Source organism: Coturnix japonica, chromosome 6, assembly GCF_001577835.2.
Source record: "Coturnix japonica isolate 7356 chromosome 6, Coturnix japonica 2.1, whole genome shotgun sequence".
In the NCBI taxonomy this organism is placed as follows: domain Eukaryota; kingdom Metazoa; phylum Chordata; class Aves; order Galliformes; family Phasianidae; genus Coturnix; species Coturnix japonica.
The window spans coordinates 18,578,241-18,650,329 of record NC_029521.1 but is presented as its reverse complement, the minus strand read 5'-3'; the positions used below and the strand labels follow the sequence as shown (position 1 = coordinate 18,650,329).

General features: G+C 36.6%; 1 protein-coding gene across 2 annotated transcripts; it reads right to left on the bottom strand.

The window, feature by feature from the left end:
- Positions 1-15,084: 15,084 nt before the first annotated feature.
- Positions 15,085-48,878, bottom strand: LOC107315944 (heparan sulfate glucosamine 3-O-sulfotransferase 1-like). 2 transcript variants are annotated; one of them, XM_015866896.2, is made up of 2 exons: positions 48,396-48,878; positions 15,085-17,028 (listed from the first exon to the last, which is right to left on the bottom strand). In XM_015866896.2, the coding sequence occupies exon 2, from the start codon at positions 16,907-16,909 to the stop codon at positions 15,980-15,982; it is 930 nt and encodes a 309-aa protein (XP_015722382.1). In that variant the 5' UTR covers positions 16,910-17,028; positions 48,396-48,878; the 3' UTR covers positions 15,085-15,979. The 2 variants fall into 2 exon arrangements, with proteins under 2 accessions (XP_015722382.1, XP_032301412.1); XM_032445521.1 differs by lacking the exon at positions 48,396-48,878 and adding an exon at positions 47,836-48,305.
- Between the last annotated feature and the right edge of the window lie 23,211 nt (positions 48,879-72,089).

The window sequence follows — 72,089 nt, the reverse complement described above, 5'->3', positions numbered from 1 at the left end:
AGCCTTCATGAAGTTGTAAGAAGTTTCCTGTGAATCTTTTTGTCTTCGCTTTGATATTTTGCTGCCTTACTTCTTATGTGTTTGTAAGACTTGATCGCTCCCATTTTGGAAATTGTTTTTTTGAGATTAAATTTATTTATGCTGGTCTTCTGGTGCTTTCTTCTGTTAATCTTCTGCATGTATTGAATTTTGTTAGTAAATTAATCCTTTGGTTTCTTTAAGCCTCTTTTTTTTTTCTGGTTTAATTTTCTGCCATCGTCTGTCTCAGTATCAGAATGGCAAGGGTTGGAAGGAACTTCAAGGACCAGTGATTCTTCATTCCCTCTGCCACTGGCAGTGCCATTAGCATTCCTGTTTGATACTTATCAGGTTTCCCCATGGCCCCATCCAACCTGGCCTTGAAGACATCCCATGACAGGGATCTCCCCCGCCTTTCTCGACAGCTTTTTCCAGCACTGTATCACTCGCAGTAAATTACGTCCCCCTGACTCCCATCCTAAATCTTTTTTCCCTCATCTTAAGTCTAAGGGAAACTGAGATAGTGTATGAATTTCTATAGTCTGACAATCTAAGTGACTCCTCGATAAACAAATCACCTTCATTTGATGGCTTTCATTGAAAAAATAGTTTATAAGTGATAGGACTTGAAAATTTGGAAATAATGCTACAGTGATGATTCTGTATATTCTAGCAGACTAGATAGATAGAAATTATGTGTGGGAGCGATGTCTCTGCATTCTACATACATCCCAGATGTGTACTTAGCCACATGATGTTAGACCTGCCAGGGCCTGACTTGTAAGGGAAAATCACCATATATATTGAAAAGAAAACAAAAAAGCCATGTTCTATGGTCATTTAGCCCTCAAGGAATGGAAAGAATGGTGAGATGATCTGCTTATTGCATATCTCTTCAGGAAAAACAGAAAATGCATGCCACCAGTTTTCATAGACTTCACCTGAAAACCAGAGAAGAGAAAAAAGGTGGTATTCAGAAAGCATATTCAGATAAACCCAAGCATATTCCAGGAGAGAAGGCCTACGTTCTTGCCACTGCACAGAAAACACGCACCTGCTGTGCAAAGTTGGCAGCATCAGCATTAGGACCCAGGGAAGCATCACAGGGATGAGGCAGAGAAACCCCACAGAAAATAAGGTATTTCTCTGCATAGATTTTAAATGAACTGCTCCTGAGACTTTTCTGTGATTAGCAATTAAGATGCATTCCAAGTGAAATAAGGGTAGCTCTTACTTGTATTTGAGTTAGATTATTAAGACTTGGTAGTAATAAGGTATTAAATTCTTATGTTCCCCTTTGACTTTGGGAAGTGCAAGAAGCTTTAAGTGTGCATTGCAGAAATCATAACTGATTTTGCCTTGCTTTATTTCCTTTGAGCTTTTACAGTACAAAAGAATATGGTATACATAGTAAAGTGAATCGGTGTTTGTTAAACCAAGTTATTCAGGAAAAGATGAAAAAAAGGAGCATGTAAGGTCTAAGCAGATGGCAAGACATTTGATCTTTAATAAAGAAAACTTTTTGTTGTTTTCCTTCTAATGAACAGCAGCTTTTAACAAACCCACTGTAAGTTTATTGGATCGCACCATATAGAACCTCGAGAGCTTTGTTTTTCAGATACAGAGAGAAATATTGCAAACAATGAGGAAAGCTGACCCAAAGCGACTGCTAATTTTGTAGTAGTAATTAACATTAGCTTGATCTGAGGTCTGCATGAACCTGGATAGGAATTTTTACTGAGTGCAGGGCCCATGGACTGATTTAGTTACTTTTTCAAAATCTAAGATTTTCTAGTAAAAATGATGTCCCAGAGCTTTCACAAGGTGTAAATGGAGGAAAGCACCTAGTTTCCTGAAACTTAGGCCCATTTTTTCAGGTGCCAGGCGATTCTTGTACTTTGAGAACAGATTTGCTGCCCCTCTGTACATCTTCCAAGCATCTCACTCTTTTGCTGGATTTGAAGCCTTCCTGACTGTAGCAGGCTCATAGCTGACAACCCATTTCTCATTCCTCACTCTCTGAGTGTATAAGGAGAGATGGCTCTCTGGGATGGTGACGATAGTAATGGCAAGAAGTTGTCTTAGTAATTACTGTCATTAGGGTATGAAATTAACTGTGCTACAAAGGGATTCCTTTGGGTTGGAAAGAGGGCAGCAATAAAGTGAAGGAAGGGGCGGTACCAGCGACAGTAAGAAAAACATTTTGTTGCTGTTGTTATTTTCAGAGCTTGAAGTTTTACTTTCTAATGAACTATAGTTTAAAAAGTTCTGTTAACAAAGATATTCTTTATGATGCTGTGCTTTAGAGCATAACCTTAGAACCACAAACAGTTTTGCACAGCAAGTCACTGCAAAATGACCTCTTTTTTTCCTGTTAGTGTTGTATTACATGTGCTGAAGTTAAAGGCCTGTCTGACTGACATTCAAACAACAAAACCCGTCTGATTTTTCCCTCTGTATTTTGGTAACAGGAGTGATTCCTAAATTAAAATGTATGTGATATCTGATGACTCAGGGCAGGAAATCCCACAAAGCATTCCTGTTGTAATTTTGTGGATTTTATATTCTGTGTTGATAGAACTGAGAAGATTTTCAGGCACTACTTCAACTCTTGCTGAAGCATTTCCTTCTCCCTGCATGTCCATTCTTTCTTTTGACTAAAACTCATGCAGTGTAGATTGAAAATGGTACTGCAGCATCTTTTAGAAGTTTGAAGGATACTCCATAGCATTGATACTCAGCAGTATGTCTACCAGCACTATTGGACTTCCTGACACAGTGATACTACTGGAACAGCCTCTTTTTGCTGTTGTTGCTGCTTTGGTTGTACAATGTTTTAGTGGTGTAGAACTTATCTGACTTTCTCTTTGGCTTTTTAGACGTGCATGTGTGGGACTTCAGCTTGTGCTTTATTTGAAACTGTCAGAGATGCCAGGGGAAAAGAATTTGCTAACAAATTCAGCTCCTGAGAGCTAGAGAGCTTAAGGGCTTTGTCAGTCACCTGTCAGACGAAGGTATTCAGGAAAAAATTTCCATAGCCCTGTGGAATTAATTGCATACAAGGCTGCAGTTTTGTTGTTTAATCTAGAATCAGGTGTAGTCTCAAGTTTTGGAAGCTTACCTTTTGTATCATTAAATCAACAATAGCATGTCTTGTTTCTTCCTTTTTTAATGGAAAATTGGTTTTGTTATGTAAAATAGTCTGTAGGGGAAATGCAGCATCAGGGCTTTAAACAGTGATGCAGCACCTGGAGGAAAAGCAGGCTCAACCTTAGGGAGCTTGGGAACATGCAGCGCAGCTGCGTGCCTGGGAGTGGTGGAGCCAGGACTCACCCCTTCCCAGACCTCATTTCAGGGCTGGCAGTGGAAGCAAGCAGATCTTGTTGGAGATCTCTGTGTATCTGAGGCCTTCCAAAGCAGTGAATAGCAAAAATAGCAAAAAAAAAAAAAAAAAAAAAAAAAAAGTGTAAACTATTTGGCCATTAGAACACCAATCCAGAACATAAAAGCCTAAGGCGCTCTGTAGGAGTTAGTCAAGGCAACGGCCGGTAAGAGCCTTTATAAATGGCTTTATTGTATTGCCCTCTACCGGAACTACCGGAGATTGCAGACTGGTGCTCAAACGCGGAGAGAAAACTCGCGCAGGAGAACCGTGAGACAGAACAGTGAAGACGGATGCGAATACGCTGTTCGCACTGCTTCGCAGAATCGAATGCTTCTGGATTGGAATCCAAAAATCCTGGCATTCTCCCTCCTTTATTTTCTCAACTGTTTCCCTCACACCCTGAAATGAGATCCAAAACACAGCTGTACAGAATTAAAAGGTCCTCAGCAGATCATCCAGTCCCACTTCTCTACCACACATCACCCAGGGAAGGGGACTCCAAAACCACCCCAGGCAGCCTATTTCACCTCATTCACAAGGACATCACAAGCTTCTGCATTCAAGTCTGTGAGCACCATCCCCATCAGCTGCACATCACATATTTACTAACAGTAGTGATTTTCCCATTCACCACCCTTCTTTACAGCTTTTTAAAGTACATTAATAGCAAAAGGAAGGCTAGGAGAATGTGGGCCCTTACTAAGTGAGGGGGGGGGGTGGGGGGGGGGGGGGGGGGAGGGGGGTTTCCTTAGGTAATGCAGAAATACTTGAATACCTGGCTTTGCTTCTGTCTTTAGTGAAAGGGCTCTCTCTCAGGAATCCCAGACCCTGGAGGTTGATGAGAGAGTCTGGGGAATGGGCAGAGGTTGTCCATGAATGCCCAGGAAACATTAAGGTCCATAAATCCTGATGAGGTGCATCTGCAGGTGCTGAGAGAGCTGGCGGAGGTCGTTGCTGAGCCGCTCTCTGTAATCTATCAGAGATCTTGGAGAACTGGGGAGGTGCCTGAAGACTGGAGGACGGCCAATGTCACTCCAGTCTTCAAAAAGGGCAAGAAGGAAGACCCGGGTAACTATAGGCCAGTCAGCCTCACCTCTGTCACAGGGAAGGTGATGGAACAGCTTGTGCTGGATGCAATCTCCAGCCAACTGGGAGATAAGGAGGTTATCAGGAGTACTCAGCATGGGTTCACCAAGGGGGAGGGCAGTAGATGTAGTCTACCTTGATTTCAGTAAGGCTTTTGATACTGTCCCCCATGACATCCTTATAACAAAGCTGAGGAAATATGGGATAGATGAGTGGACAGTGAAGTGGGTCGAGAATTGGCTGTCTGGCAGAGTGCAGAGGGTTGTCATTGGCAGTGCAGTGTCTGGTTGGAGGCCTGTAACTAGTGGCGTCCCCCAGGGGTCTGTGCTGGGTCCGGTCTTGTTCAACATCTTCATCAAAAACCTTGATGAGGGGATAGTGGCCACCCTCAGCAAGTTTGCTGATGACACGAAGTTGGGAGGATTGGCTGACACGCCTGAAGGCTGTGCTGCCATTCAGCGAGACCTGGACAGGCTGGAGAGCTGGGCAGTAAGAAACCAGATGAGGTTTAACAAAAGCAAGTGTAGAGTCTTGCACCTGGGTAGAAATTATTGCATGCACCAGTACAGGCTGGGGGAAGACCTGCTGGAGAGGAGCTCTGCTGAGAGGGACCTGGGCGTCCTGGTGGACGACAGGTTGGCCATGAGCCAGCAGTGTGCCCTTGTAGCCAAAAAGGCCAGTGGCATACTGGGGTGTATTAAAAAGAGTGGGTCCAGCAGGTCGAGGGAGGTGATCCTCCACTTTGCCCTGGTGAGGCCTCATCTGGAATACTGTGTCCAGTTCTGGGCTCCCCAGTACAAAAAAGACAGGGATCTCTTGGAAAGAGTCCAGTGGAGGGCCACAAAGATGGTGAAGGGCCTGGAGCATCTCCCCTATGAGGAGAGACTTAGGAAACTAGGTCTGTTTAGCCTTGAGAAAAGAAGGCTGAGAGGGGACTTGATCCAGGTTTATAAATACCTGAGGTGTGGGAGCCATAGTGGCGAGGCTGGTCTCTTTTCAGTAGTGCATGGGGACAGGACTAGGGGGTAATGGGATGAAACTACAGCATAGGAAGTTCTGCATGAATGTGCAGAAGAACTTCTTTATGGTGAAGGTGATGGAGAACTGGAACAGGCTGCCCAGGGAGGTGGTGGAGTCTCCTTCTCTGGAGATATTCAAGACCCGCCTGGATGCCTACCTGTGTGACATGGTGTAGGGAGCCTGCTTAGGCAGGGGGGCTGGACTCGATCTCTAGAGGTCCCTTCCAACCCCTACAATTCTGTGATTCTAATCTAACTGGACAATCAGGAAAAAAATACAAAGCTACCTCTGGGTCCAGCACCATTCCCCCTCCATGAATTCACCTCAACTGCTCCTTAGAAATTCCTTCTTTTACAGTCACCTGGCGGTTACATTACCTTTCTGGAAATGGATGAGGCTAACCAACCTACAGTCATGGAGGCCATCCCTCTCACCCTTTCTGAAGGCTGCAGTGATATCAGCTACGCTCCAGTCTTCAGGCACCTTCCTTTCCTATAGGAAATATCAGAGGAAATTTGCTTGGTCTAAGGCTGCTGGGCAGCAGCTCCATGCCAGTTCTCCTTAAAAGCCACATGGGAACCCAGCATCAGCACCATGCCAATCCCAAAGACACAGAAGTAGCCAAGCAGCGGCCCTAAATAAGCCCCAAGAACAGAGACCTTACCAAGTACTTCCACAAGCTCACCAGTTTGGGCTGATGAGAGGCTCAGCCACAGCCCTTGCCAAGAAGGCAACTTCTGTTCCAGCACCCCTTTATGTGCACTGTTTCTCAATCCCAGCAGCGCTGACGCTGCAGGAATACAGCCACATCCCACTCACCGATGAGAACTAGGAATGCTGAAGCATCTGCTAAAAATAAAACAAACAAACAAACACAAACCTGGGGGGGAGGGCGGTGAGAGCCCCCCTGGTCTGCGCTAGGAATCGGGGATCTGAGCGGCAGCCCCCTCCTAGAACGCGAAGGGAGCCGGGCAGCGACGCAACATCGGCTCCAAACAGCCAGGGGAACCCGCCTGCAGCCCTACGCCGGCCTCAAGAGCCCGGAAGCCTCCCGCTCCAGCCCGAAACCCTACCGGCTCCCCGGAGCTCGCCGCGTCCGCGGTCCCGTTCCTACCTGAACGGCTCACCGGATCGGGCTCATCTTCACCGGGAAACGTCCCACCGCAACCTGAAACAAAACGGCACAACGAGAACATTACAGAGAATCCCGAGGCTCTATTTTAAAAGCAGACCCCGAAAGGAACTGAGCCCGCTCCGTCTTCCACGGAGAACCGCAGGAACTCACCTGTAGCTGCCGGCAGCCTCCGGAGGGGTTTAAGAGGCTTTGGGGCGGCCCCGCCCCGGGCTGCCAACGAGGCGCAGCTGAGCCCGGGCGGCCGCGGCCCCGCGGCACCTGGCAGTCGTTCCCTCGTTAGTGCAGCCGGCATAGTTACGGCCGGCCCAGGACCCTGACAATTAGGAGTGCGAACTCTAGATCTGAATTAGGGACTCAGATGATACTTCAAATTGCAGTTTGTTACGTGCTTCTCCCTCTCACTTCATTGTGGGGTACCTTACTAAGCTAAATAATTGTGCCTGATTCAAATGGATGGATCGCTGTGGATCTGACTCAAATGGAACAACAGAGCATCACCCCTCCTAAGAACGTCCCCAGCCATAACAGTTTCCGGAGCCCCCCGCCCCCCTTCCTTTCGCGTGCCGTCTTCGCTCCGCTTTCCCTTGCCCCGCGTCTGAACAAAAGACATGGAAAAAAATAAGCATGTCAAACCTGAAAAAGCAGCTGAAGACAGTAGTGGGAATATGGGAGCAGGGATGTGACTAATACCCAAATGGGTTAATAATGCAGAAGAGAAAACTGCCACCCTGTGACATCTGAAGAGGAGCTTTATGAACACTTCTTTACGGCATTGCTCAGGATTACGTTCACATGTCGTAGAAATCGCTAGGAAGATTTCAGTGAGATTTAGATTTAGAGGGTCAGTTCTAGGGCCCATCTTGTTTAACATCTTCATTAATGACCTGGATGAGGGAATTGAGTGTACCCTCAGTACGTTTGCAGATTACACCAAGCTGGGAGGTGGTGTTCATCTGTCTGAGGGTAGGGAGGCCCTACAGAGGCATCTGGATAGGCTGAATGGCTGGGCTGAGGTGAATGGGATGAGGTTTAACAAGGCCAAGGGCAGGGTCCTGCACTTTGGCCACAACAACTCCATGCAGCAATACTGGCTTGGAGCTGAGTGGCTGGATAACTGTGAAGAGGAAAGGGACCTGGGGGTGCTGGTTGATGCTTGGCTGAACAGGAGCAGACAGTGTGCCCAGACGGCCATTGCCATTCTGACCTGCATCAGAAATAGTGTGGCCAGCAGGAGCAGGGAGTTAATCTTTCCCCTGTACTCAACATTGATGAGGCTGCACCTTGAGTATTGCTTTCAGTTTTGGGCCCCTCACTGCAAGAAAGACACTGAGTCCCTGGAATGTGTCCAGAGAAGGGCAATGAGACTGGTGAGGGGTCTGGAGTACAAATCTTGTGAGGAGCTGCTGAGGGAGCTGGGATTGTTTAGCCTGGAGAAGAAGATGCTCAGAGGAGACCTTATAGACCCTCCTTTAAGTCATGCCCCTGAGCATGACATCCAAAAGGTTTTAAAACGCATCCAGGGATGTGTCCACCTCCCTAGAAAGCCTATTCCAGTGCTTATTGAACTCTATAACTTCCTAAAGGGAGACTGTGATGAGGATGAGTTTGGTCTCTTCTCCCAAGCAACAAACAGGACCTTAGGAAATGGCCACAAGTTGTACCAGGGAAGGTTTATATCATTATACATAAGGAAAACCTTTTTCTCTCAGAGAGTGGTCAGACACTGGAATGGCTGACCAGGGAGGTGATGGAGTTGACGACCTTGGCAGTGTTCAAGAGGCGTCTGGATGAGGAGCTACCAGATATGGTTTAGTAGCTTGTGCTAGCAATGGTAGCAGGTGGATGGTTGGACTAGATGATCTTGCAGGACCTTTCCAACCTTGTGATTCTATGGTTCTATGGTTCTACTGACCAGTGGCTGCAATAGGAGGACTTGAAGCTGCTGTTGCTTTATTGCAATGAATACCAGATCCAATTCTACTTGAACTCCCTCATAATAATCATGAAGCATATATTTTTTTAGTGACAGACATTAAAGAAATACGTCATACATATTGGCAACATGAGTATATGATTTGTTGCCTGCAGCTAGTTTACTGTGCAGTTTTGTTATTGTTGCAAGATGGAGATTAGAAGAGAGTGTGACACAGCTATGTTTTGCTATCTTTCTCAGCTGCCTGTTAGCCCAGGGCTGAAGATTTCTCAAGTTAAAAGTTAAAGACCCAAGAGTATTGCATCCCAAGTGCATTTTTGAGCTTTTGATGGCCTGTATTCCATTTCAGTCTTGACGGTTAGGAGAGAGAAATTTGGGCCCTGAGGGCTCTCTGAAATGCAACAAGCTGAGAGTGTGCAGTGTCTCCCCTGGAGTACTGGGTAGGTGGAATGTTTTCCTTCCAAAGCTATATATATTTCCAGAGTATGTTCAAAGTGTACTTTCCATCTCTAACCATAATGCTTTCTGCAGCAACATCCTAGTTTTAATTATTTCACTGTTAGTAGTTGCAATTTAAAATAACAGGCTAAGGAAGAAAGACTGCTATAATGTTATAATTCTCATTACAGGGTCATTAACCTTAGATTTTGACATTGCTTCTGAAAAAATAAATATTTGCCTTTTCAGCTTTCAACATTTTTGAGAATATTTGAGAGGTAATTATGCTTGCTTATTGTTTATTTTAAATCATAAAAGATTAAATAATACTTGAGATAAGAAATAAGACTTCTATGCTCTTCTGTTGGAGAATGTACAGTGGGCAAGCTACTAAACAATGTGAGACTCCTATCCTAAATGTAGCCATATTGCTATATTTGCATTTCATCTGCCAGTCATGACTACAAGATAAATAAGTAAGTTTGAATTCACCTTCACATCCAGTGAAATTCTGACAGGTTTATGTCTGTTGCAAGACAGAAGTTGAGACAAACCTACTTGCATCTGAGATCCCACTGAAGAAGACAAAGGTTGTGCCAAGATCAAGCATGTTCAGCCCAATGATACAGATCTGCAGCCCTAGCTCAAGCACAACATCTGTTACCAAGAGTTATGTCTGATCAAAGGCTACAGAATACCATTTTGAATTGGAAGAAATAACAAAATCTTGTGGTAGTTAAGATAAAATGCTTTCTAAAGTAAAACAAAACAAATTATTCCTTTGTGCTATTGCTAGTGCTGAAAATACTATATCTTTATTTTATGAACTGGTGGCTTAATCGGCACTGAAACCATGCTGGAAAGAGAATAAATTCTGTCATCTGGTTCAGCTTTAGGCATTTATATATGTAAACATAATTACTATGGTATTCCTTTTTAAACACGTCGATCTCAAGTTTGTGATGAATGAACCTGCAATGTGTTTGCCTGACATCTTTTTGAATTGAATTAATCCAGTATTAATTTATTTTAGATGTGCCAGAAGCATCATCCTATTACTAATAAGTTGAAATAGACAGCAGGAAATGCAGGTCCCTCCCTAGCATTGCCAGAATGCATCTCTGTGTGTATCCAGCAATCTGGGTGATATGTTGACAGAATGAGGCCAGCGATGCAAATAAAGGATTTTTTTTCCCTCACTCTTTGCAGTAAATACACTCATTTATATATGAAGTTAGAGAATTCAGTTTATTGCTTGCTACTGGCTAACTTACTGAGTAGCATTTCTGCAGAAAATATCAATCTGAGAAGCAGCTTCTATATCAATCAGCATTACTATTAAATGTTTGTGTACTAAATGATAAGAGTATTTATGTTTCAGAAAGTAAGGCTATTTGTTTGGCTTAACAGCTTCCCAAGACTGAAGCAGCATTTTCTACACACATTTGGGGCTAAATCCTCACTACAAAATAAGAGTAGTTTTCCTGTAGTCAGTTCAGCTAAGATCTGTGCAACTATGCTGCAGTGGAGTGCATAAATTAATATTTCTGTTAAGTACGGTAGCAAATAAATAAATGTTTTTCTAAAATGGATGATGAATTTTTTTCCTATCATCAACAAACAATCAAACAAACCAGAAATCTTAACTATTATGCTTGCTGTGTATGTTAAGTAAGTTTAGCTGTTTTCTATTAAGTCTTTCCAAGTCTGTTCCCTGACATCCTGACAGCAGAGGTGAAATGTTTATGATACAGGCTTCCGATTGTACATTTCTCAGATAAGTTAGGCTCAGTTTGAGATTGAAACTTCATATTCCGTGAATGAGAAAAGCCAAAATTCATTTATGAATTAAAAAAACCCAAGCAAACTAACGGCTCCAAGCCAAATAAAAAAACCTCCAGCCCACAAAGACTGTATAGAAAGAGAAGAAAATCAAAGACAGTGAGTGAATGACAATGAAGATGTGCTTATATAAAATAAACATCCTCAGCTTGTTAAAGTGGAGTAACATAATCATGTTAACTTTCATCGTAATACCTAGGTAATGAGGATAGGGAGTCATAAAGGAACTCATGAATGTACTCTAATCTGAAAAATAACTCACAAAGAACTCTAGGAAGATGATGTACTTCTGTATTTTTGGGCTTGTAACATCCAGTTGCTACGGGAAATGTGATTGATATATTTGCACATCTATGGGCACCTGTATTTGTGAATAGAAAAATTATCATCTATCTATCTGTGACAAGTGCATTTATGGACAAAAATAATGGAAGGTTAAGCACCTAGAAAATGAAATGGGGCTTTTGAAGTTAGTTTGCTGTTACCAATGGAATAAATATTGCAGTTTGACAAAGATCCATCTTGCAGGTAATTCAAGGGGAAAAAAGGGCATCTTAGTGTTCATTTCCACAACTGGAAAAAAAGACTCTCAGATTCAACCTTGGATGTCTGTTTGATGGATGGAGAATCATTTTTTCCAAACCCACAAAAGATGTTGGAAGCAGTCATTCAAGGGTCTGAAGCAGCTCTGATCTTCCTATGTATAAACCAGGGTGCGTGATACTCAGTATGATCCACTATTGTTTACCACTGTAGTTTAATTTTGCATGACATTCTTTCTCTGAAATGAAATGTCAGATAGCTATCACCCTATCTAATATTGTGTTTCTAATGTGAGCAATTAATACAGTGAACTGTCCATCTAAAATTCAATTCAGCTGGCAGATACGGCATTCACTATAAAAATGTTTTTTTCTAGTAAAATAACAAGCAAAAAGTGCAGTTTTTAAAAATACCACTAGAAATGCAGTAACAATAAAGCCAATCCATTCTTAACTTCTTAAATGATTTTCAGTTTTAAAAATCCAAGTTGGTTTTCAAACAATGTAGGAAGGGGTTTTTTGTTATTTCTTTTTTTACTTACCTAAAATCTATGAACTTACTTAGAAAGTTTATTTTTGAAAAGTATCAAAGAGAGTTTACTTTGAATCCTGTTCCTATCTGCTTACTTTCAACATGACCAGGCTGTATGTGTATGACCCATCAGCTACTTTTCCTGGAGAATCTGTTCATCTTCTTTTTATTCATTCTGCCATATTTACACTTGATAAAAATCACATAAACATAGGCTGTCCTGAAAACACATAATGATGGATGCAGCTGCACTTGAATCTGAGAAAACAATCCATTATCTGCCAGTTGACAATATTTAGAAGAGTATATGGCAACAGCTCACAGAGGAAGCCTAGAGCATTGCCTAAACAGACTTCGGTTCATTACAAGAAATAATGTTACAAGTATATCTTACTGTAACAGCTGCCTGCAGTTCAGTATGCCTTCAACACAATCACTTTAGAGCACAGTTATAGGTTCAGCTTGTTTTTGTTTTAGACCAAGTTTATCTTGCAAGCTATGTATGATGTGTGTGTATGCATAAGTATAGCATATGTTGTTTATGAGCCTTTAATCTTTCTCCACTCAAGGCAGCGATGCACCCCCTGCAGTTTAAAGTGTTCCATCTGTGTCACTTGTCTGCAGTGGTAGATTTGTATCTTAGCAGAGTTGGGAGAGATGATATCTTCAATCTTCTCATGACAGTTGCACAGCATTTCAGGCTGACAGCCCTTGTCAAATCAACAACAAAAACTATGCATCTCATACGGCTAATTTTCCAGAAAGGATTTAAAAAAAAAAACAAAAACCCAACACTTAGTGCAGAGAACTGCTGCTTCCCAGCCCTGCAGTGTTTTGAAAAATGTACACTCACATTTACCCTGAATAGCTTCATAACCAGAAAATTAATTCAGAAATGCACAGTACCAAGACAAATCCCTGTTGTAGCCTGTTATTGTCTTCTGTATGTCTTGCCAGCCCAATTATAACTTTCATTTAGAATTGTGCCATGTTAGCCACACAATTATTTAGCAGAAGAGGACCTTCATCTCAGCTTTTAATACTTAGTATTTTATCCCTGCCCTATTTTTTTCCTCTTCTGCAAGTTTGAATGATAAATTCTTATACGTATATATATGAACATACACGCATATACATTCGTATATATATAAATATACACATATATACACTCACACACAGATATATAGAATAAAAAAAAAGTTTATGATAGTTCCAAATGTTCACATCAAAATAAAAGCATTTTAGCTGGTCCAAATGGTAAAGGATTTCTTAATTACCTGTGCCTCCTGCCATTTCAATTCCAACCTGTAAATCAGTTGTACTATCCGGTGAAGAAAGCAAAAAATACAAAAGGATTATTTCTTAAACAACTATTATACGTTCCTATAAAATACTGTTCATCACTAGGATAAGTATAAAATAGAAATAATATTTTGACTCTAGTTTGATAATAATTCTTTGCTTTTGCTTTAAATGTCACTCGAAACACCTTTTTATCTCGGAGGAAACAATTTATATCCAAAAGACCCTTGAAAGGGTCCAATATCCTGCAAGAAGAAAATCTACTGCGTTTTCAACTGGCAGTTTCAACTTCAAGATACTATTTTATACTTTCGTTTCATTGGTACCTTTATCTATGCAGATCAGCACTCCTTAAAATGTGAAGTCTAGAAAGAGACCTGCATTTTCAAAGATGTGTACAGCTTTTGCCAACTGGTACTTCTGCATTCAATTCACTTAAAGTAAACTTCAGAGAAGAAAAAGTCTTGATGTCTGCAAATATAAATATAGAAAGACATTAACCTATGAAACTGGAAGTGACAGACATATGAAGTCTCATTACTAACAGCTTCCCAAAAACTTTGTTAAATTATACAGTGCTTTGAAATTAGATTCATTGCAGAAAAAATAAAATAGGAAAAAATTAGGAAAAAAACCAAACCCAACACTGTTAAAAAGAATCATGGATAAGAAGCAAATTAAAACAAGAACACTATTAAAAAGAGTAATAGTGGGAAAGCAGCAAATAAGAAAATATGGCAAGTTTTAGAATGTATAGAATGTATAAGTTTAGAATGTGCAAGAAAAACTATGATCTGGATCTTGGTGAATTTGAATGAAATGAATTTATATCTCCACACCTGATGCACACCAATCTGAGTAGTGCCCAGATCATAACAATACCAGTGATTAAGAAGCCACAACCTCACAAAAGATGGAAGAAAAAAAAAATTATTTTGAACAAAGAAATAATATGTTCATTCAGTAATCATACTGTAGAAAGATAATTTCAGAGGTTAATTATAGGCTAATGAAAAACTAGAATAATTTTCCATCTTAGATATACATTAACAGGTAGTAGAATAACAAGATTTGTTATTCTATTTTTAACATTTTACAATTTTTGAAGGAGTATGATGACAGCTCTTTCCAACTAATCTAAAGCAGGCCTGAATCTGTTCAGATTCAGTGGAAGAATAATGCTACCACCCTAACATCTAAGTAGCACCATAGTAAGGTGATTTACAAACCCAAAATTAGTGCTGCAATACGTACCTTCAAACTCATGAAAAAGACAACCGAATTCCACAATGGGAACGTATCCTGTAGCCTGCACAGTTGTTTAAACAGAAGAACACAGATTTTCACAGATTACCAACAGGATTAGGTGAAGTCTGATGCTTAGAGTGTGCCCGTACAATTACAGCTCACTGGGATTTTTGGATTGTAATGTACAATTTCAAACAAGCACAACTGCTTGCATTTATGTGGTTCTATTTAGCATTTCACATTTAACAATTCAAGTTGTTTTTTGTCTTTGGTGCTGTTCTATGTAAAAGAAGAGCAGACAATATTGTCAAGCAAGTGATATCAAAAAGAAAAATTCCTAATGCAGGATGTTACTTTTATACATAATCTGAGTATGTCAACCATAGTATACTGAGCAATGTTTGAGAAATACAAATATAAAAAGATGTCACTTTTAAGTCTGAGTACCTCCTATGACCTGCTTTAGAAATTACAAAGAATACTCCATGCTTTGAAGGGCAGGCAAAGAAAAGCACTTTTCTTATTCAGAAAGATCACTGTTCCAATGGAAATACTTAAAGTAAAGCTGTGAGAGAAATAGAATAACTAGTCACAGAATACAAATATGATTAATATGGTAGTATTGATAAGCAGATATCTTGTTCACTCAAATGCAAAGTAAAATTTATATAATCAAACATTTGTACAGGTGCTGATTTTAACAATTTTTTTTTTCTTTTTTTTTTTTTGCATTTTAGTATACACAATAAGGGCATAAACTGAGGTTGCCTGGGATCTTTTAAATTCTTTACATTCAGATCTCTCATTTTCTAAACTTCTTCAGGCAGTTCATATTCTTACTTTATTATTTGGAGATAATTTTTCTTCAGATCCAAGATGTTAAGACTACTGATCATTACTGATAATGATACACAGACAAGGATCTTCTAGTTCACCTATTCAAAATCAAAGGTGAAATAGATTCCTTTTATTATTAATTTTTTGAAAGCTTTGACATATTAACACAGGATGAGTTATTTACTGGAGCCACTACATATGCCCCTAACATATAATTTAACCTAATGTATGAAAAGTTCTAGAAATCAACGTCACTATCCTCATACTTGATATAAAAAATACCAAGAACAAAAAAAATACAGAACAGTTAGAACAATACAGTTTCAAATATGTACATTTTTACATCATTAAAAGCAGTCATTTTTCCAAAACATCATATGTGAATTAAGTCCACTGAAATTCCTAAGGGAAGGATTTGCATAATGGGAAAAAGATTAGGATATGATCCAAAGTAAACATACAAATATGTGAAACTTATTTTTCCCCCAACACAAAAGCTATCATTTGAATGACTTGATGGATGTCTTGTTCCAGTGAAGCAAACACATCACTGCTTCTACATACCAGTATATTCTCATAATATGAATCTCTACATGTTACAAAGATACGCTTGAAAGAGTTCATTTCAGGCCCTTTTAAAGAAAGACTGATTGCAAATGCATTAATGCCAGTTGAAAGAATGATTAACCATTCTGTAAAATTTTGCATTGTGCTCTCTGAAATAAGAATAAAGTTGTTCTAAAACAGTGCTGTTAACAAGAGGATGGGGTCGCCCTTTGGATTCATGTAAACATCTCTCTCTTCCATCACTTCGAATGCAGTAGAATCCCTTAGTTTGGTTAAAATAAAAGTTAGAAGACATAATTCGGGAAGGAAGATTCAGAAATCTCTCAACTTTTTGTAATTCAGGAAGAGGGTCCTTGATTAAAGTATTGCCATCCACTATGTGAATCTGATCCAAACTGAAATGTTTAAGCCACTTTTCCATATGAACATCATATAAACTTCTCTGAATAGCTTTGTATTTGGTATTAAGTGCTCCATTCTTAATAACAATATCTTCAAAAAGCTGAACAGGCTTGTGGCTTTCTATTCTGTTGTAATATACTTGGGTATAGTCAGATATAACTCTCTCAGTGGGATCTCTTAGAATGAGCAGCAGCTTAATGGAGCTATTCATGTCATGAATTCTTTCTGGAGCCTGTGGTGATGTAAAATAGCCTGGTGTTTTCTCAATAGTAATTTGATTTCCATAAGAAAATGGCATCAAACTCCTGTACCAGTCTATTCCTTTCACATAATTTTCATCCCAGTCAAAAAAGTGGACTTCTGTAGCAGCTACAACAATATTAGGATGAATATCCAACATTTCCAGCAAAGCTCTTGTCCCTCCTTTACGAACTCCAATGATAATTGTCTGAGGTATTCGTCGACTTGTGCCAGGAGGTCTCACCTGTGCTGAATAGTGTTCACTTTTATTGCTGAACAATCCTACCTGTGACTTCAATGTTTCCAACAGTGCTCCATTCTCCACAGGAGCACCCTGAGTATGAGTCAGCAGAAGATAAGCTGACACCAGAAGAAAGGCCATGTGGAGAGGAATTATTAGTTCAAGATAATATTCTGTTTGATTAATGAAAGAACAGATACATTCCTTCTTGAGTTGGTTGGCAGAACCAGTGGTAAACAAACAGCAATTTTCTGAAGCATCTGCAAAATAAAATAAATCAAATCAGTATTTCTAAACCCATCACAAATTGGAAATTCAATTTACCATTCAATTCACAAATCCAATCTGTAATCACAATAGAAGTTCTGTTTAAAGTTCTGAACAAAAGAGAATGTGGGTATTTATATGGAAATTACAAGACGGAAGAACAGGTGCATTATACCAAACCCATTTTGTTTTAAGAATTACAATTTTTTGGATGGGATGTTTGGGAAATAGTAAACATGCTAAAGGATCAAAACACATTCTTATATAAATGACAGTTAATGTCTATTGATTTTGAAAGGCTCCCAAAGAGTGTACATCACTGAACATGTTTTTTAAGGCATCACACAATAGGTGACAAAAAATATTGGCCTTCAAATTCCAAGCACATTTGCAAGCCATGACTTTGCTTCATTAATGCCAAGCCTTGTGGCAAATTCAGAATTTATCAATTCACAACCTTCTTAGACTTCCTATTTACATTAAGGACAGAGCTACACATAAGTCGCTTTTGGAAGCACTTCCTCTCTTACCTGAAGAAAGAATATACAGCATTATTGCTGCAATTCTGTGATCCCAGTAAGCTAGGATTTGGGCAGGGTGGGAGGGGAGCTGGGAACAGATAATATTTATTCTAACCTTTTCCTTAACTCTTGTATTAATTTAAATTCTAATCCTCAGTGTAAAATTAAAATTATTTGAAGAAGATTGAGGAATTACTGTTGTAAACCCCTTACTTTTATTTCAGTTTCCTTTTTTTGTTCTAATATTCACCTAAGATTACTTCGCTAAAGGCAAGATCAATCTGAATAGTTGGCAAGAAAGCACTGCCTTGCAAATACCATGAAGTAGTGAACTAACTTAAATAATTTAATTTAAATTCCAGAACTATTCCACTCAGTTTTAAAAACAGATTCTTAACAGATATATTAGACATCTTTGACTAACCAGAAAAAAATTGTCTTTAGAATTATTGATAAGAATATCAATATATTCTTCTCTATAAAAACACATTTAGAAACCAAGTAACAGGAGACTCCATGTTTCATACAGGCCAAGGATTAGTAGCATTTTGGAAAACAACTGTTAATTTAAATTTAACAAATTTTCAATTAATTAGTTTTATATAGTCAAAATTTCCTAGAGTTACTGCAAGAAAAAGAACTTACCTAGGAAATACTACCAGAAATAATCGAATTCAGAATGTGCTACAAAGCTGATGCCTAAATAGATCAAAATTGCCTTTGGGAGCAATTCCAACAGAACAACATTCCAGCTTCAGCCTAAGAGATTTGATTGATTTTGATGAAGCTCTAAGATGTTAGATCCCGTGGTTAGGTTATAATTGCTACATAAATGTAAAAAGGATTTAAACATGATTTATCAAATATAATTGGAAGGTTATTTGAATAATTTTTGTGCTGCTTTTCTGTCTTTATGCAATTAAACACAATTTTTTAGAAGATATGAACTGCTTTTTATAATGAAACCAATATATTTTACATTGAAGCACTGTGTACTGTCAAAATATTCCTATTAGCTATATGGAACACAATAAAAAAAGTAACTCCATGATGCATTATTGGAATTATGGTGCCATACTACATGTTTATTTGGTAGTTTTTGTGTTGCTTAGTAACATAGGGAACAGCAACAGATATGATACTAAGTAGATATGAAGTCCAGAAAGAAATTCACACTGTGAAGATAACTATTTAGGTGAATAATAACTGGAGATTTTGTTTGGTTTACTTTTTTAAAAGCTAAAGAAGAAAATATGCTGGCTGAAAAATCATTTTAATATTGCAGAAATGGTCTAAAGACCTTCAATTCCTGTAATCTATGGTAAAAAACGATTAAAAAATCTAAATAGCTAATTATTTACCTTAGTGAAGTACAACATTTCAGGGTAAACAGACATATAGTATTAGTAGTTATTACTAATATTATAAATGAGTAATAATACTCTCCACTGCCTGTAATACTTTCAACAGGGGAATTTCACAGCACATTATATTGATGAACTCTGCACTCTATTAAGGCAGTATTCTCACCTTACAGGAAATTTTGACTAAGGAACATTAAGTCAGTTCAGGAGTGCAAATGCTTTAGAAAGTCAGGGTTAATGTCATCTCCTTAACAGGGTTACAGTCCAACCATGAAAAAAAAACAAAGTAGGGCTTCCAATTCCCCACCCACTTCCAATTTTGTACCCTTTGTTGACAGTCACTCATATCTGTTATAGTAATTTACATTTACATGCAGAACTGAAAGGAGAGCACGAAAAGCAAAGCTAAGAATTCCCCAGTGTTTCAGCATAAGACTGGAGAATTTTTTAGAATATTGCAGTTTTCTCCCTCATTTCCTCCAAACTTAAACAAAACATGAGCTGCAAAGATGCCCTTCACCACTGAAAGCTACAACAAGCAGAGGTGTTCAGAACAAATACAACATAACAACAGTTTTTATAGTTGAATTTAAAAAAGTACTTTTTCTATAAAAATGCATACTTTATGTTTTTACCCTGTTAGATACAATTTCATCCCAACACCATTAAGAGTTTTCAACCTTTTTAAGACTTGCAGAAACACCAACTTGTAACAGGTCCATTATACTTCTAATAATTAAGAATATTTCTAACGCTGACAATATGAAAAAGTTATAACAGCCTAACCATAAGGTGAATTGCTTCAGGAATTACTTTCAAAAACCATACTGTGATGACAAGCCAGTGTAAAGTGTCTTATACAGACTGGCTCTACGTAATAAATAATTCTAAACGACAACTACTATCACTACAACAAGAGTTTATTTGTTAAAATTCAATCTTCTCTAATACAAAGGAAAAACCACTTATTTCCAGACAGGTCAGGAATACCTAGATTGAATTCAGAATATAGTGATAACATAAAAATATATAATAATAGCATAAAGAATATTTAACTCTTCAAAAATTTTCATACCTAGAAATAGTTGAATAGACCTTACTTTTAATATAAATAGCACAATTACTTTTAAGTTTATTCTAGAAAGAGAGCATTGAGAAATAGCTACAATTGAATATATGTAGAACTGCACTAAAATTTTCAGTGCTATCTGATTCAGAAGAATCCCAAATAAAGAAATACATTTGATTCAAAATAGAACCTTTCACGTGGCTTGATGTTAGAATTTTGCATTTTTGCAGAAATATGACAGTGTTCAGAAACATCGTTTTCAGAGTTGTTTAAAACAGAATCCAAGTTTGTAACGTTTTGAAAGAACAAAATCCAATTTTTAATTTTGCAATCAAATCCCAGTCAAAATGAACTTTAGATAGGCTTACATTTCTGTGCTGGAATTTGGTCTCAACTCTCAGTAGAAGATATGATTGTAATCTAGTTAAGCTCTGATGATTACCAAAAGTATTGAGTAGCAATTCCCCTTGCGTAAAATTTTAAACCTAAACTCATGTTTCGAGTGTGTATGATTAAACATAGTTCATACACACTGTTTTCATTACATTTGTATAAAATATGCCTTTTAAAATACTGAAAATCTAAAACAATGTAAATAACAAGGACAACTGTTTTAATGATACATGATTGTTAAGGTTGAGGGCAGACTGATTTAGAGGTTTTGCCTTCTAAAGACATGACTATTCCATTCCATGATCTTATCATGCTTATCGCTGACCAATTGGTGGTTGGATTTACTTTTCTTCACCTCTGCTACTAGTAAGACTCATTTGAGTGCTCCACCGCCTTCTCTCCTATCAGGAAAAAAATCACCTGCTTGGATAAGTATCTCAAGATCTACTGTTCATGTTACGAATACCTCTTCTCAGCTTAATTTAGTACAAATGAACTGGATTATTTCAAACGGTTTAAATAGTATTGCTAATCTAACTCCTTTTACTGCAAATAGCCAGAAATAATAGGAATGTAAATAGGAATAAAAATGGAAATAGCTATTTGGTGACTAATGTTAGAAGATGCAAAACAACTGCAATTGGCTGCAGGCTTCTCTACTGTCAGCTACCCAGACTATAACAGATTTAAAGAAAAGCTAAGAAAGGTTAGTATAAACTATAAACACATTTAATCATTGGCAGGTGATATTAGCAGATAGGAGTTTTGAAAGTTTGCTTCCCTAAGGCTAGTATGATATTTTCTTATTTCTGATAACTCAGGATAGAAAACTGTCTGATGATAATGACTTCTAATACATGGCAGAAGTTTAAAGATGGTAATATATACAGTATAAATACTCCGATATATTTCTGCGTGAAATAAAACTTCTGTAGACATAGCCAACACATTTTTTAGTATCTTTGAAAACGTAACAATCCAAAAACCTACATAAAAGTTACTGAGCCATAATTTCATGAACACCCTTAATATATCTGTTCCACAAAGCTCAGCATATTCTAAGCAAGCTTCTAAATAGACGTAAAATAAATTCTCCTCCCACTGAGATGTAAAGTATACATGGTGGGTAGATTAACATGTGTGACAAGGCCAATTCTGTACATCTAATCTCTCCACACATCACATCAGTGTATTTCAAATGTAATCATATTATCATTTTATTGAATTAACGTTGCACCTGTAAATGTTAATTATGCGTCAGAATCAATATAAATGGAAGTAACAGAGCTGGAATGCTAGGCCTTCAGCCAAATAAGCATTAACTACATAATTACAAAGACAGAGCAATGTATGGCTGATAACTGGTTTTTATGTTTATTTCTACAGATCTTAGTGAGGTAATATTTCAGCCTCTATACCTCTGGTATAATTAATTGAATATTATTCATTTACCCACGTTCATTGTCAGAAAGAACATCTTGATATTATTATTGCTGTTTAGGAACTACAATTAAGAATCTGCTGTTTGCTTTAATCTACAAAACAGCAAATTCCTGCATGACATCCTCATCTAACAGCTGGCACTAGAACCTCTGCTACACCCTCCTGTAAGAATACAGCTTCCTGGCTTTAGAGAAATAACACCATAAAGACCTGCTAATTTGAACTGGTAGGGACTCTGAATCATCATAACTTCAAGGACCTTGGCTCACAGAAGAGTTTTTCTGGGGAGAATTTATAAATATTATTCCTCAAATTCTCAGCATTGCTCCAGTGCATGGCAAGAACACTCTGGACAGAGCTCAGCAGATGCTGGCAGCTAAATGGGGAATTAGACAGGAGTGAAGTATGAGTAGTTGGCCAGCCATGAAGCAGGTCCTTTTTCCCCACCCTGAGTGCTCTCACAAGGTTAAATGCTTCAGCTTTTGTAGCTCTGTATCTTATCTAATCTTTTTGGTAACTTCTCAGGGAAGTTTTTCAAGGCTCTGGTATTACCCTCAGGGAACCAGTTAAGCTATGTGATACTGACTGATAAGAATTGCTGTATTGTGTCTTGTTTAATTGCTGTATAGCTCCTATTATATAAGGAATAAAATAAACTGATTCTTCCCCTGTCATAAAAGCTGTACCCAACAATTAGCAAATTTGAGTCTTCCTGGTGACAGATTCACACACTAGGAGGAGACAAACCAATATCTTGGCTCAGGAATATACTGAAAAATGCAAGAGTAAAAGTGAGCTGAGAGTTCAACCGTAAAAGAATAAAGCGGTTGAAAAGCCCATCAGAATTGAAACATCTTGCAAATGGTGACTGAAAAAAATTTAAGATGCACTTCTTAAGTGTGTGAAACCAAAGGACATATTTATAATTCTGACTAGTTATTAAGTATGAGGGCTGCTCCAAAAGTAATGCCTCTTATTATATTGGCCCATGTAGTCAGAGACATGTTGGTGGCAAAGGCTGAACTTCCCACTAATATTACATTTTGTTGCTGTGTGATAGCAGCAAAGAGACAGTCCAACAAAATAGCATCTGAAATGGGAGTGCACATGAAGCATAGTTATGTCATTAATTCCTCCATGAAAATGTTGCACCCATGACCAAACAGTACTCATAAAATTTTAGCATCAGAAAATCCAAGATCACACAAATAAAGAGGCATTTTCTACTTTTTCTCAGAGCAAAGAAATGTGTAGAGGTCAAGTCAGAGACCACACAAAGCAAGAGCTTAGCACTTTTTAAAGCTGATTGCTACAGAAGATAATAGAGGTAAAACTGTCTTATGGTGGTAAGCAAATCACTGCTAACAGAGGAGATGTTAAAGTAGAAATCTAGAAAAAAATACAAAACAAACAAACACATTAATAAAGAATATAAAAAAAACCTCTTGAATAAAAGCTCCATTAATGCCTTCAACACATACCCATTACCAAGTTACATGCACTTCTAACCCAGCAGGCATCTGCTGAGACACAGTAATGAAAGCAATTGAGGAAACATTTGAAAATGCCCAATAACCAGAATACAACACAGAAAATAGCACAGAAAATAAGCCAGTTGTGCCAAACTCAAACTTCCTTAACACCGCTTCTAGTGCTAAAACTCAGTCTTATAAACTGTAACATACAGGCTGAACTTATAGAAATGTCAGCTGTTCAACTAAAGCCAAAGTATTGAAGATACACAAAAACCAGTCAAAAACTCTTACACTTCTCCTCTTTACCCCCAGTCCATCCAGCTATTATGACAACTTCCCTGTACAAAAACAATCTCTGCGCCTACAGGCTAAGGTTTTCTTTGGTTGTGCTCGAAACCTGAAAAGCCAGAGGAGATACAGCTGCAGAAACTCTGCACCAAACAGCATGATTAATTCAAGCAGAACATGTTCCTTGCCATACAGCGTAACTTCTTCCCCATAGCTCAGTGCTACTTTGCACTCAGCTCAGCCTTCCACACTCTCCATTTAATGCTGCTTCACTTCAAATCAGTTAAAAATTCTCAGAAAGTCTCTTTGATGGCTGACAGTGCCTACAGCAATTCTTCAGAGCCTTTTAGCTCTGTCTATCAATTTCCACCTAGGTCTTCAAGGTAAAAATCATACTTAGGAGCCATCACATACATTCAGGATCTGAACTTCAAGACTTCAAATTTGTGAAACCTGTGACAATGTTTGTCATATTAGAAAATGTGACTAGGAGGATCTACAATGGAAATGGCTACAGACTGAATAAGAACATGTTATAACTCCTTCCCAGATTCAATGATTGACAGTTTTTGCTGACTGTGGTGATAAAACTAATAATTAATACTTTTGTCTGAAATTGTAGAGTCAATTTGGAATACTTGGCTGTATCTAGACATATTATGATGTCATTTTTACAACTTCTCCTTCAGTTTGAATGACGATGCCAGCATTTTAGTAGTTCCTGGTGTTGGAAACTTCTGTAACAGAGAAGAAAGTGGCAGAGGTCTCTGATGGATTTCCATAATTAAATGCATATTAATAAAAATAAAGGGTCAGAACATTTGGTCATTCTGCTACCCACGAGTAGTTTGTACAGCACATGTACTTTAATTCTTTGTTAAACCTTTCATTTCAGCTACTCAAAGCGATACTGCATGAGAGCAGACTGGTTTTATTGCCACAACAATGGGACAGTCCTCTAGGAACAATATATTAATATGGCATAAAGTCAAAAGGAACCTCCATTATCTCTCATTCTTCATCTCTTTCTCAGTTTTCATCCATCCTAAATGAAGTCCAGGATACAATTCCATAAACAAACCACAACTGTTTTTTTCTAAATCTCAGTTTCAGACTGACGGAAGATCTTTTCTTTCTATAGGGTGAGGTGACAGTTTGGGCATATATCTCTGCTATTTTATGGCTGCAATTAAAAACAGAGCTCAATTTTTTCATACTGTGTAGCTTATAACCCACAAATGCCATGCTGTTTTTTAGTCCACGTTTGCTTTTTTCTTGAGAAATTTAAAACGAGAAAAGCTGAGGATCAGCCTTTGTTTTCCTTTTAGCTATTTTCCATTACCACCAAAGCGCCTAAAGCATAAGCATAAAGCAAGGTTGTGGGTGCTTGCATGAAATGATTTTAAATAATAAATAAATAAATAATGCGGAAATAATAAATAAATAAATATATACTGTAACTGGTTCCTTAAGACTCTAATCACAGTGCAGTTATCTCACTCTGTATTTTACCTCTAAGCACACTATCTTTTCCATTTTCAAAGCATATTGAGTTTTTTTAGAGGAGTAACAGAAATATTTTCTGTATGCTTCCTGCAGCATCCTTCATCAATAGCTTAACAGTTACTTCAAACTTTTTCAAGAGCAAATGACAACAGCTGAATGCCAGGTAATTTGCAGAACCAGTGAGGCTCAGAAAAAAGGAGCAAGTGAAGCGCCAAACCAACACCTTCAAATATGACTGCCTAAATGCACATAAAATCAGAAAGAGGTTCTGTTCTGTAGCCATTACTCACAGTGAATAGTACTTTATTCTGTTAATAAAATGAAGTCAGATAGTTCTGAATGTAAGATGAGAGAATCTTAATTCCCTACATAAAGTGTGATTTAAACTCTACAGGTAGTGAATATTTGAGGCTTTTGTAATTCAAGGATAGCTGAGAACTCAACCGAAGACTGGCCGTTTTTATACACTAAAGCAACTACTTTCAAACTCAGCATTAAATAAAAAACATACTAGAATATGCACAATGACTCTCCAATTAATATTTGCAATTTACCTGTTTGCATCTGCTGATACATATCCAAGTCTTGCTCTGTTTCAGAAGAACTTCATTTAACAATTCTATATTTTTTTTGTTTGTTTATTTTAGGGTTTAAAAACCCCACTAAGATCATCTAGTCCAACTGTCAACCTATCACCACCATGCCAACCAGACTGTGTAACTCAGTGCCAGATCTATACATTTTTTGAACACCCCCAGGAATGGAGACTTCACCACCTCCCTGGGCAGCCTGTTCCATTGCAATACCACTCTTTCTCATAAGAAATGTTTCCCAATATACAGTCTGAACCTCTGGTGCAACTTAAGGTCATTACTTCTCATCCTGTCACTAGTTACCTAGGAGAAGAGGCCAACACCCCACCTCACTACAACCTCCTCTCAGGTAGCTAGAGAGAATGGTAAGGTCTCTCCTGAGCATCTTTGTTTCCAAACTAAATAATCCCAGTTCCTTCAGCCACTCATAAGACTTGAGATCTTACGCCTTCAATATCTTTGCTGCTCAAACATACAGCATTCTGTGAAGATTAGTGTGAAATTTATTTCAGGTCTCTGCTGAAACATCAGCATTACTTATTACCTGTCCACCCTTCTCCTGCTCTCAGCACTTAGTATCTCACCAGTTGGTCAGTTATACATAAAGGCCTTTGCACAGCACATTAACAACAATATTTGCTCCCAGATCCATTTGTGAAAAATACCTACTTCTATTTAAAGCAACATAATGTTTAATTCTGTGGCAGCCAAGGATTTTTTTCTGCACTCTGATTATGAATGTTCAGTCCTCTTACCTTAAAAACATGTCTACAGGGGAAAATAAATCTGGATTCAAAATTTAATTTGGAACTGCAAAATACAGAATAGATATTTCTGTTTATAGTATGCTGAAAAAGGTAATGCAAATATGTAGTGTAAGCTTCCACTTATTGATGCTAGCTTGGGTTTAAAGCAATTGTTTTGTCTCTTGAGAGAAGATAGTATTTTCTCTTGGAACTATACATTGTATATATTATTTTACAACTTTAATGCTGAATTTTAACCTTAGATGTCTAGTTCAACGTTTCCTAGCTGAAATATTTTCACGCTCTCATCCCAATTACTCCTTATAGCATCTAACAGTGAAAATACATTTTAATCTTAAACAACATTTATATTAAAGGCAGGTTAAATTTCTTCCAGAACCTTTCTGCCCAGGGGGAAAGTCTGATATGGATGCACTTGGAAAGCTGTCACACCTACTGATGCCTTGAAGGGAATTCTAGACAAAAGAAGTCAGTTGCTCTGAGTTTATAGATACAAATCAGAGTTCAAAGAAAATTTTTGACATTAGAGTCAAGACGTTAGAATAAAAACAACACTGTAGCATGTGGGTGTGAGAAACAAGAGGTTCAATAATTAAACGTGATAAAAGTATTGATTCCTATACTATGGAACTTACAAAAAATTATGCAAGAAATTAGAAAGTAACACATCAAAAACATACATAAAAAGCAACTATACTTCTCCTGACATTAAAAAGACAAATAATATAATTGTGGGTCACGGCCTGAGAATGCTTCAGAAATCAAATTTCAGTGAAATAAGACATGAAATCAAACCCATTTCGTAAAGATGTTTTATGGATCTCCTGCACCCCTAAGTAGGCAAGATAAATTGAATGTGACGTATTTAAAATTATAACATATAACAAAGCAGTGCAAAGCTGGTAGTAAAAGAAGAAAGGAGTGGTGAAGACAAAGGAAACTACAAAAAGCAAAACAACTAGGCATATTGGCAAATTTGTAAATATACAGCACAAAAACTCAATCAAAGGGTGACACACACCTACACTTAGTTCTGTGCCTCTATTTCAAGACTGAGAAGCATGTATACCTCCCAACAATGGTGAGATGACCAAGAAAACACTGGATGTATCTGCCTATGCAATATTATAGTTCAAGCAATAAAATTCATACTGTACGATTCTAGAAAATAAACATGCATAATTGTTTTTTGGAAGTATTGTATAATAGAAGCAGTTTCCAGATTACTCTAGCTGAAAACTACTATAAATATACTTTTAAACATTTTTTCAGCTGTCTCTTTAGTATCGCATGCCCAGTGAGTCTTCTCATTTTCTCACAGCCTCTATTCACTGCAGAGATGATAACATAAAAGACAGCCAAAAGATGAAGTTAATTTTCAGATAAATTATGGATTATCTAAGTCAATCAAGCAATAAATCTTTCCTTCTCAGAAAGAGGTTCAGCAAGGAATTTAGCTGAAGGCAGATAAAAGAGGGAATGACTGCAAATCTCATACATGAAAGAAACCAAAATAAAGGAGTGTTCTAGACTTACATGATGTTAGCTGTAACTTTCAGTAGGGTAAGAAAAAGAGATATTTTAGACACCGATCAGGAGAATCAAAATCGTGTGTTACTGAGGCCAAAATTATTCTCTTATTATCAGCACGTACCATCCAAGTTCCTTTCTATTGTTTTATGTGCAATTAAGAACTACTCTCTCTGGTTGTAAAATCACTGCTCAACGGATTTACCAAACCTTTACCAGAAACTGACTATTACCATAAAAATGCAGAAGCTAGACTTTGAATCTGTATATACAGTTTTCATTAATAAAAAACAAATTCTACAGAACAATTTAGAAATGTAACTTCCTTTGGGCTTCCAAGGTATGTTGCAATTTTTGCTCTGTGAACTACATCGGTGTAAAACAAATTTGTCCTAATTTCCACCTGGGTTTACCAAGCTCTGAAGAGGAAAATAGGTAAGATGACACAAAACATCTCCTGGAAAACTGTACATAAAGAATCCCCACAGGGATATTTTTTATTTCTTTTGCAGTTCTGGTGAAAAAAAAAGACACTCTGGTTTTGAATGTATTTTAACCTGCTTAACTTTATTGCCATTGAAATGGCAACTTCTAGGCATTTATTCCTTTTCCTATTCTAACAAAAACAGTCCCAACATTTTCTTGTAAACTGTTTCCCCTTCATACTGCAAAGAAAAATCACACCTGCACTGGAACCTGTCCCACCAAGACTCCTGAACTTTGTTACAACAAAAGTCTTTACCATATTTTTAATAACACCCTTACTTTGTCCAATGCAACGCAATTAGAAATATATACATATTTAAATGGTTGTGTGTTTCTAATTAGATTCACTGGCAAACACAGAATGTATGTTAAATATTTTTCAATGCAGCAAAATATTGTCTCATTTTATATGAAAGTGATTGTTCGCTTACATGCTTACTATCACCAGTACTATTACAATTTTAATACTACTACTACCAATAAGAAAGATAATCCTATATGTATATATATACATGAGGTAGCAAACAGATTACATTACCTACATGTTACCGGTTTTCAATCTTACAGATAACAAATGGTATATAGTATGACAAATAAATGCTTTAGTCCTATGCTGCAGGGACTTCCAGTGACCTCTTGACTATTCCTGTATTAAACTGCTGTTTCATTTTTAATGAGTACTCTATAAATGGAGTAGTCTGTATTTTGAATCTGTGGGTGTTGCAAAAATTCCTAAAAATGGGTCAGCTGCAAAAACCTAAATACTTGCAGCCATTATTATTCATTAGCATTTAAAGGGAGCCCTTGACAACTTATGCTTAATAGTATACATATTTCAACAACAGAAATATTAGGTGACAATATTAAACAGAATCAACTTTAAAAAAAACACAACAAAACTAAGTAATATTTGTGGGGATTCCATTACCCAAAATATATTTTAGGCAACTGAAGTCATCTAATAAGATAAACTTGCATGCATAGGCGCAGATAAGCATTATTACCAGGCTTCAGATACGGTCAGGCTTATGGGTAAGGCACACTACAAGAATCAATGTATGAAAAAATCTCTTTTGCTTGAGATACTGTTTCAAAAGAGGCTTAACTCTGGTTAATTTCTACTAGGCTTGGACTCTTTTGAATGAAAGAAACAACACACAGAAATTAAGTCATGTTAATTGAATCTGCAACCTGTACTAAAGATCACTACTGCTAAGCCTTATAAATAAGCAAAGTTTATAAACTGACTTTCCTTCCATAAAAACCAAATAGAAATACTTGAATGTTTCTAAAAAACTTTACTTTGTTAAAACACATTTGATGAGCTTCAGTTAGGACACTTACACAGGTTTTGGGAGAACAGTCAATTACTTCGAGTGTGACTGAGCGTGACACTTGAGTATGTGTCTGAGAACCAGTTTTCTCCATCAGGACAATTCTCCCTTCAGGAATAGTGCCTGTATTTTCTCCTCTTATCCTCCAGCTATTCTATCCTTTTCCCAAGAAGGAAATACACTTTTAAACTCCAGTTTAAAACTATCCCCCGTGAGTTCTCTCTCTCTCTCGTGTTTTTTAAGAGTCTGAGAAGTATTCTGAGTTGATAATAAATTGCAGGCATAGCTGCAGAGGCGTGTGGTGTTGCTTGCCACCTGCCACCATCTATAGCTTTGAAAAATCCTAAAGGTAACTTCACAGTTTTGTTCTGTCAACAGGATAAGGCATACAGTAGAGGCTGCAAATGATTTTTATAAACTTCACAGAACAGCCTGAACAATAATGCCATTAATATCAAGAATTAGTAAAGACTAACAACTCTGACAAATATATTGTCTTTTTTATAGATGAAATGAAAGCAATATTCTTACACTATGATCTTTCCAAGTTCAGCTCTTTCACCTCCAGTTATAAGTGCACAAACAGAATACCTTTGGGACAAGATAATTGACTTTGTAGTTCAGTAGTCAGCGTTACAGCTCTTGAATATGCCTTAAGAGTGTGCTGAATTTACTGAAGCTATGAATTCTCAGTAACCACCATGGTTGGAACTTCATACTTTACACTATCTGGTCTGACATTCAAGTCTCCAAAAGTCTGCCAGGCAGTGCAAGTCTTCCTTCCTCATAGCAATATTTTCTCTTGTCTTTATGGATAAACGCCTTTTACGATATATTTAAAAAAAAAAAAAAAAGAAAAAAAAAAGAAAAAAAAAAGAGTTAATTTACCAAACTTTCATATTCTCATCTATGCTGCTCTGCTTTTACCTCTTTCATTTACTCTGTTATTTATGAGTCTAAAGGTAGGTCTTGGAATATAGCTTCCAATTAAATGGTATTTCAAGTTTCCATAATTACTTAGGAACTACTCTCCTTTTCTGAGCCTAAGAAAGATAAGAGGATAAAATAGCAAAAATAAACTTTTATACCCATGCCACTTTTATATGCTGATCTATAATATGTGACATCACAATGCCACAGGCTCACAGAAAACAGGCCAGAGGGAACCCCAGGTGGTCACTTAGTCTGTCTCTCTGCCCCAAGGCAGGATCAACTATATTGAAATCATTCTTGACAAATGTTTGTATAACCTGACCTTAAAAAACTTCCAATGATAGATACTACATAACTTTCTTATGCAACCTACAAAAATATAGTTACAAGTTGCACCTACTCAAAATTGGGAATACTAAAAATATCTTACTAACTTTGGTTTGTAAGATGCATTGGCAGCTTTGGTGCAAAGTATAGCATTCTTGAATTCATGCAGTTAACAATTCACACAGATATGTCTTTGATTAAGTGTAAAAAAACGTGTATTCATTTTCAGTTTTATAAAGAGAAATTCTCCAAAATTGTTCACAAGTTCACTTACATTAGTAACTTACAGATGACTTCATAATTAATCAAGGTACAAATGCACTGCATTCTCCAAAGCAGTGTGATGTGTGTGCAAAGAACCTTTATGAATCTTACTTCCATAACATTTTTTATACAGGTTGGGATGCTTTCATGTACACATACATTGCAGAATTTAATAATGATTAAATAAGGATTCTAAGTTCATGTGTATATGAGTATGGATATGTGTATGCTGCTTATCATAATTATATTAGTAGCACAATTAAAAATTCCACAACAGTAGAGAGAACATGCTGTTATGCGAAAAGAACAGCTTTAAGGCTTTTGTACTGATACCTGGAAGAAAAAGTGATACAAAACAAATGGATCTAAAAGTCTCCCATACAGTGGAAGACAAAAGAAAAAAAAAGAATGCATCCTTTTTGTTTTTCTGTTCCTCTGTAAAAAATCTGGACCCACAGAGTTAATATCAACAAAACTCTACCAATAAAAATGAGGAGTCTTTCAAACTGCTGAAGCATTATCTATAGATTTTTGCTGGTTCACAAGCTCCATGCGAAAAAATTCCAGTGAAAGCTGCTGTAATATATAAAGCTAAATGCCTGAGGGACATTGAAGTGAATATATTTTTCTGCTGTTTAAAGCACACTGGCAGTCATTTATAGAGTTTACATAGCTTTCTTGTCAATACCTGCTGGTCGCAGTTGGTGAAGAAGCAGTTTCTCTTACGATCTGGCTGCTAATTAAGCATGGCAGTAGCCATTCAGAGTGAAAATTTCAACAACCTCACACAAAAGGACAGAAAGAATCAAATGTATTTTCAGAAGGCTCTGATCTTTAAATATAACATTTGGATTCTGCAGTTGCTACAGTTTAAAGATAGCAGAAAATACTGTGCCAGATTAACACACAACTTTTTTCATAAACTTTAATACGGTGTTCTATGCTTCATAACTTTAGCCTTGCTTGCTGCCATTTTTAACTCATCATCATTCAATCATATATTTTTTCTGCTGCCTGTTCCTTCACATGCAGGTAGACTGAAGTTTTCTCCTGTGCCCTTCTGCACACAAAAGCTCCTAGAAAATACCTGCAAAGTTATCTCAGCTGAAGTAGTATTTACTATTTTATTGTTTCTTAATGTTAATCCCATCTCCTTGTTTTTGTTGTTCTTGTTCTTGTTGTTGCTGTTGTTGTTGTTTTTTAATCTACCTGTTGACTTTTATGTTTTGTCTACAACTCTTGTAGGCAAAAATCTTTGACATTTGTGCACCCTGACCCAGTAGTCCCAGATTTGAATTTAAAAGCACACTGTAAAATAGTAAAGAACACAAACAAAAGCATGCAGTTTTCTTACAATAGCTGAAATCTCACTCATTTTTATTTTTTCTTAAGTACCCTGCATGCAGGACAATAAAGCTGGACTGGACTGGGAAATAAATCTTACTACTAAATAAGTACTGGTTCTCTCAGCTGAGTAGGAAAGGATCTGGAATACATACTGAAAGTGAATCCTTTCTGAAAGAAATCTTCAGACAACAAAGGCATTTTTAGAACTACTAGAGGTGACTGAAAGGCCACCTTCGACACAGAGCAAAACGTCACTTCACAAGGAACAGCATCTCAGTCAAGCAAGCTTTTGATCATTTATAAGTCATGCTCAAATTCTTTAAATATAACAAACACTTATCCATATCTAGTTGCTGGTTGTAATTGTTCTTATCCACCTATGCCTTTTATTCACNTCCTTTAAAAATGGAGATCTTTACATAATTGTAAAAAATCTTACCTTTTGCAATTTTGCACAAGAAATATAGTCGTGTAATTTTTTAAAACGGTCTAAGAACACAATAGAAAATGCTATTTGCATATGCCAGAGGCACTAAAAAAGCCCACTCTAGGGGGCTCTACATTAAAAAGACTGAAAAGTGGAGGAATTTTCAACACGTTATAACATAGACTAGACTGGAAACAGTAAGTCTTGACTAATTATTGAATTGTCTCATCTGCTGAAGTAAAGGGATCCACAGATGCCATTGGCAACAAAGAGACATATTAAAAAAGAAAACTAATGTACCAGAGATTTTTTATCCACCACAGTACACTGTTTTTAAGAAACAATGGTGTGCACCCTCTAAGAAACAATCCTGGTTTTAATTTGGACCTTGTAGAACTAGAAGTAGTTCTCCTGCCCAAACTCTAATATTAATACGACCTTTTCTGTGCAGGGTAAGTTATAAAGCACGTCTCTGTCCAGAAAAAAACCTGCCTGTATTTATGCAAGCCTGCTTTTGAGGTAAAACCATACTTTAAAAAAAAAAACCAAAACAAAACCCACTTAGATTGTATTTTAAAACCTAAACAGAAAATAGTTTTTCCTTCAGTGATAAACTGAAGATCTATTACCTGGACAGGTAATGGATTAACAAGCCTATATGAAGAAATGTATACAAGTTCATTTTAAGGACTGGTATTCTCATATTACTCTTCAACTTTTTTTTTTTTTTTTTAAAACATTATGTTTCAGAGATAATTACACTTCCAGTCTATATCTGAGCTTATCCAAAACTGCTGTCTTCTACTAGTACTAGCAAAAGGCAAGGTTTACACACAGAATAGTCCCATATGTAGCTAACAAAAGAGCTACAGTCTTATACACATTAGCAGACACGCATAAAATCACTCATACCAAACTGAAAATGCACCAGCACCAGATTCAGTGTGTCCTGACATGAGAGACATAATGTGTGCAAACTCATTAGTGCACACACAGGAAGTCTTCTCCTCCCTATGGGAAGCAAGCTCTATTTGCATATTTATAATCTACATAAAAGTTTAATGACTTATGTGGCCTGCATTTGGACAAGGGATTTACTTAATGTGACCTCAGTCCATGATGAGATGAATTTTATCTATCAGCTGACCATGGATACTGTGAATATTTCCCATTAACATTGACATGTTGGTGAATAAAGCAGGAAAAATCCATTAAATATCAAGAAACCTCAGCTAGAAAAAAATTTATTTCAGGAAAGAAGCTGTAAATTCAAGTCTAAAGTTAAATAGTTACATCTCATGTGAACCTTTTGATTGTATTTAAACACATGCAGATTTCTTTTCTTTTCTTTCTTTTTTTTTTTTTTTTTTTTTTTGGCAGTTTAATAATTATTTTTGTATGTATCACTCAATCATGAAGATTTTTTTCTTCCAAGCTGAATTTTTGTATGATCCTATAATCTAAAGTATATTTACAGTTCATAAAATAGCATTTCAAATAGCATTTTCTAAAGAATATTTACAGTTCATTTTTAAGGAACAGAATAAGATCCAAGCTAGTTTTAACACTGTTAAATGAAATAATTACTCCAAACTACCCAATATCTATGTTCTGCGAATACATACAACATAATTCCAAAGAACAAACTCTCTTAAGGATTGTGAGGGAATAGAAAAGAGATCTTTGCATTAAGAGAAACAGATATGAAATGCCAGTTTTGTAACTGGTTTTAAGTATGCATGTGTACAATAAGTCAAAATAGCACAAGAAACAACACATTGAGTAGATAAATATCATTACATATGCTGTACATTACAGACTCATTTTTATGCCAGTCAGGATAAAATTCCTTATTACCATAGCTTCAAAATTTGTAAAACAACATCATAAGAAATGTAATTAATCTCTTCCCAGTTACAACATAACAAAAGTTTTATGGGCGATTACAAGCCTTGCTATTGAACAGTTGTCTAACAAGTCAGATTCAAGAGATGCTCAGCCCTTTCCTCGCTGGATTTACCTCTGCTGGGTTCTCTCATATTTCAGAGACTGATGTAAGCCTTTCAAGTGTTAGACTGTACTGGGGAGATTTAATAATTTCCCCAGCACACTAAAGTGCTCCTCATGCTCTTAAAAAAACCCAAATAAATAAAATGAATGTGAGAAAATTGAAGTTTTGATTCTAGAGATCTCATAGGAACAATTACTGAGATCAGAGGTGAAATTCCTCACAGTGTTATGAAGTAGCTTCTTCCATTCTGATCTTTATTATTTTAGCAGGAAGAGTCAGTACTTGCTAAAGGCAAGACTAACTTGACTACAACTGACCTAAACAGCCACATAAATTACAGTGCTTTTGAGATTTCTTCAGAATAAGGAAACAAACAGATGATGGAACTCAGTATCTGATGAAATCTTGCTTTTTTACAGAGTCTAAATTCCACTTATCCTTACACCAGGAGACACAAGCAGTCAATCGTTTTCTGTTTTGACTTTACTGCCATCTTCTAGCATTCCACTTAAAGACTTCACAAAGCAGTGTTTGAATTTACACTTAAAGTAGTTGCTCATGCAAAATGATGAATATTTCACCCATTCTCACCTTTGTGACATTTTCCTCTATTCTAGTAATTATTCAGCAAAACTCCTTAGCTGAGTGTAACATCTCTTTACAGTAGCATACCTCTGTTTTGGTGCTTCTTAAAGGCAGTGGTTCACCAGCTTCAGTTAGCATTTTTACAAATAGAGCTGACTTTATTCAAAGTACAAAAAACAGCAACATCATGCTTTTTGAGGAAGAATTCCAAAAGCATGTACTCTTAAATGCTAAAACACTTTTACTATTTTCACATCTGTCCACTTACACTTCATCACTGCAATTGTAGTTATCCAAGAAGCACACTAAATAACTTGATCAGTTTGCTTTTTTACTGTAAAGAAGGTGCAAGCAACGAAAACTATGTCTGTTCATTTGTGACACTTCAAGTCTATGGAATTGTTCTTCTGTTAGCCTTCCAAAGAGACAATTTTTTCCTTCAGTGACATCCTATTCTTACTGTCAGCAATTTCAAACAAAACATACAGTAAAGGAGTAGAGGTCATTAGTAAAGAAACAAGATCTATCTAGTAAAATCTTGTGTTACATTGTGCTAATCCTTCTGACAAATAGAGGGGGAAAAACAGTATATACACTGACACTATATGTTAAAACAGAAAAATAAAGGTTTCAATTTAAAAATTTTAATGTTAAAGTGATATTTTGGGCATGCATGCTCTCTTTTACAAAATATTCACTGTGCTTGGAAAAAAAACAACAAAGACAGAGAGAAGAAAGGGAATTGGCTACTTAGTTTAAAAGCAAACAGCAAGAATTTCAGGTGTTAGCAGGTGTTACTTACTTACACCAGTCTCAGAAACAATTGAACAAAGAATTTATTTAAGCTGCAAATGAAGAGAGGGGAAAAAGATAAGCATTTACAATAGACAAAAAATACACCTCACTTTTCAATCCCAAAGAATTGACCATGGGAAGCATGTGCATGTTCCCAAAATTAATTTCATGTGTCTCTGATGTTGTCATGACAGAGTCAGAATTGCCCCTTTGTACTGTGGAGATTTTGTTTTCTTCACCCTACTCTACCTTCAGCATAAGACAGACATGGTTGGAAAGTGGCATATATCTAAAATAATTTCATCAACATTGGCTTAAGGATCTATCCTTTCCCCAGCTTCTAACACTGGACTGGCTAACACTGGATCAACATTACACCACTATCACATTCTTAGAGCATGCATATTCACCTCTAAGAATACTCTTAGGCTAAGAATACTCTAATAATAATAATAATAATAATAATAATAATACTCTAATACTCTTAAGGCTACCTCTTCCAGGATTTCAGACCCCAGTTACCAGGATAACAAAACAAGTTTTCCATAACAAGGCTTACCAGTTGAACTGTTCCACACATAACTGCAGGCCAGCTGTTGATTATTCACACCAGAAAGCTCAGCTTCTGACAGCCAATCTCAGCCCTATTTTTCTGATTCAAGAATAAAACCAGGTCCAGAAGTTGCAAAAAAGATTACTGGTTCTTGCATTTTCTGCACCAAGTGCAGAGTCTCATGAAGGACAGAGAAGATCATACTTAGAAATGGAGTGTTCTAAGAGAGATTGGCAAGAAAATGAATGGACCTGCAGACAAAGACAGTCCACTCTTATATTGATGACATGGAGAAACTGGATTACTACATTAAAAGTCCAATGAGAGCAGACTATTAGAACAGGACAGTACGTAATTTATCACTGGATAATATCACTCAGATGAACATCCGAGATTAATGTTACTCATCTACATTAAAATTTATCTTTCCGCCGTGCTGTTTAAAGTTTTACACTTTTCTCTCCCCAGAAGGAAGAGTACACCAAATCTTCTTAGATTTTGTTTACTCTCCACTTAAATGATCATCTTCATGTGCAGCAAGTTAAGTCTGCTTTGGCAAGAAGGTGCAATAGTACTTTTACCTGTCTGCACATTCACTAGCAGATAATGTGGTTCTGACTTGGGTATAGGATGTAACTGTTCTTGGACACAGTACATCTTGCCAGATAAAAATCTGAGGTCAAATAACCACAAAAAAAACTCTACATGCTCAAATTAAATTTAAAATATATTATACTGTGTGTAAATAGATTTCTTAAGAAATAATATTGGCACTGAAATCAAACAGAGACAAGGAAGAAGGTTTCTGTATCTATTGATCCTAAATTGAATGCTTAGCTTAGTTTAAATTTGAATGCTCACATACATACAAAAGTTAATAAACACCAATGACTTCAGCATCTCTAAGATCAACACGCATACACTGAATTGACAGTAATATGCTGAAGAATTTTTTAGAAAAAAAAACAAAACCCTGAATTACAGGCACATCTATGTCTTTGGAATCCAGTACTTACAAAGTGTTTCACTTTAAGCTGCAACAACAACAATAAAAAAAAAATATCCCAGATACAAAGTTGATTTACATCTACAGCTGGTCAGTGAAAGCATTGATGACCAAAAAAGCCAGATGCTAAACTAAACAGTTTCTTCTGGAGTATAAGACATTTCTTAACAATAAATGGAATGTACAGTGCAATATATAAACAAAATTGGTCAAGGCAGAACCCCGATCCTCCCAGTTTACCGCAATCCAAAAAGCAGGTAAACACCCTAACCACTGAATTATTGATTTTGTCAAGATAGCAGTGAACAAGTAGAGCTTTGACAAACTGAAAAATATTTCAGAACAAAATTCCATCCCAGGAAGCACAAATCAAAACCTGCAGCTTGACAGGGTTTGAGGTTCCATCTAGAACTCATAAATCCATATCTGGAAGACTGAAAGACAGCGCAGTGTGGGGAAGATTAAATAAAAACAAAATAAAAAATCCAGAGAGACAAAAATATAATATTGTAAATACATGTCAAGGGAACCACACATAGATATAAAAGAAAAAAGTCTGAAAATAGACTGCTTAAAAGGAAGCTTGCAAGGAAATTAGCAGGAAAATAGAAATAAAAAGAAATGTAAAAAAAACCCTAAAGATAAAACAATTATATTGCATCATCCTCCCGCATTGATACAGAATAAGATGTCTTCTAAAAACAAAATAGAAGCATTATAAGTATTGGTATTATATATAAAGTAAGGGAAAAAAGCCACCACCAGGAGGTGGGTAGAACCTTCTTCTGCGATACCTGTTTGAGTAACACTGAGTGAACCCTCATGGATGTGTCACTAAGGAACACAGTTTAGTGTCAGGACTTGGCAGGCCCCACTGACACCTGATGAAGGGTTTTTCCAACCTGAATGATAATTCTTTGATTCTATGAAATAGCAAGATGAAACTGTGTTTCAACATGAAAACTCCATCCAAAAGTGTATGTCAAGATCTATATTACTAACATATCTTATCTCCTCATGTAAGCATAGTTCACTACAAGTGGTAAAAACAAACTCACTTGTTACACACCACAGTTGATTTAAAGCACTGTACATGACGCATACTGTTCAACAAAGGCTCATTAAATAAGTTATGAAACTGAAACACTCAAAGCTTTCTATATAGCACCTTACCATATATATCTGTTTCAAAAAAGAAATTAATAAAGAAACATCATTATAGTCTTATTCTCCTCATTAAGATCTACAAACAAAAAAATGGACTACAAGATATACAAACAAAAAAATGGACTACACTACTATTTTTCACAGGAACAAGACCAACAGCACATGATCATACAGCAGAGTCTCTGAAAATAGCAATACACAGATAGCATCCTTAGACTTAACATGTTTTACTCTGTAATCCCAATGTTCTTTTTTTCTTATTAAGGAATCTTTTATAGATAAATGCAAAATTATCTCCACCAAAACAGCCAATTTCAGAACTTTACATTTATTCTCTTCCTCACAAATCAAACTATAGCAAAATTGGTGCAGTATTGGAGCAATATTCTGGATTGGCCATAATCAATATATGTATAATATTGCCTGTTTAATGGAAATGTTATACACTGAATATTATAGTTTTTACAGAAAAGAACAGTGCACTCTAACAGCACTTCCTTCTAGTACAAGCAAGCACAAATTCAAATATCACCCAGTAAGTAATAAACAGCAATGTTAGAAGCTTGTGCATTCCTATTGACTTCTGTTAGATTAAAGAAGCTGCTTCATTAGAGAAGCAAACTAGAATAATTCCTTGGAGTACTACAACACAACATTCTTTGCATATAACCACACGGGAATTCAAAATAGAAGAGATACAATACTATTACCTGAATATCTGGTTGTCTGACTCTGGAAGAACAACTCTTTAATGACTAATTTACAGTAATTCAGTTTTCTAAAAATCTGCACACAATTACATTAACAGTCCCCTTTTCAAGATAAATTTAGTTTTGAATTTTCCATATACTATAAGTAGTACTATTTAAGTTGCCAGGATATGGGAGATGAGAGATAAGCAAAAAAACAAACAAACAAAAACAAAAAACAAAACAAACAAAAAACCCAAACCAAAACAACAACAACAACAAAAAACAACCAAAAACTAAAACAAAAAAACAACCACCACCACCACCAACAACAAAACAAACAAACAAACAAAAAACACACACACAAAAAAAAACAGGCAGAGAATGTTCAAGTGAATAAATTCAACTTCCATATTTTCTTGTTGAGAGATAAGTAAAGGAAGGGTAAAAAAAACAAAAGCATTCAGCTGGCCTACTACACAGGCCAAATCTCTCAGGTTTTTCTGGAATGTACAAGTATGGATCTTCAGGATCCAGAATTTTGGAGTTAATGTTAGAATTCAGTAGAGTATGAAAATAACAAGGCTTTCCTTTTTCTTCATTCTCCACTGCACATGTCAGGTTTTGATTGTAGAAATCCCAAGAAGCAGAACAGAACATATGCATTCTGGAGATATTTCATTAACATGTGATATAAAGTGATGGAAAAAATAGCCAGAATGTCAATGATGCAAAAGTGGCCAGCACCACTGCCATGAAAGACTCAACATTTAAAAAAATATTGAATTTAATCAAAATTGTAAAATAGAACTCTGTGAATTAAGTAAACAGATTTTAAAAAAGACACCTTACTAAATTTAGCTATTCATTTACAGAATAAACTAAAGGTAGTATGTTGTACAAAGGAAGCACAATGGAATCACTCAGACTAATAGAATCAAATGTTTGGGGATTAGGTCTTAGAGGTGTCTAACTTGCAACTTCAGGGGAAAAAAATAAAAAATTGGCTATTTTCATAATGTATCTTAGGAATTTATCACTAGCAAGTGCCAAAGCTGTCAACTGCAAATGATTTTCTGTCTTAAACCCAACAGTGACCTCCTTTATTAATGATATGAGAAGTATGGCAATGTTGGAATTAATATGAGGGAACTCTAACACAAGCTCTTATAGTGAAGATTATCTGTTTTCTTCAGATATGATAAGGTCACAAGACAAAACATTTTATTACAATATTAGCGTATGGCTTATTTTAAGGAATCAGACTATCAAGAAGCTATCAACACTTAATTCAAGTTCTAGTAAAAATTTATTTTAATGTTACAAACCACAGTTGAGCAGGGTTTGCTGCATTTCATTTAATAATATCTGCCTTCTGAATAAAATGTTTAGAAATATGGTGTTCATATGGCCATAATTTTAACTAGTTAAAAAGCCAGGGAAACAGACGACAGTTACTTTTAATCTTACTGTTGAAGTAGAACTATAGACCTTTTCCTTCCAGAAATAATCTTCAAGCTCATAACTGCCAACTGATTGCTGGAGGGAAAGTTTGTAGCTGAGCAGTGCGAAAACAGAAGAGTCAAAAAATCCTTCTTCATACATGTGACTTATCTTCTACAAAAATGGAAATTAAAACTGACATACTGTTTGTAAGCTGAAGATTTATTCTGAATGAATCTTTTTAAAATTCTCCTTTGTAACAGTCAACAGATAAATTCAAGGAAAACTACATCTGACTCCATTACCAAAGAGAGATGATGTTATTCAAGTTTCCAGAATGAAACTTTGTGTCTTTGTTCCTTAAAAATTGTAAGAATTGTAAGAATTGAATTTGGATTCCAAGGGATGCAACATTCTCTGTGCCCTGTAAACACTTTAAACAAGTTTATATCAAAATTCAAACTCCTATCTGATTTCCTGATCTAAAAATATATTGTCCCAATGCTGTTTCCTTCCAGGAGTAACATCACCAACCTGCTTCAGAAGACGTATTAAACATCATTACGTCTGTGATATTTTTACCCAGTAGAACAACTGAAATGCAAAATTATGACAAGAGAACCAGTCCAGTTTCTCTGCATCTAGGAACAATCTATGCTCAGTACTTGGATTACTTTATTCATTCACCACTCAGGAGCAGTCTCTCTCCTAACTGGTATTTTACCATCTATCAAGATAGATGCATCTTAGTGCCTATCAAAGATATTTTACTTCAAGAGACTTATATGTAATACACAGAATAGTTGTTTAATACTCAAAAGTACAGTAGTGGGGAAAAAGAATTTTATACTATTTGCATTGTTCTGTAGGTAACATGCAAAATTTTATCTAATAACTTTCCCCTTTTTTATAGAATTAGTAAAAAGGACTTCCTCTTGCCTTTCCAAGTTAAGCACATGTCTAGAGATAAGAAGAATGCCAACAAGAAAACAACAACAACAACAATAACAACAACAACAAAAAACACAACACAAAACAGTTGCTTTTCTGAAATCCAGATGATGCATATGCCCTTATACTGATTTTGGAAACTGAGTTGAATGCTTGAGTTGCAAGTCAGTACGTGTGCCCCTCTTTCATTCCTAATTGTTCATTTCAACTTAGAAGCTATGACCAAAGAGAAAAAAATAAAGCAGTTTCAATATTTAAGCATTACCTTTTGCAACGTTCTGTAAACAGAAAACCTTCAGTTGATGAAAAAGTTCCTTTTCCTCACACAAGGAAAACACAGCTTTTTAGCCATAAGTGGATATACTAGTGACTTCATAAGCTAACAGAAAACTCTTTTCAAGCAACATTGAATCAGTTTTCCTGAGGCAAAACAGCTTGACTATAGACCATGCTTAAACAACGTGCTGAATATAACCCTAGAAATGTTAAGCTTAACTTACATTGAAGGTTCTCCAGTTTCTCATCTGCTGGCAGAGGAGATGTATAGCAAAATAAGAATATATGTGAAATACAGATGCAGTTTTCACAGAATCACAGAATTGTAGGGGTTGGAAGGGACCTCTAGAGATCATCAAGTCCAACCCCCCTGCCAAAGCAGTTTCCCTACACCACGTCGCATGGGTAGGCGTCCAGTCAGGTCTTTAATATCTCCAGAGAAGAAGACTCTACCACCTCCCTGGGCAGCCTGTTCCAGTGCTCTGCCACCCTCACTGTAAAGAAGTTCTTTCACACATTCATGTGAACTTCCTATGCTGAAGTTTTAGCCCATTACCCCTAGTCCTGTCCCCACGCACTACTAAAAAGAGACCAGCCTTGCCACTATGGCCCCCTCAGGTATTTATAAGCCTAGATCAAATCCCCTCAGCCAGATTTGCTCACCACTTGCATCAAGCATATGCTTAAAAATCTTTGGATTCTTCAAACTTAAAGTACGCTACTCATAAAAATGAATGAAAAGTCACTTAGGCTTTGTGAACTTCAGCTGTTGCCTGGTTAATTCAACTGAATTTCACAATAAATTTCAGATCTTCGTGTGTCAAAATGCCCACATCAAGCCCATAGGCTCTTTTGAGCCATTTAGATAGGATGCAAAGTAGAAATTTACAAAGAATCTTTGTAACACCAGCAGAAATCTGTAGGGTTACGCACTTTATAAATGATGAGTAGATCCAGAATGGTGAACTAGATCAAAGCAGAGAGTAGACTGGAAAGTACATAATGTTCTGCTTAAGTGTGGCGGCAGAAAGAAACTTAGGTAATTGTTATCCTGTATGGATGGAATGTATGGGGTACTGATGGACGAGAAACTTAACGAGCCAGCAGTGTGCTCTTGCAGCTAGGAAGGCAAATGGTATCCTGGGCTCCATCAGGAGAGGGGTGGCCAGCAGGGACAGGGAGGTGATTCTCCCTCTTTACTCTGCTCTTGTGAGGCCCCATCTGAAGTACTGTGTCCAGGTATGGAGCCCTCAGTACAAGAAAGACGTGGAGCTGTTGGAAATGGTCCAGAGGAGAGCGACAAAGATGATTAGGGGACTGGAGCACCTCCCCTATGAAGACAGGCTGAGGGAGCTGGGCTTGTTCAGCCTGGAGAAAAGAAGGCTGCGGCGTGACCGCAATGCAGCCTTTCAGTACCTGAAGGGAACCTACATCCAGGAAGGGAGTAAACTCTTCAAAAGGGCTGATGGATTTAAGTTGAAAGAGGGTAGATTTAGGCTGGATGTTAGGGGGAAGTTCTTTACTAGGAGAGTGGTTAGGCCCTGGAACAGGCTGCCCAGGGAGGTTGTAGATGCCGTGTCCTTGGAGGTGTTCAAGGCCAGGTTGGATGGGGCCCTGGGCAACCTGATCTAGTAATTGTGGAAGTTTGGTGGCCCTGCCAGGCAGGGGGGTTGGAACTTCATGATCCTTGAGGTCCCTTCTAACCCAGGTCATTCTATGATTCTATCCTTTAAAGCGTGGAAGTTTTTTTTTTAATTTAAAATGTAACTGACAATAAAGGAAAAAAAAAAAAAAAAAAGCGACACAAACCACTGGATAATTTTAACACAGTTTAAAAGGGAGATGCCAATCTGGAACAAAAAAGTTAATCTTTTGTAATTCTTTTGTAATTCTCCAAATTTCAGCAAAGAATTTGATACAGCATCACACATAAACTGAGTTGGAAAAGATAAAGGTATAAGAAAAATAAAGTAGATACAAAACAGATTATAGGTAACATAATGAACAAAGTTTTAAAATCTTTGTTCAGACTGACTTTATGTCATGTGCTCTTTTGTGAACTTGGCAAAAAGTAGAGGCGTTGTATAAAAACTGGAGGTTCTCATCATCCTACAGTGGATACTGGAGAATCTTTGGGATCACTGCATTAGAAACTGGAAAACATGTAGAAATTCTTCAAAGTCACATAAGCACAAACAACAGAATTTCTACAATTACATGCCATCTAAGCATTTCAGAACAACAGGAAAAGAGAAGTCACACCTCTATTGCAAGACTTGGCATGTACCCATAGAACAAACTGTCTTCACCAATATCTGATTTTCAGTTTACCAAGGAAAGCATTAGCAATGTTATTTAAGACTTTTGGGAATCACTTCAGGAGTACAGTGTTAAATGCAGGTAAGATATGTTCCGAATTCAGGAAAACCAGCCTACCAGGCTCTGAGTCTTCCTATCCAGTTTTACTCAAGCTAAGAGGTGCTTGCTCAGAATTCTTTGATCTTAGCACATAAAAGCTGTGAAAAGCACATGATCAATGTTTATGGTTTATTGAAGGCTACACACCAAGGAGTTGTCCTTAAATAACAATATAGAGACTCTGCAAACTAGAATCAAAGAATGTATTTAGGCTGCAAGTTAAAAGAAACTTCTAAACACTGGGTGAGAGGTTCTGAAACTTTTTTTTCGGAAAGAACAACAGGGCAAAGTACTTGAGTAGCTCTAAGAGAGACTGTGGCCAGTTTATGACTGGGATTAGATAGGGCTGTTTCCAAACAGAAAAGCCCCTTCTTCTGCCCTGAACTGCTACGATGAAGAACTGCTCCCTCTTCTGCTCCCCCTACTTCCCAGTAAAGTTCAACTGGGGCTATGACAGGGCTAAAATTAACTTTTGAAGTTTAAGAGAAAACAGTCTTAAGACTTAACATATTTTCCCACTACCTTGCATGTTTCTTTAGAGTATTCTATCAAAGTGGATAGCTAAAAGCTGTCCTTGAAATCAAAAGATTTAATCAGCAACTGAACAGAGCAGTGCATTGTAAAAATACAAAAATTATACTGCCTCTTTTGGTCTTCGTTAAATATTTGTCATCCACGCTAGTTTTCTGCTTACTATATGAATATCCAAAAAAAGAATTTGACTGAAATTAGCACACTTAAGCCTAAAATTCTGGCAGCATCCTTCTTGTGCTGAAGTTGCTATATGAAAACTTTACATAAGTTTCTGCTAAGACTTACAGCTAACCATCCTCCACTACAATACACACAATTTGACATTAATCATCAAATGATCCACTCAGATGTTTTCTTACGTCAAGAGCAGCATGTCATCCACAAACAGCCACAGAACATAGTTGTTCAAAAACTGCAGGTATGAACTAGTTGTTAAATAGTTATTTGGATACCATTAAGAGAATAACAAGCAGGGCTGCAGTCAGCTACCTCTGCTCCATGTCTATGTCTATAAATAAATGTGCAGCACTATGGGTCCATGACAGAAAAAATATGCTCAACCTGTTGCAAGTGGAGCTCAAACCTGCCATTCACTGAACTGACCATACCCACAATGCATTGTATCAAACACAGTCATGACACTGTACACACTGTAACTTGAACTTGAGCTCAACTCAAGTTTTGCCGCAAATCTATACAAGACTAGAACTTAAGCAATGTTCAAATCCCTATTTTTTTTTTCAGAACTTTGGCATTATCCATGTGTAATTTGTCTATTAAACAGAGAAAAGATATTTTTATGTTGGTGCTATCTCAGACCAGTAAATTGGAAGCATTTCCTACACTTCAGTCACTTTAGGGAGTTCACCACATCATCTCCAGTTAGAAGAATCAGAAAAAAAAAACAACAAACCAAACCAAAACAAACAGATTGCTCTCATTTCAAGTTCAAGAATAAAGCCAGTGGACTCCACCTTTACTGAATGTCATCTGATCTCTAACATCATCAACAGAATCTTTTTTGCTCCCTTTGTTATAGGCTGAACAGAGGATTCCACCTTAAATGATATAAAGTGATATATATTTGACTTAGTTCAATAACAGCATGCAGTACTGAAGCAAATGGAATTGACAGAAAGAGTCCGTATTCCCCTCTTACTAGTCTCCTTTATACTTGTGCTTATTTTTTGTTCCCTTATTCTATTGCTGTAAAGCTATGGCAGGACAACTATGGACAGTATGGTTTTAAAAGTATGCAGTTAGCTTAGCTCATATGTTCTTTCTTATCTCTTAAATTTCTGGGTTAGTAATAGTTTATCTTCTTAGTTAAGCTCCTTTTCCAACATGAATTCACACTGCTAAAGTAAGGCTACAACTGATGAAACTTGCAAATCACACGTGCCACTGCTATCAAAAACAGCCTCCCTCCTACCCTCACTCTGATTACATGACTTAACGCAATCAGCAGTCTCCATCGTCAACACATAATGTCTTTCTAATTAGAAAGCAGTACTTTTACAGAAAAATAGAACACAGTAACATTTGCTATTTACAATATTATCAAAAATATACTAGAATATAAAAATAATTAACCTCACTTTAAATTAGTTCAGCAATTACAAAGCCTCAGTCCAGTTTTGCCAGCAACAAAACTACCCAAGTATTGTAAAATTCACTTGTGCCATGAAACTAAATTGTTAATAAATTCTACAATATGAAACCATGATCTCATCACTTTGAAAACCCCTTTTCCTGATTTATGAAGAAATACCTGCCTCAAGAATAAGTACATCTAACACCAAGAATCTTACTGAACAGTAGTTCTCCCCAGTTGATCTCCTCTAATAGACAAGTGTCAAGAACTATTCCAGTACCAGCTCGCATGCAGAAAGCAGAACTCTTGGAAGCAGCTCATCACATTTTAACCATTTTCTCAAAGGATGAAAATAAAGCAGATATCACACAGATTTTGGCTTCTGTAGTTGAGAAAGTCAGCACTCTCAATATAAGTTGTGGTCTCCCCAGATCAAGTTTTCTCCCTTACATATGCAGAATTTTTTACAAACCAAAAGTTAAAAGTAAAATATAGCAGTCTGGTTATTCTAAGTCTTCCCATGTAAAGCAAAAATAATCTAAAGCATCATCCTCACACTGCCAACCACTTCCAAGTCTGCCAGAGATCTCAGGCTGTAATGTGTAAATCATTACATGTTCTGACAGTACTTTCCAAAGGAAAATCCGCACTGGAATTACAATAAACAAGTACAGTTTAGCTTTAAATGAAATGATGCAGCTTTTATCTGACCTGAGTTTCAGTCTTTTCCTAGTGGGAAATATAAATTCAGCATTTGGATACATAATCCTACAGCACTCAAAAGCCGACTCCACCGCCAACACTTTACATGATTTATAGCTCTCCTCCAGATTCAGATGGCAAGTCTCGACGGAGCAGGTGCAACGGGGTATTTCTCCTTCGCTCGGAGATAATTTCCTCGCATGTAAATTAATTAGCGAGTCTTCATCACTCTCGCGCAAGCGGGGAGCACGAAGCTAATGGATTACCAGCGGTTAACGTCTCGCTCGGAGCGGTGACCCGGCGGGCTGACAGAGGGAGGGAGCTCCGTGTCGTTACCGCTGAAGCCACAGCGTTTTTGACAGCGTCAGCGGCGACAAAAGTGAGCCCTGCTCCCGCAGTTATGCCGAGAGAGCGCTACATCGCGGGGGAAAGGTCCTCCGCGGTACCAGGAGCATTTGTGCCCCCACCCGGCGGCTTCAAGCTGCCCCGCCAGCACCGTGCCCCCACCCGCAGCCCAACCCCTTCCCCGAGCGCAGGCGAACGAGGGGACGAGTCCCGGCTCTCATTACCTCCTCCGGAGCCATGGAGAGAGCTGCGGCTGCAGCCGCTGCCTCGGCTCCGCGCGGCTGGCGGAGATTTCCTCACTCCCTCACCCCGCCGCGCTACGCAGCGAGCCGGCGGCACAGCCCGCTCCGCATAAATGCATTAACAGCAGCCCCATCATGATTAATTCATCAGTCCGGTGACCAGAGGAGGAGGCACGCCGAGCAGAGCAGGGCTGGGAGGGGGTGGGAGAGCGCAGCTCCCTTCTCCCGGAGTTCAGATCCGCTGCCCGAAGGGAGCCGCCCGCTCGGAGCACCGTCGGCGCTTAGCGGCCGCAGCTCTCGCACAGCGGCGAGTCGGGTCGCGGGCAGCACGAAGCAGCTTCCCGGGGAGATCCCCCACCTCGCGGGGTAACAGCAGCGGTGACGGGCTAAGCGTGCTCGCAGCCCAGCAGACGCCCTGGCCGTGGAAGGCGGCCACGACATCCCCGAGCTGCCCACCGAGAAGTAGAGACGGGCAACGCAAGAACCCTGAGGGCAGAAATGCCGCTTAACCTCCGTGTGGCAGCCGACACTTCATGAACAGTATGCTACAAGTAGCCCAAACCCTCCAGCGCGGGGAGAACAACCGGCCGGCCAGTTGCTAGAAACAGCCCTCTGTCTGCAACCTCCTGCCGTGCGCACGAGAACTGCTCCGGCCCTGCAGCACCGCTGACTCTTCGACTAGTTGCCCAGCACTAGTGTGGCTGAGCACAGGGCTTTCCGAGTTCCCTTACATCGATTTATTTAAAGTCGGGTCACACTGGACCTGGAGTTCAACCACAGTAGGAATAAATAAGCAAAACTTTGACTTTAAGGCTTTTGGAATAGCTGTTAAACACAGATCTACAAGAAACATACTGACATTCCACTGTTTTTCCACTCCACAAATACATCAAAGTCCCACATGGCCAGTAGCCCCTGTAGTACTACTAGTTACACATAATGTTTGTACCAAAGCAAGAGGCGCTTCCTCTTTTAGCCTCGTGTCTTCCTAGGCAGTTCCACAATCAGTCAATTAAGTTAGTGTAGAACAGATGGTTCATCACCTATTTATTACTTCCTTACCTCATCCACAAACCAAGGTTGCCTACCTGTTAGCATCTGTATGCTTCAAGGGACTCCATTTGAATAGATCACCAATTCTTTATTGATCATGTGCCAGGAGCAAAAATTTCTCCTGTCACCTCTTGTGAAAGCAAGTATTTTCAGCCTGACACAGCTATATATAGAGATTCCTGAGTATCAAACAGAATTCATAAGCTGCACATAGAGAGGTCCCCCAAATTGTCACAAATCCTTCATTAGATAATCATTCAAGCTGTGTGAGGAAAGGAAAATGTTATTTTTCCTTTCCCACTATGCTGTAGATTTTGTATACGACTAACAAGAGTAATTACTTGCAACTCCACAGCTGAGGTTGCATTGTGATTTGCACTTATAGCAGGACTGAAATCTCTATGTTTCATACTTGAATGATTACAGTTACACTATGCATTTGGTACAATAACACTTGAGAATTACAGCTGATTTTTCTTTATAATATTTGTTTACATCCTGTAGAAAGAAAAATTAATTGCCTTCTTTTTCAAATGTTTCTTATTTTCTTCACATCTCTGAATTCTCACAGCATTAATTCTGAGGGTTCCCATACATTATAAGCCATTCTCACTGTAAGTTATGAACATAAGTAAAGCCAATACTGATTTTTGAACTTCTAAAATCAAACACACTTTTACCCTGTTACTTGACACAGCATTTTTGTAGTCTGCAAAATATTGCAAATTTTGTTACTAGTTTTAATCTCTCCCATTTAAATAGTTGCCTGTATCAAGACGCGTGCTTCCAGCCATCTAGCATTAAGCTGTAAAAAGCACAGGTATTTAATTTAATGGGACAAGAAGCAATGGCCTAAATCTTGAACACATATTCCAGATAAAAACGAGGAAGATCTTTACTGTAAGGATGATGGAGCGCAGGAAGAAGCTGCCCAGAGAGCTTGCAGAGTCTCATTCTGTGATTATATGCAAGACCCAACTGGACACATAGAGGTGGGACCTATTGCAGGAAAACTGCTTTAGCAGGGAGTTTGTCTTAATGATCTCCTGAGGTCCATTCCAACCCCTTCAGTTCTGTGTGGTAGTGGATCAGTGTGTTTGTATGAGAGGGATAAATGTGCAGCATAACTGAAGGGTAGAGTTGAAGAACCTGTATGGCTATCTGTAATGCTATAATGTGATGGAAAGTACAGCAATGATAGCAGGATAGCAAAGTCCTAGACAACCTCAAGTGAGGATACTTCCAAATGCAGCAGCCATTCATAGAGAAACAAACAAACAAACAAAAAACCAACAAAAAAACCAAAACAAAGCTGCTTACCCTTAGAATGCCTCACATACGCAGTGATCTCCAGCAAGATATCCTTGCCTACACTACCAATTCTTCAATGAGATCTGGGAAGGGGTGGATCCTGGCTCCACACTTTCTGGCCACTCAGGAGCATTACTTGCACCTGAGCTCCCCTGGGTTAGCTCTGCCTTCCTACCCAATGCTCAATCACTGTTTCAAGCTGTGACAGCATTCCTGCTACGCTATCCAAGTGAAAATCCATGTATCTGCTGTATTAGATCTCCTGTTTACAAATGGCTTAAGGCCATGACTCAGAATAAAATCAACACAGCTAATTTGGCATGAGAGAAGACCTATTTTCAGCACTTTTCACCTACTTTAAGCATCTTTGGAAATTCCTTATCACAGAGCTCCATTGCATGGACAATTTCACTAATGAGTCAGAGCAGTGATATTCTGTAGAGCTATGTACCTATAAAAGCATTCAAAATTTCAAAGCCCAGAAACATTCAATTGTTTTTATTTATTGATATATAACTATGATTCTAAGAGATGCTTAACATCCTTCTTGATGCTAGCTGGTATTATAAGAGGGAAAGATTTATCACATATGGGTGCATAGTTCCTGCAGCACATGAATTTGTCTGGACAAAGAATCACTGGAAATATTTCAAGTTATTTTGGTGTTCACATTGTGGATCACTTGGAGTTTCAGTGCTGTCACATCTAGATATTTGTTCTTGGTGCATCTCTGCAAAAGACTTTAGATTAAATCTTGATCACATACAAATCAAAGAAATTCTGCTATTTCCTTCAACATGGTAGGATTTAATTCACCAAGGATTTAATTTCTCTGGAGATTCTGTTAATTTCACATAAAGTTTCTATTAAAATTAGTTTATTTAAAAAAAATAAAATCCAATGTTTTCTAGATTTCTTCTAGAAAATGAATTACTTCAAGGAAGATTATTTTATGATAGGATTAATACTGATTTGATGAAATTAAAGCAGATGATGGTAGTACAGTTATGTGACATATTCCTGGCCTGAAGGTCATACGACATTTGCTTGATTCAAAACTGAACATTCAAAGTGTGGTCACCATTATTCATCCACTAAGGTTCATGAAATTGGTCTGATTTACGACTGATTCTGACCGCTACACAGAAACTGCGGTTTCAGTTGAACCATGATTATTTGTTTCAGTCTGAAGCACTGACAAATACTCAAGAAGTCATAAAGGGTGCCTTTTGTCTTGATTTTCAATTAATTTTAAAGTGAATTAAACATCTGACAAATAATGGGGCAAATCTATCTTTCCATACTTAGCTCACTAGAGTTCATTAAGAAGTGAATAAGAGTGATTTTGACTCAATACTTTCTTGTTCTCTGAACATTTTCTTAGCAGCTTTATAACAAAGTGAAATTACCTAGACAAACGTGGATTTCAATTTGTATAAAACTTGCATGGAATTTATCTTATGAAACCTCAGGGCCTAGCATATGCAGTACCAATCTTAGAAAGAGTTGATGTTTATATAGTAATTAAGAATGGTAACTCCCGACCTCTTAATTACCATGAAATGACTTTTTCCTCACTAGACTATCGGAAATCCATATTAATAGCAAAGTGATAAGGCATAAGTTACTGAGAGTACTACAGTGTTTTTTTGAGATGACCAAAGATTCTTTAAAGAATATAAGGCAATTCTATTATTGCAGAAGGATTACTGAGGGTGTTCCAGCTCAACTTAGCTAATTTTTGAAGCTGAAACACTTTGCTATATACTCTGTTAAATTACCCCTGGTATTAAATATTCTCACTCATATGGCCATTGAGCAACTCTGTATCACCAGATGCAGTAAACAAATGAAAGAAAACACAGAACATAGGAAAGGATCATTAAAAGTCACAGCAAAGTTTAAGATCATAGAATGGCTTAGGTTGACAGAGACCTCAAATCCTATCCTGAACCAACACCCCTGCCATGGGTTGGTTGCCACCCACCAGGTCAGGGGCCAGGGCTCCATCTGGCCTTGAATGCCTCCAGGGATGGGGCATTCATAACTTATCTGGGCAGCCTGTTCCAGTGCCAAGATGATCAGAAAACATCGATCCAAATTCCTACTCCAGTTGAGCTGGGCATTCTACTGACTCAGCAGACTGTAATTAAAATTGCATTTGTAATTTTCTCACCCATATTCCATAACCAACTGTAGGCAGCCTAAGTAAGTTGCAGACAAGGCTAGTGTATATAGTATACCAATACTGAACATCCTCGTGAAGCTGCTCAATTGGCCAAAGAGTAAAGAGCAGAAGCCCTTCAAAAATCTAAATGCATTTCCTACCTCTTGAGCAACAGACATGACATCACCAGAAGGAAAACCCACTATATCACAGTGCTGAGCCAAGATATTTATTGTTTTGCTGGCCCTGAAATTTCAGCTGAAGTGTGGTTTATAATGCTGTAAAATTATAGGTCAGATAAACCTCACTGTAGCTCTGGGGTATAGCTGTCCCTCTTCATTTAAGATAGATGTAAGAAATCATTATGCTCCTTTGCAGAAACAAGTGGCTGGAATGACTGTAGTCTCTAAACCCCAAACACAATTACATGTCTCTGTTGCAAAACAAAAGCTTGAAAAATCCAGCTCAGAAGTGGTTGGAGTGGTTTTGCTGTTTTAAGCAGGAAATAAATACAAGTGAAACAAATTAAGGCTATATATGTAGGACATAAACATGCAGACACAGCTAATATATAAAAAGAACTAACATCAAATTAAAGCCAAAGAACACATACAAGAGAGAAACCTGGATGTTTTGTACTGCTGGTAGAGAATGACATGGTTTGGATCTCTGAAAGACAAAGCTTTCTCAATATGTATAATTACTAATTTACTCAAGGAAACTGGATATTTTATGTCACTGAAGAAAGATCAATCTCTGTTAATAGGTCATCCTTCTAGCAGGACTATTCTACAATCCTTAGAAATCTTGACCAGCCTTTTGTTACAACAAAGCTTTGTGACACAGAAATATATCTTGGATTTGAATGTACATGCTGCTATTAAAGTGATAAATGTCCTGTTTACATATCCATACAGTTATTAATTGATTTGTGGAAGTCCCACATCCCATTTACAAAGGAACACCTCCTTTAAGATGTTCATAAGAATTATGTTTTGGAAGCTGAAACTTGTGTATCTAGCTATCACTCAGATAACCCCCTAAGACTTAACATATCAAAAGGACATTTCTGTGTAGTGGAATAAGTTTTTAATTCCCTTCTATTTTTGTGAAGATGTAGGTGCCTATAACCTCTGTAATACATCTACACCCCACTCCCTCTCTAGGAAGTCTAGGAAAAAAAAAATAGAGAGAGAGAGAGAGAGAGAGAGAGAATACAGACAGGAATCTTTTTAATTTCCCCCTGGAATCTTGAAAAAAGCTTAGAGAAGGACAGAACCTGTGGGGTAGTGGGCTGACTGTGTGGATTGGAGCAGACAGTGAAGGAATATTCAGTTGATATGGTCTGGGAAATAGGATTTGATATGTTCTATAAAACAAACACAATGAACTTAAAAAAAAAAAAAAAAAAAAAAGCCTTGCAAAGGTTCTAGCCCACTCTGTCCCGCTGTTCAACTCACTAAAGTATGAGTATACCTCTTATAGATACCAACCTGGAAACTCTTTTCTCAGATTATCTTTTCCAAAGCAAATCTGGAGGATGAATCAGAGAGTGCAAATGATTTTCTTAGTGAACACAGGTCTGATGACTTCATTATTAATCAGCGTTTCTTTTTCCCACACCTGGAAGTAAATGAAATGACTAGCATGTAAGATGCAATACATTCATGAATGAAACATATGCAGTGTGAAAGAATGGAACATAAATATTTAAAATGGACACCTCTGAGCTTTCTAAATCTCTTGGTATCAGTAAGGACTCCTGAGATCTTTTAGGTTAACACTTAGGTATGGAATGAATTTTAATTTTTATTTTGCTACATAACTGTGTATCGTACTGTATAATGGCAACACCAGGGCATCTGATGATAACTGTAAATATGCTAAGTATAGATGTCTAGAATAAACATACACATATGTATTTTATTGAAGAGCAGAAAGAACCATCATGAAGAAGACAACAGTAATTTCTTAAGTGCTCAATGTACAAAACAGTTCAGGCTATTAAGAAAACACATGAATACCTTACTGGATCTGATGAAAGATCCAGTACTCTGTCTCCAGCATATAGTATATTTCACCTAATTTCCCATCTTGGCCACTAGCAGATGGCTAAAGACTATAAAAGGAGAATATGTACAAAGTGGTCCTTTGTCCAAGAACATCCTCCTACCTTCTGGCAATAAGCGGTACAAAGATTTTCAGTAACAAGCTACATACAGACTTGTCATGTTTAATAGCCAGTCACTTATGGACTGAATGAGGAAAGAACATAAGCAGTGATTTAATACTTACTGAAAAGAAGAGTGGCAGCTACAGAATCTTCCACCACAGACAGCACCTGGCTTTACTTTAGAGGTCTCCTACCTAATTACTCACTAAGTCTGACCTGTTTAGCCTCTGACATCTAATAAGATGCCAGCCCAAGGAGGAGTAGTTGGGATTTCAACTTTTCTTTAGAAAACTTAATTAATTTTTTTTCTTTCTTTCCTTTTTTCTTTCTTTTTCTTTTTTTTTTTTTCCTCCTATTTTATAAAACACATACATATGTACATATAAATACATAGAGAGTAAAAGCAAACAGTCGGCGGATTTACTCACTAAAGAAATAGCAGTGCTGGCATTAGCACTTCAAAGGGAAGAAACTATTTTAAAATTTAACTGCCTGGCAGATGCAGCAGATACAGAACAGGAGCCAAAGAGAGGTAAGGAGGGAGGGAGAGTAGGAAGAGAGGAAAATGAGTGGGTAGGGATAGGAAAGCAGATGAACTGTACATTATCCAAGGCAAAAATAGCCAAAGTGTGTGTACTGACACTGAAATGTTGGCAGTGTGGAACTCAGTAGCAAAATTCCAGTTGACTTCAGGGAGATCTGTCTTTCACACTTCATCAATAGTTTTACATACTACAGTATGTCAACACAGCTCTCCTCTATGTGTTTATTTCCTTTTAGTTTGTAATTGACAGTCATTTATTCTATAGTAATTCTACGAAGATTGTCAAATCAAGAAGGAATCTGACCCTCACTACTGTTTTCAGTACTAGATTGGAAATTCTGAATAGAGATCTGTTAGCTCCTGTGGCAGAAAATGATACTCACACCAATGGCATACAAACCATAAATATCCCTTCTTGAGATAAGAAGTTCCTGTATTTTGAAAGAACTGGTTACCCAAGACTTTGATTGATAATCATCTACTACACTGCTGAAGTCCAGATGCAATAGTTATTTCATAGGGTGGGACTTAAAACGTTATGTTTAGTCTGTAATGAAAGATATATGATTAGTCAGTTTGTATTGTTGCATTCTTCAGGCTAAAAAAAACATTAATGGAAAAGTATCTTACACACAGTCAGTCTAATTGATGTAGCACTAAAATACCATGAACATCTCATTAAATGCATCCATGATAGATTTTTTATTAATCTATCTTTTGCTAAATATTCATGTAGATAATTAGATGATTGCAACTTTGTCATTTAGTCTCAGATTTTTCTGAATAGAATTTGCATAGCATGCTTAGAAAGGTACTGTTCTTTCCACTATTGTTTCAGCAGATTTTTCTGGTAAAATTTATCACGACAGATGTGAAAATGTTAAAATACCTACAAGAAAATATTTTATAGGATGGCCTTTACCTTGATATCACCAATCTATTTTGGAAGCCCTGAAGGATACAATTTCACATGGAGTTATGGTGGAAAATAGATACTTTCTTCACATTGCTCCTAAAACAACTGTTGTGGACATATATAGTTGTGTGATGGGGAACCAAACACTGTGAATCAGGTCAAGTTTTCTGGGTACATACAGGTGTAGACCTATCTACCTTGTGGAGAAGCTAGCAATGCAGGAAATGATAGAGGGTGACCCAAGAGTTTACAGGACTATAGCTGAAGCTAGTGCTTGACACTGTATAAGGACTGTAAAAATGATTTATGCAAGTTTACTGAACAGGGAATAAGTTCAGTTTACGCTTTTTTGACAAATTATTCTATTTCCTTTTTTTTTCCTTTTTTTCTTTTTTTTCCCAAAAACATGAAAGTAAGAACAAAGTAGTCTGTTAAGAAATAAATCACCATTTTTTTGTTTGTTTTCCTAAGAGTTGCATTTAAACTGAGCATTACTTACGTGGATGCTCAGAAAATGTTAGGTGCTGATTTTATTTATCTAGACATTACAGAGCAGTCATTCTCTTATCACAGTTAAAAAAAATCCCCATTTTAAGAGATGACAGTAGGAGATACAAATAAGACAAATGCAAAGAATAGAGGTAAATCCTCTATTTTAAAGGAAAATATGAGGTCTTATTATCCTAGTGAAACAGACTGATAGATGATTATGTTAACAATAATAGTATCTGATATTTTTATCTTATTCACTCAATCGGGAAATTTTACCTAATCCACTTTAGTAGCTTACCAATTAATGATTTTAGTCTTTAAAAGATCAAGTTGGCATTTTAAGATCTTATCATACCTGTCAGAAAAAGAAATACTTAAAGTAAGATATTTATGGTATCTGCATTCTTCTGATATTCTCTTTCATTGTGGGTTTTACTCTCAAGAAACAAACTTAATCTTCTATTGAGCAACCTTGTCTTTACCTGAGCATCCATAACTTACATCTCAGTCAATTTTTTTACAGCTGTGCATGCAACAGTGGAGAACTGCTTAATTAGACCTCCCTCCCACAAAAAAACCCTAGAAAAACTAATTATATTCTTGTGAGTTTAGGTGCCCTATACTGCTCTAAAAACAAAACAAAAGGCACTTCTGCTATTAAGACATGATGCTTCATAGGCAAAGGCTACAATGTAGGTTAACACAGAAAATAGAGGACTTGCTTGCCTCAGAAATTTTTGTAGATAGATTAATTGTATATTAACTTTGCATGAAGAGTAATTACAGAGATTTAATTATGTCTTCAAATTTGACATGTTCAACCTATGCAAAGCTGGCACCTAATATTTCAGCTGCCCAGCAGATGTTGGTGCAGTAATAGGAGTACTCATCCACTAAAAAGTATTCTTATACTCAGTCTCCAATATTTGAGTAATAAAAATCAGAACCACATTTTAAAAATCCTGTTTGATACAGCAAACCTCTGTGAAGTGTATATAATCTATTTCTTTTAGTGCCAATATATAAAGAAGATACAATAATCACAATTAAAAAAATGTTCTTTATACAGATATACATGATTTTTCTGTGATGTGGAAACAACAGTATAAATATATTCACATGACATTTTGATCTAGTTCTAATAAGGGCTATTTTGCAAAGTTTATAAACAGATGTTAATTTCAGGATGTATGCAAAACCACAATCTAATTTATTGCTTAGAAACTTAAAATAGAATTTGTTTTAAGTAGATTTAAAAATATATATAATCAGGTTAGCAAACGAGAAACTGAATTTTTGCTTTGATATGATATATAATTTATGATGCAAAGAACATAACACCATCTGTTAACTGTTAACAATGAATAGAAATATGACATTTTCAGGAACATAATAGCGATTAGAATATTACAAACATACTATGAATACAATGGGTAATTACAGTAATTATGTGGATAATCACAGAAAATAAAGTGTACTGAAAATACATTGCTTATTTGATTTATGTTTTTTAAATCAGCAGAATTTGCAGGATCTTTTTGTCTATTTTAATAATCTGAAGGAACACTTTGTCACTGTAATTCTCAATACATATTTGATAACTGTTTCAACTGTGCTTGAGCATGCAGGGAAACAGACACACTTCCAAATATCTGCAGACCAGGTCTTGCCTGCAAGTTATTTTATCTAAGTCTTCACTCCTTTCTCATAAATGGAGTATCTTTTCAATACAGATTATAAATCATGGGCTTACAATTTGTATATATATAATAAAAAGGGAACTAAGATAAACAGTATTGGAGAGAAGCATCTAAGTTATATGCATATGGCCACTGAAGTCATGGCAAAAATTGCTTTATATTACTGAGATCATTGCAGCTACTTATGAAGTGGCCTGTCAGTAACAGATTAACGATCTTGAGTTTCCACATCCTACTAGCAGCTGTATTAGATGGCACTCTTGAATTCTGAAGATCTGTTTATGATTAGACTAACTGTGTGGGTGTAAAGATGACTGGATCCAAGATAATAGAATAGGTCCATCACCAGCAAGGATGCATCTCAAACTCTTAACAATAAACAAAGTTCCATATTGCATAATTTCTCTTTTCAAAGAAAAGCACATTAATAACATTTGTGGTAAACTGAATGGGTGAAATCTTGTTTGCATTTCAGAAAATAACAAAAGTATCATTGAATGTTTCAGGAAACATTGAGCTCAAGTACCAAATTGGTATGTTCTGCTAAAGAATACTGATATCTAATAATGGTTAAGGCTTTCAGTGGTTTTCACTGAGCAAGTAAAAAAAATACATAAATTATAATTTGCAGAAGAAATGAGGCCTATTTCTTATATTGGCTAGAAACCACAGGTTCTTAAAAGAACATTTGTTCAATTACCTGTAATAAAAATAAGTGTTTTTTGGTTTTTTTTGCTTTTTGTTTTTGCTGCTCTTATATACTCTTATATATATACCTAAAGTATAAGCTCTTCATGGCTTACAACATCTCATACTACACAACACAGTCTCCAGCACAACAGAAATAGTATTAGATGGGCTTCCAAGGTACTGAAAATATAAATTCAGTTTTAAGTATGCAGAGGTATGCATTAAAAATAAATCTATATCTATATATCTCTATATATAGTAATTTTAAATGTAGGCCTTAACAATTTTGTACATACAATCTATGGATTTTCCATACCATTGTTGCTTTTTTTCCATTTGTAATAATCTTACAATAACTCCCTCCTATGCACATTTGATGAAAAAATTACTTCTAGTAGAATAGCTAAAATGAATTGCGATCAAGCTTTTAAAATTATTTTTCTATTCTGCAAAGTGACTTGAAATTGACAACTACTCATTTAGATGAGTTCATGTCTCAAGGCAAAAATAAACAGTTCTAAAGTTTAGAGCAAATATGTAGAGATAACTTTTTATTTATTTCCATTTCTCTCTTTGTGGTTCAGTTAGCTAGAGGGCTCAAGCTCCAAGGATGAACCTTAATTTATCATTTTTTGTATAGTTCTGGGATGTCTAGGATGAGTCTCTACAAATAAATCTTGCTGATTCTTCAAGGACTACTTCAAGAATTCAGAGTTCTCAAATGTTGTCCACACTGTTCTATGGACAATAAACACAGGGAAAAGCTTTACTTACATGCCAAGTTCCTCTCTTTGATGGCCTACCCCTTAAGCAGAATCTCATTGTGAGCTCCCTTCTCTCAACGATCTGGTGTCAAGAAATGCATTCTGTCTTCTGTTTTTTCTTAGCTTGAGTATCTTGTCCAACTATAGTTTTCACAGCTAAGCTGGCAAGGCCTAATGATGAAGGAAGTGACATGTAAGTACATGAAAAGCCCAAGAAAATCACAAAGACCATTCGTGATATATCACGTCAAAGTTATGTTTATATGAAGTTTTGGGTATGAGTCACAAAGAACTTAGCCTCAGTACAGTTTGATGTACCTTGAGGCATTGTCCTGACACAAAAGCATACAGTGCAACTGAACTTCCTTGCAGCAATTATTTTTTGCTTTGTAGAAGCAACATCTCAAAATGACTCCCCTGAGTGACCTGATGATTGTGTGGCCTTTTTCTCATTAAAGACAGAGTCTTAACATTTTAAAGTTTTTAATAAGCATTTTAGTATAGTTTGCTAGCATGGAAGCTGCTCATTATGAGCTAATTGTTTCAAAGAGTTGCTGAAAGTGCTTAAATGTTAAATACATGCTACTGTAAGCAAATATTCACCTGTCTTTCAAAACAGATGTTTGAGAAATACTAGGCTGCCTGTCCATGGTAGTAGTACACAAAGGACACAAGGTGCTCTAAAATACATGGATGCTAATTCAGAATGTTTTTTTAAATAAAATTTCAATTAAAACTATTAGGCAGCAAAAACTCTTAACAGTTTCTGGAAGGTCAAGTTCACTGCAGTCATGAGTAATTCTTGGCTTTCCTCTGTCCTGTTTGCTTTCCTACCTAGTCTCTTACACATGAGCAGGGCTTCTGAGCCCCAACACCCACTCTGAGTCCTCATATTCTGTCAGCAAGGAATGTGCACTGCAGCTGTGGAAGATCATTCCATCACTGCATGTCGCTCACATTCCCTTTCCACTCACACGAGGACATTCCACTTTCTATGCTATTTGCTAAGTGATATTCCCCAAAGGCAGTTTGATCTACTTCATGGAAAAATGTGTTTCCCACCATCCTTCAATATCTTCCCTACTCTGTTGACATTACAAACACAAAAGTGTTTTTAGTCTTTGTGCACACCCCCTCCCACCCCCAGTTACTGTTTGCTTAAGAGATAATCAATTTAATGTCAAGATATCTTAAACTCTTTCAGGAGGGTTAGCAAGTATAGATCAAAAGGCATTAGGAGTGCCATCCATTACAGATAACTACATAAATGCCAAAGCTGAGATTCTGCCAAACACAGGGCAAAAACTCCATTGTTTTCACTTTCAGCCTTTGTTGTGTCTCCTGATACATTTCTAAATCAACAGAATTCTGTTGATTGATTCCTGCAGGATTCCCTGCTGTTGACTAGTTAGGATGCTCAGTAGGTAGTGTGTTACAAATGGATATAGAGAGATACTGTTACATTGTTCATCTGGCTTTACAAACTTGGACTGTTATATTTGACTTTGCCACTTCTTTCAGTTTTCAGCATTTTTTGTGTGTTTTATTTCTTTTGTACTATGTTTTTTACAGCCAATTGCGTTTTTGCAGTATGAATATCATATGGTTTTATGATGGCTATTTGAAAGAGTTTTGATAGAATTCTATTTGATAGAATTTAAATACATGGCACTTCTTACTACTGTGTAGTCATTAGGACAACTGAGGGAGAGATCTTTACACTATTGACCTCAAAAACTGGGTAACAGAACTTTAAATCTTTACAGATTACCATAACAGCAAAAGCAATCAATGGGTAAATTAATGTCACATTGTTCTTAAAGAACTGAATGCAAAATCAAAATAAAACTCATTGCTTCACTTCAAATCTGGCCTTAATTTATATAATGAAGTTTCAAGATTATAAATACATTGCCATAACATTATACATAACCTGAGCTGATTTTTCTGCTTGCTGGTCCTGGAGGGTATTACTTTTTTAAAAAACACATTTTCTTATCCCTCTCTATTCCCTCAAAATTCTCTCAGCTCTTTATTATACTGAATCACAGCTAAAAAGTCCATCCTGTACTTCTACATTTTAACCATTTTCACTCATTTGTATCAACATCCTATGGCTTTTGATATACACAGAATTTCTTAGCTTGTCTCCACATAATTCTCTTGACTCCCTATTTTTGCTCATTGTTGTTCCCTTCCCTTCTTTCTAATTATACCTTTTCATTGTGAACCACCCACAAACTATGTCAGAATCTCAAAATAAGCAACAGAGTTTGCTGAATCAGCAAGTGCCTTGAAAAATATAAAAGAAAAATATTTTGCTGCTTGGGCAAAGAAGGAAAATATTCGTTGCTCAATGTTCAAAATACACTCCTTAACCTCCCTATAACATGGGTACATTCATGCAGTTATTGTATCTATACAGCAAGGTCTATTGAAGTCCATTTTAATTAAACACATTTTCAGGTAGCTCTCTGGCATCTCTAGAAGATTAGACTGAAGTGTGACAGCTTATTCCTGTACCCTTATGTATTTCATGTACTGTACACAAGGTATGCCAAGAGAGCCTTGCACATCACCATGGCACAAAGACTTCCCTTTTTTTTCTTGTGTGTGATTAATTTTCTGAGTCATTGTGTATCATTGACTTGTGAAGATTTTGTTTTTTAAAGCTCTACCAATCTACTTTTTGTCATGAAGAAAACAAACAAACAAACATGCTCAGATGATAGAATAATTTTGGGTACATTCTATTTGTTACAAGTGCTATCTTGCAGTAAGAAGTGAGGAGGCAGATCTATTGTTGACTGATGGTCGTGTGGTAAGCTGCACTTCTGGACTGTAAAATCTAGAAAAATAAAAAGAAAAGAAAAAAAAAGCTATTCTAGCATTTTATTCTCTTTCTTAGCTGCTTTGAACTAATATAATTATGTTTTCTTAGCCTCTTCCAGGGAAAATTCAATCTTTTATTTATTAGAATGCAGAAAGCTTTACTGAAGTTTCCACTAGGAAACAGTCTGGTATATATGTCACTATGCCTTAAGAGGCCAAATAGCAAGGAGAGGATCTAGGAAATTAAGTACTATTGAAGCTGACTTCTTGAAAACAAAGGGGTAAAAAAGGAAAAAAGAAAATTACCTTAGGATTAATTCTTGCCTACCCTTCCCAACCACAGACAAATATTTCAAGAAAGATCTGATCCATATGACATATACAAGTAACATCATACTATTTTCTAAGAGGCACTAATTATGATTCTGAATATTCCAACTGTTATATTATGAAAGTGAATCTTGTCCAGCAGTCACAGGTAGGCATAGGGCCACAGACATGTAGAGATATCAACATTAATAATTATTAATATTCTTCTTCATGTTCACATGAAAGAAAAATCCATTTTTCAACTGGGTGCATGTATAAATTTCAGTTATACACAGCTAACAGGTTAGCCAAGAAACTGTTTACCTGATATGTAAGGTCATTTTTCATCGCTTTGTAATTTTTTTCCTTAATTCTTCCATCTGTTAGGTCACAATACTGTTACTTTGAGGTGGCTGCTTTCACAGTTGACTTCAGTTGTTTCCAGCACTTGCAAGAGTACCAGTACCTGGAAGATCTTTTGGGAGCAATGAAAATAGTAGTTAACACTGACCAAATTAAATCCCTTAAATTGAAAGCATTAGGATGAACTTAGGCAGCAGCAAAATCATAGATGGTTGATTCTAAGATGATGACCTGAGGCATTATGGTTAGGCACCCAGGTTCCCTTAAAGATAAACAAGAAACTCAGTAGACTGGCCCATAAAAACCCTTCATTAAGTAGACCCCAGTTCCAACCAATAAAACACCATGATCACAGCAATGAGCCTAAAACCCACCAAATGTACCAGTGTCAGTGCAGCATATTAAGGACCTCCATGCAGGTTGGCTCTGTGAACTGGAATCCATTTCTGAGTCAAGCACTTAATCAGCTGGGGTCACTTTTCCAGAAACACAGCTGGTTGATGATACTTAACTTTTTCAAAACAACTCACCAATTGGTCTATTTGTTCAAAACCATAAAAAAAATGCTATTTTTCTCTGCCTGCACAAATTCAAATCTGTCCTTTCTATTTCCCAAGTGTACATCCTAGCCACTACAGTGTGGGAAAGCTACTTGCAGTAACTACAAAAATAAAGCCCAGGATATATTAGCTTTGGATTAGAATGTTTTAGGAACCCTATTTGGATAGTTTCCAAAAATAAAGCCTCACAATAGACACTTTAAGCACTTCAGTCAGTTTTTTGTTTTGTTCTGTTTTGTTTTTTTTCCTGATGTCAGGAAATGGCACATTTAGCTGAGTTAAAATCAATAGTGAATTCCTATGGATTTCAGCTGGGACAGGTTATCACTGCAAAACAGGAATACCAAAGACAAAGAAATGACATACTGTATTTTCCTTTTATAACTGGATTAATTTGTACTTTATTCATATTTTTAAATGTCATTTTTATATCCAGAAGGTCAGCTATCATTCTTATACCCTTTGAATAAGACAGCTGTGAAGGGGACTGATGAAAAAAGCCTGTCATTTTAATGAAGTTTCTATTCTTGATTGGTTTTCTTGAAGAATCTTGTTCATACAGAATACCTTCCAGCCAGGCCGACTCCTAGCCATTAGTTCTGCAAGAATAGAAGATATTCATAACCCATAACAGCACTGTAAAAGGCATCTTTCTAATTAATAAAGTTTGACAGTTTTATTAATCCTTTTGCCATTTATTATGCCTTTATATTAGGCACCTACTTCTCAAACTACTGTCTTCAGACTTGTTAATTTCTTTGTATTATTTGCATAAAACCTGAAACTGTAATCCTCCTTCCCCAGAAATTCAACACTGATGGTGCTGTAAACAGCGAGGAGAACTTATTGCAAATTTAGGACAATTCCACAATGATTAGAACAGTGAATAATGCAAAAAAAAAAAAAAAAAAAAAAAAAAAAAAAAAAAAAAAGGAAATTAAATGTTCTGAAGCAGTGATTTTGAAGAAAGTCACATGAAATTCAATTGGTGATATTGGCCGAAGTCTTTTTTGGGAAAGGGAAAAAATGTGATCAGAAAAGATTATCTACAATTAGTCTATATTCTTATTTTCAAAAATAGTTGACTGACATGATATGCTGATTAAAATCACAAGTGGATGAGTTAAAGAAACTGAAGAAGCTTTAAACCCATTCACAGGTGATGTAGTAAATAGCAGCATGACTGTTGCTCATTGCTTTTATTGCAAAGTGAAACAGCTTCATTCAAAATTTAGGCAAACTTGTACATACTTCCATTGAATTAATGTGAGAAATATACACTTCCTTGCTGTTCAGTCAAAATTCAACACACCAATAATTCCCTGCAAATAGAGTGTGAAATTTTCAATGACAACACTTATACCATAGGCAATATCCTAAACCCCTATTGAAAAAAAAAAAAAAAAGAAAATGATGTATACATTTCACAATGATAAGTTGCATAGACACTTTAGAACTAAGTCTCAGCAGCTCACTTTTTTACTGGAAGCTGCATGCTACCACAGTGCCCTGCTGGCTACAGTCATATGGTTGCTTTGAAGTTCCATGACATGTAGGCTCTGAAATCTCAAAGATAGCCTGCATCTACAACAGCTTTGATCTTCATTCTGCAGGTGGGTACACAAATGACCAGTGTGAACTAAAGATATGGCAAAGTTAATTGGGGCTGGAAATGTCAGAACACTATCCTACAAGACTTCTAGAATTCTCTCAATTTGATGGTTCTTGTGCAGTCCTGGACTGCAACACAAAGGGCATAAACCAAACCACCATGAATGAAAAAAAACCAATGTCTTTATGAATAAGACATCTAAATGTGGAATAACATTGAGGGAAAATAAACTGCTTAAATCCACACTTTTCTGCATAATAATACAGAAACACTCACTACAAAAAGCATCATGAAGAAACGTTTTTCTTCCTTAAATTTGATCTTATCTAACTTATGGGAGCACTTTCAAACAAAAATACATCCAATATATTCAATTAAATTCAGTATAGGCAAAAGAACTTACACTTCATAGCTGGTATATGTTTAATTTTGCAAGATACAATTAGAAATGATGAAAGAATAAGGCATCAATGACTAGGAAACAGGACATTAAGAGTAGTAGTTCCACATCCAAGAACTTTTAGAACTAAAAAATATCTAGAAATACATATATTTCAAATATGCATAAATATTTCCTCCTAAAAACAATAAAAATTATCAATTAGAGCATAATGCCTCTTAAATGCTTGAAGGAATCAATTTGACACTCCAAGACAACTCCAGTTATACTCACTTAGTTTACAAGATTTTTCATTGAAACTTTAGGAATTGTTGATTTGTTAAAGGTTTGAATTTTGGTCATCTGTTCTACAATAACACAAACTATTTCTGTTTTTAAGAATCAATCATAATGATGTAGATAAACAATTAAAATAATTTTACTAGTAATGGAAGATAGTTGGGAGATTCTTTGAAACAATGAAAAATGATAATTGTGTGACAAATGTCACACAGGGCAACAGAAGCAAGTAATAACAAACTTTACCCATCACTGAATTAATTAGAAAAATAAGTGAACAAAAGTCCTATGAATCGTTCCAGCAACCTCTGTTAGTACAGTTCAGAAGGTTATGTTTCAGTAGCATGTGTACTTGTCACCTTCATTATAAGTCTCCTTTTAAGGATATGACCTTGATTTGAGGTTACTATGCTTGTGTTCTTAATTAGAGAAATTCACATTTTCTTTATAATGTGTGTAATGTGATTTTTTAGCATTTTAGATGCTCTAAGCAAAGAGAAAAATTTGGTGATAGTACCTGAACTCTGATGACAATATCCCTTATCTTACAAGTAAAAATCTACAGGAGTGATTTTTTCAAAGCAAAATTCACCGTGATTAAATAAACTTCGACCAAATCTCTGTTGTTCTGCCAGATTTAAGAACAATTTACTTCTGTACATAGTCAGACTAATGTTCCACTAGGAGAGAAGTTTTAATATTTCAGAACAGGCAATAGTGTTTTCAGATTGTTCATAATAATAGACACTTGGGCTGAGTGAACTGTGGTACTGCATTTAAAGTATACACAAATTCCACACAGTAGCCTCTGTTTTAAAAAATAGTGTAATTATGATGACTGTGTGCTGTTTTACTCAGTGTACCTAGCTTGCTGGGGACAGTATGTTATAAAGATATCTTCTTTTTGAGATATAAATGACACTCAAGCTGCTGCTACACAGCCTTGCATTGTGTTGTGTGGCTCATCCAAAATTACTCTGTTAGCCTTACATTGCCAAGAAAGAAGTTTTCAGCTGACTACCAGAAATGCCAATTATGTTTAAATAATTAGAATAAAATGCAATTGAATAGAAATCATAAGAACTTCTCAATGTAAAAAACAAGCAAACAAAAGAGCCATGCCACAAAAACCAAAGAACAAGGACATAAGGTATATTACTCTTCACTGAGGCTTTATGCACACTTTCTTAACTCAATTTCTGCTAGACCAGTAATATACTCAACAACTCAATCTTTATTTGAAACTACCTGTACACCTTGCTCTACTAACTGCAGCCAGTTTTTCCTGTAATGCCATAAAGTTCGCTTCTATAGTAAACAGAAGTTACTGAATTGCCTCACCTGCTCTGACAGGCCTCTGTCAGCCCACTATTATTACAAAAATATTACAGATCTGTGGTGGGTGCCTGGCAAAGATATATGGTAATGATCCTAGGTCTAAATTCCACGTAGGAAAAGAATTCAAATAAACTAAGTCATCCCACAATCCTGATTTTTTACCAGGCCAGCCTCTTAACACAAAGCTGTTTGATAATTTGTTCTTTAATCTCACCACCAGAGGGGTTTGCCAGAACTGTTACACACTGAACATATCTGGGTGAAACTTCAGTCAATCAAAGATATAATCTCTTGGCTCAGCCAATTTGCCAGAGCAATGCAAATGATACCGAATCAATGTCGATCTTTTTGGGGGGCTGTTTTCTTCTAGGATTGTTTCCAGGAATTGAAAGAAAAGCAATCATTCAAGACATTCTGTTAAATCAGTGAGAAATGGATGGCAAGTTAATGGTCACTCCTGTGCTTTCCAAATTACCTGACGCCATGTACTTTGGAACACAGTGGCCAGAGGCTCCATCCACTATCTCACCTTCCTTTTTCTACTTCATTGATTCAGTAAAATGTGATCTGGGAAGAAAACATGAATGAACTCTATTATCTCCCTCCAGCACTTCTTTCTTCCTTGGCAGGCCCAGCAAACAAATTGGAATTTATTACTGATTTTCTCTCAAAAACGCTCCCCAAGAGAAAGTAAATTGAGATTAAAAATCATTTCAAATTAATTACAACATTAACGAATAATCAAAATACAGCTCTATACAAAATATTGTCACATTGCTATTACTATTCATATAACATAGCAGCTGGTGCTTTCATTTAGATAGCTAAGCATATATGTAAGATGAGATATAAGCCTGAAAACAGCAAAGAGTGCCATAATTACACTTGTAAATCAATGTGGTAAACAATACTTGATAAGAGTGATTTATCCTCTTTGTGATTCCCCATATTAACCATTTATTATCACTAATGTTACTTTCCTTCCTCACCTTCTTTTGTCTTAATGTCAGTTTTCAGTATGAAAACATTTTTGCAGAACTTACAGAATTGCATTAATTAGAAATCCGTGTCCATATTGCAAAATAAAAATGAAATACATTTATTTGCATTTTCCTCATGGAAAAGAAAGTGTTCACCAATTTCTGTAATATAGGTAAGTTCTTATAGATTTCTCCACCGAGTTAGACATGTAATTGCTATACCTACCTTAGAAAATCCTCCTCTGAGTCCTTAAGTAATCTGCCTGTAGACACAGTGCCAAATGTAGACAGGTGGAGAAAAATATTTGACTATCATCCATCCATCTTGTGAGCCAAGTGAAGCAAAACACTCTGAAATCTTCACAGAAATAAAGAAAATAAGGACAACTAAATCAAATTTGGCTCACACAAAAGTATAACAAACTTAAAAAAAAAATAGTAGAAACAGGTCTCTGGAATCCAAACGTGCCTGCCTTTGTCAGAATTTAACATAAAAAAACAGCATAAAACCTTATGGAAAAGGAAGGTGACATTCATTTTAAACAAAATTTATTCTACTAATTCTCTTGAATTTCACTCACATCCTCTCATTTCCATACTCATAAGAACCATAATGGGTGCATATTAGTTGTTGAACAAATGGTGGTTGGTAATAAGACTTTGCAGCATCTCTGTGGTTTCCCTTGATTGTTGACAATATTGTTTTTTGGAGTAGCATTTTAATCTTCTCACAAGTCAGATAGTTACATTATGGTCTTTGACCCAGTACCTTGAACCTTTTGTACCTTTTGAGGCCATGTAAAGGCCTCTTACTGTTTTCTCATTTTTGGTATCTTTATGAATAGTCTGTCTTCTTCCTGGTATAGCAAGAAGAATGGGTTCACGTAATGGGCTGCAATCATGTTTCTATTTTTCCTGTTATTAGAGATTTCTCAGTTGCAGTTTACGTCTGGTATGACATTACTGAAACAAAAGACTTCTAGTCTTGTTGCAAAAAAATAATTCCTTGATGTTTATTGATTTTAATGTTATCAGTCAGCTCATTTATTTTATTGACTTTGGCTTTATTATTTTATTTTTTTTACCTTTTTCTTGTTTCTTGTTGTTCTTTCAAATTCATACTTCCGTTCCCACCAAAAGTTTAGATCTTAATATTTTGGTAAAAAAATTTCTACACTTAAATGCTCTAAACTGGCAATGATAATTTTCAAAACAGTGAATCTAATTTTATGCAAATCTCAGAAACAGGTCGGTATTAAAAACAACAACAACAAAACAAAAGAGTAATCATCATCTTAATAGACATCTTCAAAGCACAGCAGTTGCCTTTCTCCAAGTACACATGAAAACCCAAACCTTACACCTTTAGAATCAAAAAGCTAAATATATGCATCTTTTGACTCAACCTAATACGGTTACATTAAACATCACTTGGTTTCTTCATGCCACTTTGAGAATGTGAAATGAATGAATAAACAATTGAAAAGGCCAAGCACTGCCAGGACAAAATATTCTGCTGTGTATAGAATTCAAATGTTAGTTAAATGATAAGAGAGAGCCATTCTTCCAAAGAAAATCCAAATCAGGATACTTAAAGATATGATCAATCTATTTGTTGACTTTAAAAAACAAACAATCAACACTAGATATCTAATACTGCAGACAAATCTTCACTGATTTCACTGGTTTTAGTGGGACTAAAGAATTTCAATATTTAAAATTGCAAACTTGACATTGCTCCCTTTATACAGTACAACTTAAAACTCAAACATTGTCCCATTTATAGCTGTGTCCAGGGCCAAGCTAAAGGAACAGCACAAGAATGAGTATTTTTATAGAAGCAGTTATAGGCTTCTCCAAATAGATTTAATATTGTAGACTAGAGATGTTGAATTTCTGCTAGCTGTATATATTGCCCATATGCGTGTTTGATGGATTTTACAAAGAAAAAAAAAAAGATAGCATATCAAGTGAAACATTATTTTTGAATCTAAAACCATGTATTAGTCAGTACTTCATTTCCCTTGTTCACTATTACCATACATAGCAAATTAGTGGAAAACAGTACTTCTCACACTTCATGCAAGTTTAGATTTGCTCAGAGGAGATGACTATCTTTTGCAAAGAAAATCTGATAAATGAAACAACCAAATAATAATATCATGTGCTTCATGTAGTCTTACTTGCAAGTTTCTCTTTGTAAGGATACTTGGGGAGAAAGAGAATGAGAGAACTGTGGTTTCTCTTAATTTCCTGTTGCTGCAAGGTCCAATAGATAGTTCTGTGACTGGCAGAGATTGCTGCAGGGTGCTCATTCTTTATATTTCTTATGTTTTTATGTAATTGCCAAGAATGCCTAGGGCTCAGCATAGGCACTTCTTAACCTAGTGTATGAATGTAAGTAAATATATGGAATGCAGAGTCTGTGACTCTGCATTCTCCTGAGAGCCTTTCTGAAATGCATAATTTATAATTATTCTGTGTGTGTTTTTTTGCATTTTGCAGTATGGTAACCTAACTTAGTTCTGAAAATCTCTACCTGTTAGAGAATATAGGATATTATAAAGAGTATTATTTATACAATGTCTCGATGTACTATGTTGGCCTACATCTATTGAGGTAAGTGGGAAATCCATAAGAGACTTTAATGAGAATGGAGTGAGAAGATAGTGCCTCATGTTGATGAGCCTGTTGAAAATAGCTTCTCCCAAAGCTTCTTATGCCCCTCCAGACAAGCAAAAACCCAAATATGTTGTATTTCTTCCTGAGCAAACTACATAATTTTTCTTTCAATGCATTTCAAATTAGATACACAGATGTTTTTAATCCTCAAATTAAGGAAGAGATCTCAACTCAAGTACAAATGGGATCTTGACAATTTGCTGTGCAGTGTTCAGAGGAGTAGCATCCAGCTGCAAACATTTGCAACCACAGACAAGAAGATAATTCTATATCCTATGAATCTACCTAAGTTAACATAGTAAACATAACTCGGAAATGGATTTTGTAGAAGCAAGTTCAGACTAGCTGTTTACACTATCTCTAGGCTATCTCTGTCTTCACCAGGAAGCTATTATTTATTCAAATGTGCTGTAGAATTTGCCATGGGAGAAAATGAAAGATGCGCCAATCCTGTAATATGGTCAACACTGTGTAGCTGGATCAGCAACACAGACTGCTTTGTCTGTGTTAA

Coding starts and splice junctions, on each gene's coding strand:
- LOC107315944 (XM_015866896.2), bottom strand. CDS start 16,909: ATGGCCTTTCTTCTGGTGTCAGCTTATCTTCTGCTGACTCATACTCAG.